A 72,089-nucleotide genomic window follows, 5' to 3' on the forward strand; every position below is an offset into this window, starting at 1 on the left:
ATCTGGAATGCGCTGCCTGAAAGGGCGGTGGAAGCAGATTCAATAGTAACTTTCAAAAGGGAATTGGATAATTACTTAGGGGGAGAAATTCAGTATCGCCCCATTTGGGGCGCAATTATCGGCCGTGAGCAAAGTTTAGCGCCTGGCGCTAATTATCACCTCCGACTGCAAACTTGGCTTTTATTGCCCCTGGAGGTGATTGGAGCGCTAAATCAGGCGCTGCACACCTGTCTTAAGGCGCAAAGGCCGAGGAGCGAGGCGCTAACTCAGAGGGAGGGCATAGCGCAGGTGGTGTCAGTTAGCGATTGAACACAGACACACTGGCGCCAGTCAGTTCTTAAAGGGGAGGGTTGATCTTGCTCTCCAGCCACACCCTGCTCATTGGAGCCTTGCATCTTGGCCTGGAGAGACCTGTGCCTACATTTTCCAGCCAAGAACTATGGAGAGGGTGAGAGATCGAGCTCAGCGCTTCAGCGAGCGGGCCTTGGAGGCTCTGGTGGGCGCAGAAGATCTATACTGTACCCTGAGAGTGGCAGGAGGCCTTTGCCGCGCGAGTACAGAAGAGTGTGGAGGGAGGTGGCTCAGAGCGTCTCCTCCAGGAGCATGGTGCCCAGGACCCATACTCAATGTCGGCAAAAGTTCAACGACTTCACTCGGGTCGTCAGGGTGAGTGGCTTTTTGTAAATACCTCTCCATCCCTCCATCTCAACCTCACCCTATGGCCAGAGGGTCTTAAAACCCCAATGCCCAACACTCATCCAACACCTATGGCCCTCTCATGAAACACACATGCACATTCCACACCTTGCATACAGTAGGGCTATTCAACTATGGGAGGCACATCAGGCAAGACCATGGCTGTATATTGTAAGGGTTATTCAACTATGGGAGCAAATCAGGCAAGACCATGGCTGTATATTGTAAGGGCTATTCAACTATGGGAGGCACATCAGGCAAGACCATGGCTGTATATTTACTCAGACGCCGTCCTTTTTCTTGCAGGCCAAGCTATCTCATAATAGGAGACAGCAGCAATGGACGGGTGGAGGGCGGCCTCAGCTGCAACCCCTCAGCGATCTTGAGGCGCGCGTCCACAGGATTGTGGCAAGCCAGGTGATCAGTCCCGTCGCCCCTGGAGAGGTCGACCCCGTTCGGGACAGCAATGGTAAGGTCATCAGCTTTCTCTCCTCCCTCATTCCACTTGTCCCTCACAACACCAGCCTTTGACACTTTCAATCCAACTTACTAAACTGCTGCACTCCTTCCTCCCTTACTGCCCCCCTGTCCTCACGCTAAAGCCACTCTTGTACCTCCCTGCTTTCAGATGGTGATTCACCAGCTGAGGAGACGGGCCCTCAAGCTGCCAATGGGAGCGAAGCCGCAGGCGAGGAGGAAGAGGAAGCCGGAGCCTCAGCGCCAACCTCTCCCGAGGAAGCCCATGCCCACACTGGGACCACGTCTTCCCTGGAGGGGAGCAGGAGGGAAGGGTCTGATGAGGGTGAAGCTCCAGGACCCAGCGGGCTGTAGCAACGCGATGTGGCTAGGGAAGCTCGGACGCAGAGGAGGAGCGGCTCATCGCTGAAATGAACACCCAGGCGGTGGACATGCACACTCAGTTCATGGGTGCAGTGGGAAGGGTGCCCGAAAGCATTGATGCACTGGCAAGGAGTGTGGAGCACTTCGTTGTAGCACAGGCGGATGCCATGCAAATGCTTAGTGCTGCAATTCAGTCACTGGCTGCCATGAGCCCATCTCTGACTGCTCTCATGCAGACTCAGATTGAGGCCACGCGAGCACTGACTGCTGCCATCCTCGCTGGTTCGGACACATTTCCTGGGGCTCTCACCGCGCCACAGCAGGCCAGCAATCTGTGCTCCAGCAGATTGCTCCGGATACTGAGGTGCTACCCCGTGGAAGTGCCAGTGTCGGTCAAGCAGGGAGTTGCTGTCCTCTCTCAAGATGACAGCATTCCTGCTGCCACCACTGTCACTTCCCCATTGCACTTGCCACCGCCTGTAGGACAGACTGCTGCCGCCCATGCAGAGTTGGTGCAGTCTGCAGCCGGGCCCTCCAGGCCCAGAGCTGGTCGAGGGTGTCCTTTAAGGGCATCTGTAGTCTCAGGTTCTGACAATCAGCAGCCTTCCACCAACCTTGCTGCAGCCACTGGGGCCCCATTACGGAGGAGCAGTAGTGTGGGAAGGGGGGAAGTGTGCAAGGGAAGGAGATCACCCTCGAAGGGCAAAAAGTAGGAGGTATGACGAAATGTTGGGAATTTTTTTATTAAAGGCCGAGGTTCGTGTTCAAACTTTTGTTTAGTGTTTTGGGCATTATCTCCAGGTTGTGAGAACCAGTTATGTTAATTAATGATTTTTTGTGTTTGTTTCTATTAGTTTGTCATGAAGAAATGACACACACAGAGTTTGTAAAATATTTTTAAAAATTATATTCAAAATGTACGTGTTTGGCCTTTGGAATCATTGCTGCCTTGGCCGGCTTTGAGGTTGCGGGTTGCTTTCCATCATGTTGTTCTCCATGCCAGAAGCCATTTCCTCAGTAGGGGCCTAGAAGCGGCTTGTTATCAGTCGTTGACGGACGGCCCTTGCAGTTTCAACATTGTGGGCCTCCCTCCCGCCTTGGTGCTGCTGCTGATCATCCTCCTCCTCTTCTCCTCCGGTGGTGCTCCAAGGCCTGGTGGCATTGGCTAGGTTCTGAGGATTGGCAGGTTATGCAGCATGCAGCACACAACTATGAAGAGGGAGACTCGCTCAGGTGAGTACTGCAGGGTTCCTCCTGAGTGGTCCAGACAGCGGAACCGTTGCTTGAGCACGCCGATCATCTGTTCAATGACGTTCCTGGTGGCGAGATGGCTCTCGTTGTACCGCAGCTCAGCAGAGGTGTTGGGGTTATGGAGCGGTGTCATCAGCCAGGTGCAGAGTGGATAACCCTTGTCCCCAAGGAGCCAACCACTTGGCTGATGTGGTGCCTGGTAAAGGTCTGGCACACCAGTCTGGCGCAGGATGAAAGCATCGTGGCCGCTGCCAGGATAGCGGGCATTGACAGCGAGTATCAGCTGTCTGTGGTCACAGACTAACTGGACGTTTAAGGAGTGGAACTCCTTGCGGTTTTGGAAAACATCTGCATTCTCATGCGATGCCCGCAATGCCACATGCTGCAGTCAATGGCGCCCTGCACCATGGGGAAGCCTGCTATCCTCGCAAAGCCCAATGCGCGTTCATGCTGTTTGGCCCAGGTCATCGAGAAAGAGATGTACTGGCGTCTCCTTTCATAGAGGGCATTTGTGACCTGACGGATACAGCAATGGACCACGAACTGGAAGATATTGGCGATGTCCCCAGTAGCTGCTTGAAAGGAGCTGGTGGCATAAAAATTCAGAGCCACTGTGACCTTCACTGCCACTGACAGAGACGTCCTGGTCCTCAGTTGAGGCTGCAGATCTGGCTGCAGCAGGTGCCAGAGCTCAGTGACCACCTCCATGCTGAAGTGCAGCCTGCGCAAACACTGCTCAATATCTGGTCCGGAGTGTCGCTGGGGCGTTGCACGCACGACTGACGTCACGATCTGCGGGCGCAGGAGATTGGGGCAGTAGAGTTTTGCGCCGCTGCAAAAACTCGTGTCAATTTCACGAGTGGCGCAAACATCGCCGCGCCCGGGCGCTAGTTGCTTTGCGCCCCATTAGTGCCCTCAACGGAAGGTGCAAAGCAACCGAATTTTTACCCCTTAGAATGATACAGCACAGAAGGAGACCATTCGGCCCATCGTGCCTGTGCCAGCTCTTTGAAAAAGCTCTCCGATTAGTCCCACTCCCCCCTGCTCTTTCCCCCTAGTCCTTGAAAAGGAAAAAGTTGAAGGTCTATGAGGAGAGAGTAGGGGAGTGGGACTAATTGGATCGCTCTCCCAAAGAGCCGGTACAGGCACCATGGGCCGAATGGCCTCCTTCAGTGCTGTTTGATTCTATGATCCTATAAAACAGGGACAGCAGCACTTGTAGGTTGTATGGACCTTCATTTGATGGCAGGTTCCTGGCTCCTACCGTTTGCATAACATCACATAAATAAGTCATTAGGAGTGCATGGCCGAGCTGTTGAATGGGCCCAGTGACTAATGTTGGAATTTCACCTATGAATCATTTCTTCTGTGTTGTATGGATCAGTTGCACCCACTTAAATAAAAGCTTTTGGGATTTTTTTTTTCTCGTCAGCAACAAACTGTGAAACCAAGAGAACACAAATCGGCTCATGTTACCCACTGACCCCCGCCAACCCGCCCCCGTCCTGAGGCACTGTCTGGGTTGGGAGGCTCTGGAATTCTTTATATAATTTCGGATAAGGCAGCTGATTCCGGGACTGCCTCTGTCTTGCTGGGAAGTGGTTATTTGAATAACAAAAGTGAGAAAACATATTGGGCAATGAGTTTGGCAAGAGAGAGAAAGAAATAAGCAAGAATAGGTTGAACTCGGCAACCTGGGAGAAAGAGATACAAGTTCCATCTTGAATATGCAATGCTTGGAAGAGGGTGCACCACAAGCAGTTACCCTGCGGTGTGCCCTCCTCCAGCCCCACAACCCTCTGAGATCTCGCCGCTCCTCCAATTCTGGCCTCTTGCGCATTCCCCTATTTTTATCGCTCCACCATTGGCAGCTGTGCCTTCAGTTGCCTGGGCCCGGAGCTCTGGAATTCCCTCCCTAAACCTCGCCGCCTCTCTCTTAAAAACACTCCTTAAAACCTACCTCTTTAACCAAGCTTTTGGTCACCTGTCCTAATACCTCATGTGGCTCGGTGTCAATTTTATATTGATATAAGCGCCTTGGGGCGTTTTGCTATGTTAAAAGCGCTATATAAATGCAAGTTGTTATTGTTGTTGGTGATTAAAGTATTGAAAAGAAGGAAAAAAACTTGCATTTATATAGCGCCTTTCACAACCATCGGATGTCTCAAATCATTTTACAGCCAATGAAATACTGTATGAAGTGGAGTCACTGTTGTAATGTGGGAAACGCGGCAGTCAATTTGCGCACAGCAAGCTCCCACAAACAGCAATGTGATAATGACCCGATAATCTGTTTTTGTTATGTTGATTGAGGGATAAATATTGGCCCAGGACACCAGGGAGAACTCCTCCTGCTCTTCTTCGAAATAGTGCCATGGGATCTTTTACGTCCACCTGAGGGGGCAGACGGGACCTCGGTTTAACGTGGCATCCGAAAGACGGCACCTCTGACAGTGCAGCACTCCCTCAGCACTGCACTGGAGTGTCAGCCTAGCTTTATAGACTCAAGTCCCTGGAGTGGGACTTGAACCCTCAACCTTCTGACTCAAGAGGCGAGGGTGCTACCCACCGAGTCACAGCTGACACTAGGAGGTCATGTGATGAAACCTCCAGCGATACGTCCAAACAGAGTTGGCAACCCTAGGGCAGACAGGGCTTCGGTTTAACGACTTATCCGAAAGACGGCATCTCTGACAGTGCAGCACTCCCTCAGTACTGCATTGGAGTGTCAGCCTAGATTTTGAGCATTGTGTAACTCAAGCAACAACTTACATTTATATAGCACCTTTCCAATGTAGTAAAACATCCCAAGACGCTTCACAAGAGCGATTATCAAACAAAATTTGACACTTGGCCATATAAGGAGATATTAGGGCAGATGGCCAAAAGCTTGGTCAGAGAGATAGGCTTTTAGGAGCGTCTTAAGGACGAGAGAGAGGCAGAGAGGTCTAGGCAGCTAAAGATTCAGCCGCCAATGGTAGAACGACATAAATCGGGGATGCGCAAGAGGCCAGACTTGGAGGAATGCAGAGATCCCGGAGTGTTGCAGGACTGGAGGAGGCTACAGAGATAGGGTGGGACAAGGCTATGGAAAGATTTGAAAACAAGGACAAGAATTTGAAAATTGGGGCATTGTTGGACTGGGAACCAATATAGGTCAGCAAGCACAGGGGAGATGGGTGAACGGGACTTTGTGCGAGTTAGGATTCGGGTAGCAGAGTTTTGGATAAGCTCAAGTTTATGTAGGGTGAAAGATGTTGGAATAGTCAAGTCGAGAGATAACAAAGGCAATGCCTATTGAGCATCAGCTCTCAGGAGACATGGACCCCCAGGTACTGGATGGCACTGAAGGCATGAGAGTTCTCTCCTTTACATTGAGAACAGCCTGGCGTAAAGCGTATGCTGCTGGAATTGGCACACGGTTTCTCCGCTGAGACACCAGTAAATCCCCCTACAAAACGCTGCAAATAGCTAAAAGCGGGTTTTTTTCCCCCCTGGGGATTCCGATCCCCTGCCAAAGTTATGGTCGGATAGCCCTGGAGAAATTCAGGAGCTTGCGGGCAATGTTGGATTTTTAATTTTAATTTTTTTCCATTTATTCATTCATGGGATGTGGGCGTCGCTGGCATTTATTGCCCATCGCTCATTACCCTGGAGGGGCATTGAGGGAGCGCTGCACTGTCGGAGGGGCAGTACTGAGGGAGCGCTGCACTGTCGGAGGGGCAGTACTGAGGGAGCGCCGCACTGTCGGAGGGGCAGTACTGAAGGAGCGCTGCACTGTCGGAGGGGCAGTACCGAGGGAGCGCCGCACTGTCGGAGGGGCAGTACTGAGGGAGTGCTGCCCTGTGGGAGGTGCCGTTTTTCCAGATGAAACATTAAACCTGACCTCTCAGCTGAAGGTAAAGGATCCCACAGCACTATTTCAGGAAGAACTGGCCAACACTTATTCCTCAACCAACATCACTAAAACCAGATGATCTGGTCATTATGACAATGCCGTTTGTGGGAGCTTGCTGTGCGCAAAATCAGCTGCCAAGTTTCCTACATTGCAACAGTGACTACACTTCAAAAAAAGTACTTCATTGGCTGTAAAGCGCTTTGGGACGTCCCGAGGTTGTGAATGGCGCTATAGAAATGCAAGTTTTCCCTCGTCTAAATGGTCAAGAAAAGGCCCAACATCGCGGCTTGTGTAAAGATAATATTTTATTTATACATAATACATCCAGCAACAGAACAAATTAAAACATATGAATATGTACAGATCTGAAAATAGCAAATCACTTTTTTTTCCTCTCCAATAGACAAAATAATTAGTCAACAGGAAGACAAGTTACAGATTTTCCACTGGTGTTAAGACAGTTTGGAACATCAGGGGGCAATTTTAACCGAATTTGCCAGTCGGGAAACTGGCGCAACGCTGGTTTTTGCGCCACGCCCGATTTTATTCTCCATTGAACTCGACGGAGAGCAATATCGGGCGGGGTGTAAAAGCGGTCTTCCTGCCGATCCCGTGGGTTTACCCGCCTGACGAGTTGGGTTAAAATTGCCCCCCCCCGTTGGTATCTGCTAGCACTGGGAATTACCATGTGGATCACCAGAAAAAGGACTAGACCAGTGCAGATTCTGCATGTACAGAGACTACCGGCGTTCAGAGTGCCAACACTCTTAAATTGGAACTGGTATTGAAGCCACTGGTGCCATACTTGCCCATTGGCCACAACAGCCAAGCACGGCACCAATACTGGCAGATATGACTTGGAATACTCACTGGGAGCAAGCAACGGTGCTTTCTCCACCCATTTACCCCCCCCCACCCAACCAAGAAAACCAAAGAGGAGGAAGGGGATTACAGCCCGAATTCTCAGCACGGCTCCTTTCTTCCCCCAGCTCACTAGGTACCATGTTCTAATCGTGTAACGCAAGAGTTTTCAAGCACAGGTCCTCCTAAGGACTGCACGTCAGTGAAGGTAGAAGCCTACAATGACCAGAGGCTCTCTCTCTCTCTCCCCCTCCATTCAGAAGTCATTCCCCCAGCCATTTCAATATCTTCAATAAGCGAGTAGCGACGCACCATGAAGCTCCCTCCCCTTCCCAAAGGGCCCAAATCGTTCATATCCTGAGGTTATTTGAAGTAAAGCACACTCAGCCCCAGCGTACGCCGAGGAGTGAAGCCTCACTTATTTTTATTTATTTACTTTTATTTTTATTTTTATTTTTTTAAACACACAATGCTCACTCGCTCCAGTTATAATTTTATGACACTTCCATAATGTGTAATAGCACCAAGGGCTGTAATGCAACTCAACAGCCATTGATTGGCTAGTGTGCAAGGGAGGGGGCGCGAGGGATGAAGCATCGGAGCTTTTTTGGGGTTGGTGAACTAGTTTTTAAAACCCTTCCCCCTCCCACGTCAAGCAGCCTTTAAGAATGTTGCCAATAGTATTTACACCAATATTAATCCAAAGAATCACAACATTCTTTTTACATACCAAATATATAGTTTTATTGAAAAAACAGAAAAAAATTATACTTTATTTATACAGACTTGTACCTGGGTGTGCTTTTCAAATACTGGAGTCAGTACGTGAACACTTTGCAAAAAACAAGTTTTCTGAAACAGACTCCTATTCTTAAAAGAAAAAAAAACTTTAAAAAAAATTTCAATCCAGTTTACTTGGGCAGGTGAAGAGGTGGAAAAAGTTGGGAGAAAGGGCTGGAGGTCGGGACATTTTTATCACAGCACAAAAGCTACACAGAAATAGCATCAGCTCAACTGACAGAACCCTCAAAAAAAAAAAGAGGCCCAAGACAAAATAATTGTTAAAAAGCAAATCTAGGATAGTGGATGTCACTCTCTCTCATTAGAAGTGACACTGCCTTAGCAAAACCAAAACGGGCCTGTCGAGGCCTTATTGAGAAAGGACAAAGGCTTGGAATCCATCTTCTCCGACCACCCTCCCTTCAGCGTTATTCACCTGCCAAACCCAGGTAGGTCACATTGGCAACCTTCAAAAAACATTACTTTCTAAAAGAAAGGTAGCTGATGATTCAATTTATCATGCAACTTTAAAAAAAAACAGAATATTACCCAACATCAACTGGTAACCCATACTGCGTAGGATCCTGCAGGCTTCGACTGAAGACCCCTTGTGCGACAACTTAGTAGTTTATCGAATGTGATTCTGCAGGTCTCATTTTTGCCCAAAAGCCTATTCACGGAGTCCCACCCCCCCCATGATGAAGGGGTACCTCACGCAGTTGATGGAAGAGAACGAGGCTGGTTGTCCAAATTGGAGAAGATGGCCCAAAGCAGACTTTTTCCTCGACATGGTGTCAAAAGAAACTATTTTACAAAACGAAAACGTGCCCTCACCTTTGGCATAGCTCACGTTATTTTGGTTTTGAAAAACCTGACCGAATTCCCCATTGAAGGGTAGAAAAACCATACTTTCAACTGTCTAGGCCCCAAGCTCTGGAATTCCCTCCCTAAACCTCTCCAAGACGCTCCTTAAAACCTACCTCTTTGACCAAGCTTTTGGTCACCTGTCCTAATATCTCCTTTATGCGGCTCGGTGTCAATTTTTGTCCGATAACGCTCCTGTGAAGCGCCGTGGGAAAGTTTTAGGGTAAGAGGAGCTATATAAATGCAAGTTGTTGTTGCTGAGAGACACTCCTTGGTTTAATGGTGCTTGCTGCTAGACAAGCTGACCTCTGGGCAGGGCTGGTACCAGCAAGACACTGTGCCCAATGCGTCTTTTGGCCTCAAGTAGAAGCAGTGTGGTGGATTTGCAGAACATACCAATTGAAAGCTCAACTCAGGCCTGCGATTTCAACAAGCCTTCTGAAAACTCAAGGTATTTACTTGGGCCTCAGAAATGGACAAAACTTTTCCAGAGATCTGAAGGCAACATTTTTTTTTGTGTTTTTGCATCATCAGCCTTAATGATGAGGAACATCCAAACCCCTTTTGCACCACAGGATCCAACAGCTGCACATATGCAAGAGAAAAGATTCCTTTATTTATAAAACAATAATTTAATCCATAAATTGCTCTCCCATTATTCTTTGTTGTTTATTAAAGTGTATATTCTGAGGCGTTGGAACGGTTAATTTAGGCTAAAGCTCAGGTTCCTCCTCCAACAGCCAGAGAAATGCGTTTAAAAACTTTGGTATTTGATTTTTTTTTTAAAACAAAACAAAGAGCGACTTTTGAGACAGCTTTTTAAAGAAATCATTCCAATTGTCAAAGGATCTTATTCTCAAGAATGCTGACCGAGGAATACAGTCAACATTAAAAATGGTCAAAAAACACAACACTTCACACTACTGCAGTTAGTACAGCAGGAAAGAGTGTTGGATATTCTGACCATTTGTGGGTGAAATTAGTGTATAAAACAGCAACAAGAGGATTAAAACAAAACTTCAAGTGCCCAAGGATGGGGGCCTGAACTGATAAGTGTTTTGCCTTTTTGCACTTTTATTGCATAGAATGGAGAGAGTCTCCTAGCAACAGCAAGAGGCCTAGGTTAAACGCAGTACTAAGTGAATGAAGATTGGAGACTGTACAGCTGCTCGCTACTTGTTGGCAGTTTCATTACATGCCCAGGATATAAAAATAGGGCATTTTCAGGAACTGGGCTAAAACTAAAAAAACATCCTCTGAGAAAACCCTTTCACTCTCCCCCCTCTTCAGGAGTGACTGACTTACACTACCCCGCGATGCACTGACTATTAAAACTGTGACTGTTCCAGTATGGAACTTAACTGTAATAGTCATATCGTTTACAAAATAAAATGGCAGCAAGGTACATCATCCTAGAATTAAACACGTCATTCATCTGAAACATTAAAAAAAAAATCACACCTTGAAATGAAAGAAAAGAGGCAATTAAAATATTAAGATAAATTAAAAAATTTTTTTTTTTTTTTTTTTTTTTAAAGCTTCTTGTCAGTGAGGTTATAGGAACATAGTTGTATGGTGTTAGTATTTGTAATAAAATACTACAGAAAGGTAACAATCTATGATTAAGTACGTCTCTCTAACCCATTAAAAAAATCCAATTCATTTGATGTCGGGGAGGAGAAGGAAGGAACTGATGCAAAAAAGCAACAAAAGGCATGTCCCGCACGGGGAAAGGTCAACTCTCGTGAGCATTCCAATTTTTTTGAATAAAACCAAAAAAAAAAAAATTCTTAAAAAAGACATGCGATTCTTAAAAAGGCCATTGTAGTGTTTAAAAGCCCGCAGGTTTACGGGAAAGCAAGAATAATCCTGCCTGCCCGAGAATGGCAGCATTAGAAACCAGCTACGATTTCAGGGATCGGAAATGTCAGGACTGCACGACCTTGCTTCGCCTCAACAGAACTCGGTAGAAATAATCATGGCGGGCTCAAAAAAAAGCCGCCACCAGTCTCTCTTCTCTAGACTCGTCCATTTTGAAACGTTTTAAATCTTTTAATCTGGGTTAGACAGCAACAGGTTCTCTTTTTTATATATACACACACGCACACGCGTTTTATATATAAAAAAAGAGCGGAGGTTTTTAAACAAGTTGCAGAATTTGGCTCCGCTTTTGTGTTTTGTCTTAAGGCGGAAGCTCTGGGAGAGAGAATATAAAGTCTGTTGTTCAGAAGCTCAGGCGCCCAACGAGGCTTACGCATAGAACTCGGTGGTCGGTGCCTTCTTGTAGATGGGTTTTTTGCTGAGGTCATAGCTGCCTTCATCTTTCTTCCTCATGCGGTAAACTAGGAGCAGGATGAGAAGGATGGCGAACAGCAGGCCAATAGTACCGCCAGCAATTATTGCTGCAGATAAGAAGAAGTCGGTTAGTCAGTCAGTCAGTGTGGCTTTACAGCATTACATCTTCCAACATGCCTCATTCAAAAAGTATTTGCTTTTTAAAAAAAAACACCTTTCACGACCTCGGACATCCCAAAAAGCATTTTACAACCAATGAAGTACTTCTTTTGAAGTGTAGTCACTGTTGTAGGAAACCCAGCCGACAATTTGCGCACAGCAAGCTCCCACAAACAGCCAGATAAAAATAATTTTTTTTGGTGTTGGTTCAAGGATAAATGCTGGCCAAGACACCAAAGAGAACTCACCCCCCCCCCCCACCTTGCTCGTCTTCGAAATAGCGCCACCGGATATTTCACGCCCACTCAAGAGGGCAGACAAGAGTCTTGTTTTAATGTCTCATCCAAAAGACGGCACCTCCGACAGCACAGCACCCTCATTGCTGTATTTATGTAGCACCTCAACACATCTCATTTCAAACAGCACAAAGCATTTCACATCCAACCAATTACTTTAGAAGTGCAATCAATGCTGGGGTTGGATGAGCACGAGGGGCAATAAATGATGTTGATGAAGCAACATTGGCACAAAAAAAAATTCTTCAAAGAATTTCCAAACTTGGTGATGATCCAGCCAGACCTGATGGGGCGGGGGATAATTGCTGGAAGCAGCATAGATTTATTATTTATAATCCTCTCCCCCAAAAGAAATGAATAATTCTATAAATTGAATTTGAGGTTGTCCAATGGTGATTAAGGACATTATCTCCACATTACAAAAAGGCCCTGGGGAAGGTGCACAAAGATGACACCAGAACGGAGGGGTAATATCCACCAGGAAAGATTGAACAGGCTGGGGCTCTTTTCTCTAGGAATGAGAAGGCTGAGGGGTGGACTGATCGAGGTCTTTAAGATTATGAAGGGGTTTGATAGGTTAGATGTGGAGAAGATGTTTCCACTTGTGGGGGAGCGCAAAACTAGGCACCATAAATGTAAGACAGTCACTGATAAATCCAATCGGGAATTCAGGAGATACTTCTTTACCCAGAGAGTGGTGAGAATGTGGAACTCGCTACCACGGAGTGGTTGAGACAAATAGTATAGATACATTTAAGAGGAAGCTAGATAAACACATGAGGGAGAAAGGAATGCTGATAGGGCAAGATGAAGAGGGCGAGAGGAAGTGAGTGAGATGAAGTGGGGTGGGCAGGGGCTCGTGTGGAGTGTAAACATTGGCACGGACCAGTTAGGCCAAACGGCCTGTTTCTGTGCAGTGGGCAGAAATAGTCTGGACAGATCAGTCCCCTATGTGGTGGCTGGATTGGAGACATCTTGCGTTGAACACTGAAGGAGTGTTGGTCTCGTATCCCGTACCTGCGAGTATCTCTGTGCTTTCGAAGATGCTGCTGCTGTCGTTGTTGGTGCTCGCCATGGCGACCCTGTTGCCGACATCATCTTGCGGGGGGGCATTGTTTATCAGTAGCACCTCATTGGTTAGAATGGGGTCCTCCACATCGTCAGTTTCACCCTCGTCATCTTCGTTAATTCGGTTGTCTATTTCGTCATCCTGAGAACAACAACAGTTCCGTTACATTTAGTCTCTTTCCCCTGCCCAAGATCTTCTGGCTCCCTTCTCCTTAAAATGCAGAAAGGTGCATGTCTCAGGTGTGATGGAGGCCAGCTCCTGGTCGGGATTTACACCCCGGCGGCCAGTCACTCACCCAGCATCCATACCACTCACTTGCCAGCAGACATCACTGGATGGCAATGGAGTTGGAGTCCTGGTAATATTGGTCGCTACCCCACCCCCCAGTCCATTTCTGGCACCGAGTCCAATTGTTGCCACCCTAGCTGGGATCCTGGCCCATCTCAGCACAGATGGGGAATTGAAGATGGGATCTTCCTGAGCATTGCTGCCCAACAACACATCCAGTGGCGCCATTTACTCACTGAGCTGCTTGTAGTCGGAATGCTGCAAGAACTGTGCTCCAGTCAGACTGCCGTTTATTGGGACCAACTTATGAACACTGGCCACCGTGGGGTCAGCTTGCTGCAATGACGCCATGGGAAGAGCGCAGGGCAGTGGGATTAGCTAACCCTAGCACACAGACGATGGGCCAAATGGCTTCTTTGTGCTGTAACCTTCTATAGTTGGGGCTACTATGGGTTTACACAAATTCCAGAGTCAGCAGGGCTCTCGAGAAGTTCAGCAGTGCTTTGCAAAAGTCAACTATTCTCCAAACTCATTGGTTTGTCAACAAACTCGTCCTGCGTTCGCTATTGGGCCCCCTGACTGCCACGTATCCCATGCAACAATCACCACCCATGAAAGTCATACAACCCTAGTGGCAGTTCATAAAGAATGCAGTGTATCTCACCTCATTATCGATAGGCTCTTGGCCATCATCTGGAAGTAAAGAAAAGAATTGTTAGCAAATGTCTTTAGGTCAACCATTACAATGCCTGGTGCACAAATTGGCTGCTGTGTTTCCCACATTGCAACAGTGTCTACACTTCAAAAGTACTTCATTGGCTGTAAAGCGCTCTGGGACGTTACGAGGTTGGGATAGGTCTGATAGCGTTTCTTCATTCGGTGTCCGACTGCAGTCAAGAGTTAATGGCAGGAGGTGGTGGTGGTTGGGGCTAGCGTTTCGTGACTCACATTATTAGGAAACATAATGATGACGATGAATGGGTGGAGAGGCATTATATGGGCAGTCAGTCAGTGAGTAGTTAACAAGTTACAGAAACCGTACTGAACACTGGCCGCCCCCAGGCATGAAGAGAATTAAACTCGAGCTTCAACAGTGATGATAATCACAAAACCAGCCTTTGAGGCCCTTCCGCTCACAGGTGGGTTGGAATTTCCACTGTGTACTGCCGTCGCTCGAATGCAATTGAAATGGGGGTGCGGGAAACGAGGCATCAACAGGCAGACAATCCACGGGAGGAAAACCCCGCATTTATAGGTTTTACAGTAACTGAGGAAGTTGTAGTCTCGGCTCAGTAGAGAGCACTGCATTCCTCGCTAAAACCACTTCCTCTAACAGCAGCTGCTCATTACAGCACATGACACCCCCGCCAGAGTGCGGGGGAATGAAGATAATAAATCTCAAACTTTACGAAGCCCAACACTTCAACCGCAGGTCAAAAAAAATTTACACCCCCCCACCTCCTTTCTCCTACTAAGTCGCTACTCTTGAACACAATTAGAAATCAGAAGGTAGCCACTGGTGCTACTGTATTCAAAGGCTGTTTTGAGAAGATGTTACATTTGCAACAACAAGAGTGAAAACATGAAATTCTTTCCTCGATTTAAGAGTGAAGGAAAGGGCACGAGGGGTAAACTTGTTTTTGCGACGTTCTCAGTAAGAGCATCACCCACCCATTTGGAGCTAATGGAAACTAGCTCCCCCTCAGGGATCTGCCATTTCAGGTTTCCCCCCCCCCCCCCAGCTTAAAAAATCAACTCCGGCAACAACGCCAGTTGTGTGCGAAGTTCAGGGTGACTCCCGTTCAGTTCAACAGGACCAGCCTGGGGGCAGTCCGGCCGCAGATAGCTCAACGAGAGAGCTCAGTGTCCAGCAATAGGCAGATCACAGGCTGGTGTGAAGTTCTGCGCTCTCTCGAATGGCTTGTTCATTGAAAGATGGATTTCAATTGAGACAGCCAGGAGTACACTCCTTTGGGTCGTATGCATGGACTTGTGCAACAGCTTCTATAGCGAGAATTTGGTAATCATGTCCAGGCAATAGGTATGAGGGAGGGCGAGCGAGCGAACGAAATATATACAAACACTACAGTAGGAAGGAACATCTACAAAATGATTACATTACAGAACACTATGAACTGGGCTGTGTAAAACACAATTTATACAAGTGTTGGTAGATATTGTAAACCATCGAAAGCTATAAAATCAATCTTAGTGCTTTAATAGATCAATTGTAGAATGGCGGTTAAAATGTGAGCACGGGATAGATTATGCTTTGTAAGTGGCAGATTAGGATTGTGGGAGACTTGCTTATTTCTGAAGCAACTATAGAGGTCATGAGATAATTTCATTTCATAGCTCCACAGCAGATCTGAAGGAGGAATGTGTGGTACAGTGCACAGGGAATGGGTTTCATGGAGACACAGACACAGACAGAGCTGTGTTGTGTTGTGCAAGGTAGGGAGCAGAAGAATGGTTACAAACGGTGTTCCTTGTGAGTTGCATCGTGCTGTTACTGGACAGCTCATTCCTGAGCATCCTGGTATTGCAAGCCTTGCCTTCCTGCAACTCCACCACAAGGCGAAAAAAATCCCCCTCATCAAAATTCCCCATTTGCCTTTGAAACAAAACCACCACCTTTTTTGGACACTGAAGCTTTTACTCTTGAAAATAGGTTGGGGGGAGAAAAAAAAATCCCTACTTTTTGCAGTTTGGGCATTGGGTCTGGTGTATCAGTGTGTCAGTGTTTAGTGGGATCTCATTACCTTTGTGACACACGTGATGTTGAGGATGGTTGTGCATGAGAGTCAGCTCATCTACCTCAGTCTGGGACTGCGCACAATCCTATCCTCTGTTGTGGAGGGGGGTGGGGGGATTGACAGGGTAGATGCCGAGAGGTTGTTTCCCCCTGGCTGGAGAGTCTAGAACTAGGGAGCATAGACTCAGGATAAGGGGTCGGCCATTTAAGACTGAGAAGAGGAAGAATTTCTTCACTGGGAGAGGGTTGTGAATCTTTGGAATTCTCTACCCCAGAGGGCTGTGGATGCTCATTGAGTACATTCAAGGCTGAGAGCGATAGATATTTGGACTAAGGGAATCCAAGGGACATGGAGATCAGGCAGGAAAGTGGAGTGGAGGTCGAAGATCAGCCATGATCTTATTGAATGGCGGAGCAGACGCGAAGGGCAGTATGGCCAACTCCTGTTCCTAATTCTTATGTTCCCTCTCTTTAAAAAAGGAGGACTATGGTGATGCACACATTCTTAGAATCTAGGGATGGGGTTTGTTGAACATGTCCATCTTTTTCTGTCCCAACAATTCTTAGGCTCTCTATGCCCACTCTTGGCTTCAAACACAGAAGTGGAGTTCAGGCGGAAGGTGCTGGTGTTGGGTCCCTTGGGGTGGTTCTACCTCAAGTCCCAAACCACACGGGACATGGTCATAACCTGGATTAGATGGTACAACTGCAAATCAAGAAAGAAGATAGTTACCCATGTCACTGTCACCTCCAGATGCGAAGCCAGAGCCATCTTCTTTCTCGTAGTTAGGGTGAAGTTTACTTAGTCCTGGGAATCCTGAACCCTCCAGGTCATTCAGCAACTCCCTTTGCTGTTTCAGGTAACAAAAAAAGATACACAGGTCAGTAAAGAGCATGCAATTCAAGAACTAGACAGAGTGCTGCTTAACCTTAAAATGGTGAATAGTATCCCCCGTCCCCAAACATTTAAACAATATTAAATCATATTTTCATTGTTGGAGGATGGAATGCGAGACTGTTTTAATGGGATAGTTCCCTCCGCTCTCCTTCCCAACAAGGTCAGTCTCGCATAAGCTGCAAATCATATGTTAGAGAAACAAGTGCTACATTCTTACTGTTACAGTGGAAACATTCCAGTCAGGCAGTAAACAGGAAACAAGTTATAAATATATACCCGACATTAGTGCAACTGGGAGGAAAAAGAGAGAAATTAATTATCTTTCTGGTCTGGCCAGTAATTTTCAAATCAAATAAAATTTGCATTATTTTTTGCAAATTTCATTCAAAGTTATATGTCCAGAAGTGGAGAAAATAACTCACTCACTAGACACTGTGCCTGTATGAAGATTAACCCTTCAAGGGTGCAATCACCCTTCCAGTACCAAGCATCAAGGAGGCTACAGCACAGTCATCAAAACTACCTCACACGCCCATCTCCTGCTCAGCGTCACACTACAATACACTTGCGTCATAATCAGCTTTTGGACCGTCCCGGTTGGGGGGGGGGGGGGGGGGGGGGGCGGTGGGAAAGGAAATAGAATTAAAATACTGTATCGCTGTTACGAGGCTACGAGACCTTGGCTCCTACCATCGTCACATCGACGTCTTGCCAAGTGCAACATTCAACTCTCTGCAGCAGACGGAACACTTGGTTCCCAATGGGAGATGTTGACCAGGAGACTGGACTTGAAGATTTGACAAAAAACATGGGAGTTGGGAGCAGCTTGGGGAGGCTGAGGAAAAAAAAAAGTCAACCTGATTAAAGTAAAGATCAAAAAAGTGACAACAGCACAGTCAGCTGGGTTTAGACCGCCATTTGCTGGAATATCTTCAATTCCCATCATTTCAGTTTATAACTCATGGGCTCAACAACACAGTAACTATGAAGTGGAACTGTGATTACTGGTCAACAGAATCAGGATGAAACCATAATTCTCACCTAGTAGATTATCTGAATGGCAATAGATTGGGAGAAGGGGAAGTGCAACGAGACCTGGGTGTCCTTGTGCACCAGTCGCTGAAGGTAAGCATGCAGGTGCAGCAGGCGGTTAAGGCAAATGGTATGTTGGCCTTCGTAGCGAGAGGGTTCGAGTACAGGAACAAGGATGTCTTGCTGCAGTTGTACAGGGCCTTGGTGAGACCACATCTGGAGTATTGTGTGCAGTTTTGGTTGCCTTATCTGAGGAAGGATGTTCTAGCCAGGGAAGGAGTTCAGCGAAGATTCACCAGGCGGATACCTGGGATGGCAGGAATGATGTAGGAGAGGAGATTGGGTCAATTGGGCTTATACTCGCTGGAGTTTAGAAGAATGAGAGGGGATCTCATTGAAATTCAAAATTCTGACAGGACTGGACAGACTAGATGCAGGAAGGATGTTCCTGATGGTCAGGGAGTCCAGAACCAGGGGTCACAGTCTAAGGATAAGGGGTAAGCCATTTAGGACAGAAATGAGGAGGGATTTCTTCACCCAGAGAGTGGTGAACCTGTGGAATTCTCTACCACAGAAGGCAGTAGAGGCCAATTCATTAAATATATTCAAGAAGGAGTTGGATATATTTAAGGCTAAAGGGATATGGGGAGAAAGCAGGGACAGGGTACTGAATTTGGATGATCAGCCATGAGCGCATTGAATGGCGGAGCAGGCTCGAGGGGCTGAATGGCCTATCTTCTATGTTTCGATGTATAAAAGTGGGGTGAAGCTGATCAGCCAGGGCAGCGATTGGGTGCTACCGTTAATCCCAGGACCCCAGGGACAGAAGGTCAACCAGGGTTCCCGTTCTAGATCAGTACCAAGGGACTCCTGATGTAGAGAGAGTGCGGATCGCTGGTGCGAATACGATCAGGCTCGGGCAGTGAGGCCTACCACACACAGCCTGCGCTGGAGCCCACGAGGAATGGGCACGGGACTGGAAGAGGGAGACCCGGGCCCATGGAAGTGTACCACAGCGAGAGGGGCGAACACAGCTTGGAAGTGGAATAATATGGGGTAGAGGAGACGAGAGATTTAAAATAGATGCAGTACAGAGTTACAGCCTGCAGCCCAGCCGTCTGACAGCCACATGTGCAACATTCCATCAGCAGACGACAGCAAATAGCTCGACAAAACCACGCGGGCAACTTTCCCCATCGTCAAGCACCACTCGTACACGGAAGTCAGTGGTCTCCCTGCAGATCAGAAGGGATCTAACCCGGTGCCATGTGGGATTTATGTCTAATGAATCCAGAGCCCCAATGTGCGCAAGTCAATCCCACGCGACAAAGGTTTGATCCCTTTCCCAATTTGCTTTAGAGCAACTGGATGCTGCAAAAAAGTGTGGGGGGGGGGGGGCGGGGGGGAAATGGGATTCCAGAAGGCTGGGATCGAATGGGCCAAAGGGCCTTCTTCATTGAAACCAATCTCCTGATGACAGCACTAACGTGTAGTTGGAACGCAAGCAGAGGTTCCCCAGCCAGCAAATGCCGAGATACAGTTACCACTGTACATGACTCCAGTCAAATTTATTTATCAAACCCACTTCTTATACATGGAAGAGGATTAAGGAGGCACCATCTCTGATCACTGGACAACATTTCTTTTTAAAAAATAAAGCCATTCCTACCAGCTGCATGGGTCACCATGGCCGCACTCATTGCACAGGCGCAAGGTCCAACACGTGGCAGCTACCATGTTTGGGTCGCCAGCGATCAAACGATTGCCGTTTCTCCCCTTTCCATTCAAACGGGAGCCTCTGGTCTCCGCGTGCTCACTGAATTCTCATGATCCACACAAAGTGACAGCCAAGCACAGTAGAGAATAGAACACAAAATCTTGGGAGAATCTCAAGATGATTTTAGACAGAAAGACTTGAATTTATATAGCACCTTTCACAACCACGGGATGTCCCAAAAAGAGACTTCCAAGATGACCTTAAAATTAGAGCTAAGCCGTTCAAGGGCTAATGACAGGAAGCACTTCCTCACAAAAAGAGTGGAAATCTGGAACTCTCTCCCCCAGAAAGTTGTTGAGGCTGGGGGTCAATTGAAAATTTCAAAGTTGAAATTGATAGATTTTTGTTAGGCAAGGGCATTAAGGGATACGGAACCAAGGTGGGGGTATATATATCTATGATCTAATTGAATGGCAGAACAGGCACGAGGGGCTGAATGGCCTCCTCCTACATTCCAATACACCAGGATCAGTTGCAATGCTTTGATAGATTCAGTTTGGCAGCTCCTGCAGGTTTAATGCCATGGTATGAATTATAGAAGGGAGGGGGGATGCAACTTCACACTATGGTGAAAGCCGATTTGATTGAAACGTTAATCGGTGACTACAAGGTTACTCACGCAGGATTTGTTCAGGACATTGTCGAGTCAGAGTTGCGACATGCCCTCCTTACTCATGGAAATTTTTTGACAATTTGTACAAGCCACATTTTTCCTTCCGTGCCAAATTCTCTCCCCACCCCCAACATCCCTGACGACGCAAGCTCTTACCGGGGTATGTTTTTTTTTTTTTTTTGCAGGCGCCGGTACCTTGCCTAAATGGCATTCTTCACACGCAAACCTAAACCGCGAGCAGAGTCGCTGAATATTGACCAGGTAACCCTGGATGATTTTCCCATCTCTCGAACCCTAGGTCGCCGAGGCTAATTGTAGCAACGCTGCCCACCTCTCCTGCCGAGATCGAGGGCAGAATCCAAGACCTTCTGATGGTACAATCCAGAGCCACACTGGGGGACGTCTACTTACTCACACACCAAGCCATCAAGACTGCACACGCCACAACTACACAACCAGGAGACTTGCGAGGCTATGCCTCGATTTTAAAATTCTCACCTTGCTTTTCAAAGCCCTCCACAGTCTCGCTCCTCCCCATCTCCAACATCCTCCAACCCCACAACCCTCAGAGATCTCGGTGCTCCTCCAATCCTGGCCTCTCGCACGCATCAGATTTTCATCGCGCCACCATTGGCAGCCGTGCCTTCAGCTGCCTCGGCCCCAAGCTCTGGAATTCCCTCCCTAAACCTCTCCGCCTCTCCCCTCCTTTAAGACGGCCGTTTAGAACTTATTTCTTTGACCAAGCTTTTGGTCACATGTGCCAATATCTCCTTATGTGGCTCGATGTCAAATTTTGTCTGATAATCACTCCTACGAAGCACCTTGGGACGTTTTACTATGTTAAAGGCGCTATATAAATGCAAGTTGGTGTTGACTTGACTAAACTTGTGTCACACGAGCCGTGACAGTGAGAAACAGGCAGAAAGAAGGGACTGTTGAATTCGATGGTCATTAGCCAGACTAAAGTCAAAAAAAAATCTTCACACTTCAGCTGTGCAAACAAAGAAAACTGTACACGCCTGGTATTTAAGCGATGGAGGAATATATATATTTTTTAAAAACCAGGCAGCATCACAAGTCACGGCTGGGTGCTCAGTACAAGTTGGAGCTCGATCAATAGCTTTCACGGTTGAAAGTGAACAATTAAGACAAAAACTCCCAAGCACTAAACAAAAGATTGAAATGGACTTGGGGGGGGGGGGGGGAAGAAAGGAGGGAGAAGTGCACATTTTATTAAAATCAATATTGTTAGCAAGAGCCTAGCATCTTGCAGGTTGGCTACCAAGATAACATCTAGCCTGGGGAGGTGGGCAGTCATGTCCCATATCCACCATTTTGCATCTCACTCACAGGAAGGGTCACCTAGAGTGTATGTGCTGCGTGTGTAGCTGCAATCTTTCAGACTTGTGCAGTGACAATTTTGAGCAAAAATCCAGCATGGGTTTACACAAGTCATTAACCCTAAACCCCCTCCCAAAAGATTTATGGACACACTCGCTAACCTCCTGTGGAACTGCTCATTGTGGTCAGGGGTCTAGAATGGCCTGTCCCTTTAAGGACACTGCTCAAGTACACCCAGCGGAGAAGCTGTCCAAAGTATGTTCTGGAGGTCAATTAGAGGTTAATTGCCATTACTAAATGCCTCACCAAACTCCTACCCAAGCCCCGATAATGATCTCCATCTGGCTATTCAGTCATGGGGGGAATCTCACAGCAGAGTCCAATCCTATTCTCACCCAATATCCACACACAAGACTTCAGGTAGGGGTCCCAGGAAGGTGATCAGAAGCAAGATTCGTTGGTCCAATTTCCCCCCCACCCCCTGCTCCTGAACCTAGACAGCCCCAAGGTCTACCATAGAGCCCCAGCCACATTGCCAATAACCAGCTAACTCAGCCCAGGCATCGAACCTGGGACCATTTACGACCTACATTGGCTCCCCTAACCTATTCTCGTGGCTCGTTGGCCAAGTCAGATAGCCCCGCCAAAGGACCACCAGCACAAGTCATTCGAGCCGACAGCCGAGGTCCTAGTGAGCATACTGCACCCCGACCCCATCTCCATTACAGCCTCTGTCGGAGCTTACCACGCTCAGCCTTTACTCGAGCGCTTCCAAGAAATCAAGGCGCTTGAAAGTGCTGCTCCCTTTTGTGCGAGGTGACCACTCCTCCATTCTCTGCAGCCTAATGATTGAGCCTGCCTGACTGGATTAATGAATCTTTTGGTTTAATTAAAAAGAGAGTGTTAATTATTTTTTTAAACGAAGTGAGTTTATTAATAGCTCGGCCGCTTCATACTGTGTCAAACTCGGAGCTTGACTGCTGAACGGCTGGTCCTAGGCAGACACCCAGATGCAACATGATTCCATGCAACTTACATCGAGAGACTGAAATCAAACAGGTGCCAGATTTGCATATACTGCCCCACAGCAGAACAGTGATATGGAGCCTGCTAATTGGCAGGGATCATGTAGTGCAAGTAACACTGACCTCCTAGAGACACACACACAAACACACACTTTACTGCTCCATCTATCCCTTCCTCCAGCAATCTTCAGGTTTAAAAAAACTCAGGTAGTGCGTTCCAGATTACCAAAAATACAGATCTCACCTAGTTTGGGTATGGTGGAATGAGATTTCAATTGGGTATGTACTTGTAGAGGACTCATCGCAGAGTTACAGGGAAGAGCAGGGGGGAGTGGGACTAATTGGAGAGCTCTTTCAAAGAGCCGGCACAGGCACGATGGGCCAAATGGCCTCCTGCACGAAGATTCTCCTTGATTTAACCCTAGCCCTCTAGCTGCTGGTGTGCTGCACTACAAGTCTTGGCTCTTCACCAAAGTTTCTCAATTAAAAAAAAACACACGGGCAACCCCATTAGAATGAGACTTCCTCAATCAAGCCCAGGTGGATGCCTGGACTTCTATCAAGGAGGACTCCTCCCTAGGCTATAATCCTGATCACTGTGAAATAGTCTCAATAAAAAAAGGAACAGGAGGCCATTTAACCTCTCGAGCCTGTTCCGCCATTCAGTGAGATCATGGCTGATCTGTGACCTCACCCCATATAATCGACCTAGCATCAACTGTTCTTTGCAGAAGAGAGTTTTCCAAATTTCTACCACCCTTCACGTATACAAGTGTTTCCGAACGTCATTCCTGAAAAGCCTGGCTCGAATTTTTAGGCAATGTCCTAGTCCTAAACTCTCCAACCAGCAGAAATGGTTTCTCTCTATCTACCCGATCAGTTCCATTTAATATCTTAGACTGCGATCAAATCATCTCTCAATCTTCAAATTCCAAGAATACAATCCTAGATTTTAAAGATGGAGCAGAAGTATTGACCACTGATGCCAACAGCAAAAACACCTAAAATTTAAAGGCCATGTCTATTCTAAAATACTAACCCATCGCAGTGAGATTTCCAGTCGGTAATCCAATCCAAGGGGTCAGACGGCAGTTATACAATCGCTTGCATTTCATTCTAGTGGTTGGTTGACACGATCAGCTGAGCCTTTCAATTACAACGATAAGAAAGTCTTGTGTCCAGCGTGCACGTCACGCTTTAGAGGTCACATTTCCAAAGGCCATTCCTTCAGTGAACTTCCAACTGAGTTCAGGATTCACAGAAATTACATTGTGGCCTTTTGGCGACAAGACAATGCCACCTTAGCAACAGAATGTTACACACCATATAACAGACAATGTAACAGTCGCTATAAAGTGGTACAACACCCATCTTAGTGGGAGCAATCTCATGGGATCTCCACACGTAGTAACTTCAGTAAAATTTGGAGTGGTCCAGAATTGTCTTGGATGTCCACCCAGTTCCAGCGCTCCTCTCGGTGCGACCGCTGGTCCAGCCCTGGCGACCAAGGCGAAAGTCGTAACTTTGCAGGCACTACGACCCAGCTGGAGGTGGTGGTTTACACCGGTGCTTCCAGAGGCAACAGCACTCGGCATCAAATACCACCCGCACTAGCAGGGACAATGCCTGCCCCCTCTCTCGGCCAAGCAGCTCAGGCCCTTTGCACAGGCTTCTCGCTCACTGATCAATACGCAGGTCATTCTGTAGCTACTGGGAAATGGAGGGGCAGTCAGCAGACACTCGGCAACTTTACAAACCACTCCCAGTTTGAGTTTGGTTGCTGCAATGCAAGTGGGGCGGATACGAAGCTGGGGCCCCCTTGGACAATGCCAAGAGTATAAATACACCAATTATTACAGCACTTTATTCCATTTGAAAACAAGCCAAGTGACTCCACTATTCTCAGGTTCAATCCTGATCACACCACTGTCTCCTGATCTCACTCCGGTCTGGACCTGCAACCTCGGAGCTGCCCAAAATCAGTTCGCTCAAAACCTTCCAGCGACTTTTACAAACACAGAGCGGGAGAGCAGATTTCTCCAGTCTGTACAGAAGTGAAAGGGCTGGATCGTAAGCAGCACCCAAGATCACAAGATGTTTTGGTACGGAAGGAGACCATTTGGGTGGTGCTGGCTCCCCACTGGAGCCATCGACTCGAATGTCATCTCCTTATGCCTTTTATAAAAATTTTCTTCGCCCTCTAATTCCCTCTTAAAATATGTTATAATGACTCGGCTTCAACAACCACTTGTGGTAAAGCATTCCAGATCATCATAACCCTTTGCACGAACAAAAAAATTCCAATTCCCTTTCATCCTTGTAGTGCTAATTCTTAGTGTGGTTTATGCTGCAGCAGTGGTTGTAACTTCCAGGGCTGGAAAAACCATCCCATTTACATTGAGGGAATTTGTATATCCAATGGCCTCGCCCTCCCCTTCACAAACCTCCTCCTCCAGCCCTATAACCCTCCGAGATCTCTCAAAAATCAGGGATGCACATCGCTTCACCGTTGATGGCAGTACCTTCAGCTGCTGAGGCCCGCCCCTGCCCCCCGAAGCTCTGGAATTCCCTCCCTAAATCTCCGCCGCTCTCCTTTTAAGACGCTCCTCAAAACCCAACTCTTCGACCAAGCTTTTGGTCACCTGTCCCATTATCCGGCTTGGGTGTCAAATTTTGTTTGATAACGCTCCTGTGAAGCGCCTTGGGACATTTTAAAAAAAGGTGCTATGTAAATGCACATTGTTGGGAGCGGTTTCTACTGCACCAGAACGCCACATTCGGGTCGGGAACATTAGTGGGTGCTCCGAATTGGTGCCAACACAACTATGCACAATCTCCGTTGCAAAACCTTCAACCACTGCACAAGTTTGGGAGAGTTATGCCAGTAGCACTGTAATTGGTTGTTAAATAAACTAATGCAACCACAGAACAGGCTGGGGCAGGGGGGGAAATGGGTGGAATGGCCACATTCGGTTAGGATTGATTAGATTAGAACATGCCCACTTTTACAACAGAAAATAGAGTACAATGCTAGCTCTTACTGGTGACAACCTACCAAAACAAGTCCAAAAATTTCATTCCATTATAACTCACCCTCCCCCTCAAACCCATCGGCTGAAAATGAAAATATGGCCTACAGCACAGTCTGAAAGACCTCTCGATGGGTTAATGAGAAAGTGTTCATCCTTTGGACAGCGGAACCAGCTGCATAAAGGGCGTGTCAAATCCCATTGGTTCTGCAGCCAGTATGGGACAGCTATCCAGCGTAATTACATTTGATCTGAAGTGACTGCAAAAATGCCAGAGACGGAGAAAGAGATCTTGATAACTTCCTTTTCAACAACCAAAATTAGATTGTATATCTTCACTATATCTAAAAGGCTTTTTTTTAAAATAAATTTTAAAAAGTCTGGTTTTGGCATTCCTAGGTGAGCTGGCACTGCAAGGGTAATGTGACGTGCCAGTCTAGAGATTTAATCGTCCCGATCGACGGCATCTGCTCGCGCTAACCGTTCTTCCTGGTGGATCAAAGGCCGAGAGTGGCCTCACATTCTTGGAAGTATCGCTCCCTTTAAAAGTCAAGGTGTTGGGTGGCTCCAGTCCACACAAGTCAATTCAGTGGTCAGAAAAAGAAGAAAAAAGAACATGCATTTCTACAGCGCCTTAGACAACCTCAGGGCACCCCAAAGCGCTTTACAGCCAATGAAATACTGTTTTTGAAGTGGAGTCACTGTTGTAATGTGGGAAACGCGGCAGCCAATTTGCACAAAAAAAAGCTCCCACAAACAGCAATGTGATAATGACCAGATAAATCGGTCAGGTTTCAAAGGGTTTTGACCTGAAACGTTGACTCTATTTCTCTCTCCATGGATGTTGCCTAGCCTGCTGAGTTTTTCCAGCATTTTCGGTTGTTAAAATCGGTTAGGTGTTGGTGGAGGGAGAAAGGTTGGCCAGGACGCCAGGGAAAACTCCCCTGCTCTTCTTCGAAATAGTGCCGCAGGGTCTTTTACATCCACCGGAGAGAAGCAGCCGTCTCCTTCATTCCTCCTACAAATCCACAGCCACTTAAAACCCAAAGCTTGTACAGTACCTCACCAAAACACTTCTCCATTTATCTCACCTTCTACTGTGTTCAACGTTTTCCAGCATTTTCTGTTATTTCGGATTTCCAACATCTGCAGTATTTTGCTATCGTACTAGTGTTTGGTTCACTGCCACACCTCTTCTAGGAATGCCTACCTTGAAGTTCTGCTCTTCTCTTCGACGGGATCTCCGTTTGGCTCTTCAACCTTGTTCCCTGCCTTCAATCTATTTTCTTTTCTTTCCAGTTTTGAAGAAGGGTTCGACCCGAAACGTCAACTCAAATTTCTCTCCACGGATGTTGCCTGACCTGCTGAGTTTTTCCAGCATTCTCTTATTTTGGTTCAAGCCTACACTGATTTAGCCTTATATATATAGTCCTTCTCAATTTAAGAGCAAGATTCCCCACCCGCCTTGCCCTGTTTATGTGCTACAAGGTGACAAATGCCTTTTAGTAGCCAAAGGGTCAAACGGGCCTCCAATCACTTGGCTGCAGTTCCAATCTCCTTTGTTTCGTTCGACAATGGCTTCTACTTTCATATTATTTACACTTGAAACAAAGTACAATGGTGGGAGGGGGGTGGGGGAGGGGGAGAAAAAGAAAGACAGTGGCTCCCAATCAGAGCTGAAAACATCTGCCAGGCACTGGAGGGGTTTAATGGGCTCAAATTCTATACATCCTCTTCATCCCGTTTTGTCTCAAGATGAATGAAGTTTCTTTCCGGAAAACAATAAAGAGGGCACCAGATTGGATTGCGTTCCACCCCCCCTCCCATGCCTACGCCCACCTGAGGCATCTCAGAAACATCCGGAACAAAAACTGGAAAAAAGGCCCCGGCTGATCTCACGAGTGTGTAAAGCGAACCAAATACTGAATGGTCAGGGTCCCTGCCCAATATTTGCCCTTCATAGAAACATAGAAGATAGGAACAGGAGTAGGCCATTCGGCCCCTCAAGCCTGCTCCGCCATTCAATGCAATCATGGCTGATCATCCAAATTCAGTACCCTGTCCCTGCTTTCTCCCCATATCCCTTGATCCCTTTAGCCTTAATATATCCAACTCCTTCTTGAATAAATTTAATGAATTGGCCTCTACTGCCTTCTGTGGTCGAGAATTCCACAGGTTCACCACTCTCTGGGTGAAGAAATTCCTCATTTCTGTCCTAAATGGCCTACCCCTTAGCCTGTGACCCCTGGTTCTGGACTCCCCGACCATCGGGAACATCCTTCCTGCATCACTAAAAAACAGATTCGTTGGTCGTTATCACTTTGCTGTTTGTGGGAGCTTGCTGTGCGCAAATTGCCTACCGTGTTGCCTACCGCCATTACAACAGTGACTACACTTCAGATGGCTGTATGGAGGTTGTAAAAGCGGATCTCGCTGCACCTGGGTAATGGAGGGAGCAAAAGAATGCTAAGGGCTTCCGATTTGCTGTCCAGTGACTCCGCTTGAGAGCGCACGTGTGTGTGGGTGTTGTCTCCCTTACTCTTGCTCTTCACCCCCCCATGCTTGACCAAATGGCCTGCTCACTCTCATTATCAAGATTCACAAATGATTAGTGGTCACGTGGAGGAGGTGTTTGTGCCTGGGCAACTGTACCACACTGCAAGGAGTCAACATCCTTGGGAGAGGGGAGTGGCGGTGGGGGAGAAGCGAGAGCGGCGAGGCGAGCATGTGTCTGCGGTTTTGAACGCAACTCGATTAATACATGGGGTTATCCAGAAAACACAGCAATCAAGGAAATATGACATGCAAATCTCTTCCACTCGGGAATGACTAGCTTGGAAACAACCTGGCAGTGTGTATTTTCCATTAAGTAAGACAAAAGAGAGGTAGACACACTGGATTGCGAAGTTAAATATAAACATGCACAATACCAAATCGCAACAGAGGGTATTTTCAACAAACAAACATGCCAACGGTTGTCAAGACGTGGGTGCCACTACAGCAGTGCTCATCTTAAACCTGGCCAACGTTTGGGGTGGGGGCTGTGCTACCCCCTTTTGCGAAAGTGGCCAAGCAGTGTGGAATAGCTGATGTAATTGTTGGAAGGATTTGCTGTATAATTTAATGAATTCTGGCACTTTGCCTTCTGGTGAAAGAATGTTTTGGAGCCGCTCCCTGTTCTGAAGAGGTACTTTGATACCTTGTGGAACAATAATAAAAAATTAAAAAAAACACGTCAAGGCTGGTTGCGGGTGGCTGTGAGGCCCAGGCCTGAGGGCCTAGCACAGGAGTTGGACTCTGCAGCAAAAACAGTTCACTGGAGCGAGAAAAAGTTGTTTTATCTTCCCCACCCCCCGTTTTTCCAAAGTCTTCGAGATAGAAAATGTTTTCCACAATCTGCTATTCCTTGTGAAGTGGATATATGCAATAATCCAGGAAGCCTCTTACTGTAATTAAAATTAAAAGACAGCCTGAACTGACCGAAGTACGAGAGCGGTGGCATTGCGTGGGATTTTTGTTAAAGGGGCATGGCGCCATTAGATTTCCCACACAACGCACCCTCCCCACACAACCCACCACTCTACCGCCCCCCCCCCAAACAAACCATACCCTCTCCACACACAACACACCCCCCTCCCTCCCTCCCCACACACATTCCCCCCTCCCCACAGTTGATCTGCCACTTTGCCCACGTTGAGCAGAGGTAGACATCGCCAGCCGGCTAGTCAACTGTGAGGAGAAGCACAAGCCGAGCCAGATCCCACCCTTGCCCGACACCCATTCCAGCAGAGTCGCTAGCTCAAGTGCGGAGAGCCCTGGCTGATTTGTACCCTTCTCCCCCCTAACCCAGGGGTACAGAGATTAGTTGTTGAATCTCTACTAGGCACACTGGCTGGGGATCAACTGACTCAGAGTAGGGATGAATAAATGGACTTGCCATTCTTCCAGCTCTGTACCAAGGCACTGGCATTGACTGGTTGGGCTGAATGGCTTGTTTCAGTGATGCATATTCTATGGAAAACTCATTAACGAGCTGAAAGGAACCGTTCCCAACCGACCCGCTCCTCAAGTACAAGTGGATCCGACATTGAAATTTTACAACACAAACGGGCCATTCAGCCCAACTGGTTCATGCTGTGTTTCTGCTCCACACCAGCCTCCTCCCACCCCTACTTCATCTCACCCACCGTGGTAGATTTCATTCGCCGGATCGCGATTGGGCAGAACATTGAAACTGGCAAGCCGCCATTTGCACAATAGGACAGGTGAACGACAAACCTAAAATAGTTTGGGAGGGGGGGGGGGGGGGGGGGGCGGACAAAAGCTTAAACACTTAATTGTAGAAGAACTTAACGTGCAGAATGGGCAAATAATTGGCAAATGAAGTTCAACACAGATAAATGGGAGGTATTACATTTTGGTAGGAAGAATAGGGAGGTCACTTATCACTTGGAGGGTGCGAGTCTGGGTGGGGTAGAGGAACAAAGGGATCTCGGAGTACAAATACACAAATCACTAAAAGTTGCGCCACAGGTTAACAAGGCCGCAAAAAAAGCAAACCAGGCACTAGGGTTTATTTCTCGAGGGATAGAATTGAAAAGTAGGGAAGTTATGCTAAACCTGTATCGAACCCAGGTTAGACCACACTTGGAGTACTGCGTACAGTTCTGGTCGCCATATTATAAAAAGGATATAGAGGCACTGGAGAGGGTGCAGAGAAGATCTACAAGGATGATACCAAAAATGCAAGGAAAGGATGAACAGGCTGAGTCTCTTCTATTGAAAAAAAGGCTGAGGGGTGACCTAATAGAGGTCTGTAAAATTATGAAAGGTTGATAGAGTGGATAGAGAGAGAATGTTTCCACTTGTGGGGAAGAGCATAACTGGAAGCCATCAATAGAAGATAGTCACCAAGAAATCCAATGGGGAATTCAGGAGAAACTTCTTTACCCAGAGAGAGTGGTGAGAATGTGGAACTCGCTACCACAGGGAGTGGTTGAAGCGAATAGTATAGATGCATTTAAGGGGAGGCTGGACAAGCAAAAGGAGGGAGAAGGGAATAGAGGGTTATGCTGAGAGTGTTAGATGAGGAAAGACGGGAGGAGGCTCGAGTGGAGCATAAACACCGGCATGGACTGGTTGGGCCAAATGGCCTGTTTGTGCCATGGAACCTATGTAATTCTATGTAATACAACAATGATCGCAAGGGTCACGATGGAGGTGCAGATCACACATCCCATATATACACCAACTAGTGTTTTAAGGGGGCGGCCATTTTAACTCTCGTGTCAACAAAGATCATAAAAGTACATTTAAAAAAAGTCAACAGGTTCTTTGTAAACCAGAATGCCACCTGCTCAAAACAGGAAAGAAACCACCTTCATATCACAAGACCCCAATGTCCTGGTTCAAACTGCTCAAAGCAGCTGTGCTAAACACCAGCACTGAACTGGCTTTCCAACTGAAAACACAACTCTTTGGAGTGCAGACTATTTCACAGTTCAATCTCGAGGGACCGCATTCCATTGGCCTCTGTAAATAGCACCAGCTCTCACCGATAGCAACAGCCAGCGGCTTAAAAAGGGGTCAGCAAGTCTGCAAGAGAGACTTCCTGCATAGGAAAGGATAAATAAAGAGGGTGGAGGAGAAAAGAAAAACGAGGGGAGAGGATTGATCCCCATACCAGGAAGCATAGGATTCATCTTTAACTGACCTCTGCGGTCCTGTTCTGCAGCGAGGCAGTTCAACCTTAAAACTTTTGGTTGAGATTAGCTCGCGCAGCAAGGCACACCGCCCGCCGCAGCAATGGCCCAGGTTCGCGAGAGGAAGTGAACTTCGTTAGAAAAGCAGAAACGTTTGAGTAAAACTCTCAGTGGAACTGGTCAATGGGACATTCCGAGCCCTGGCCATGCATGGGTGGTGGGGGGAACCAACCAGTCCAGTGCCAACAATGCTGCCCTACAGAGGGGTACAGTCCAACTGGAACAAGCCCAATAGCACCCCCCACAACACACTTTGTTGCCATGAATTACTATCACACACTTGTCCGGTGTGGCTCAGTTAGTAGCACCCAAGTCGTGGGTTCAACCCCCACTCCAGAGACTTGAGCCCCATATTCTAGGCTGACACTCCCAGTGCCAGTACCGAGGGAGTGCTGCACTGTCAGAGGTGCCGTCTTTCGGATGAGACATTAAACCGAGGCTCCCGTCTGCTCTCTCAGGTGGATGTAAAAGATCCCATGGCCACTATTTCGAAGAAGAGCAGGGGAAGTTATCCCTGGGGCCAATATTTATCCCTCAATCAACATCACGAAAACAGATTATCTGGTCTGTTGCTGTTTGGGGAGCTTGCTGTGTGTAAATTGGCTGGTGCTTTCCTGCATTACAACAGTGACTACAATTCCAAGAGTTCTGACGATAGGTCATTGACCTCGTTAACTCAGTTCATGCTGCCTGACCCGCTTTTTCAGTTTTATTTTAAAGTTACTTAATTGGTTGAAAAGCACTTTGGAGACATCCAGAAAAAGGAATAATGCAATTATTTCTTTGAAGTGAGTAAACAAAGCATCATCACGCAATTGAGAGACAGTCCCTTCCCCCACATCTAAAAAAAATATGCAGCGTACATCACCATTTGTACTTCAGGTAAACAACAAAAAGGACGTCCCTTTACATGGCGCCTTTCACCGCCTCCAGACGTCCCAAAGCGCTTCGCAGGTCAATGAGGTACTGTAATGTAGAAGAACCTCGCAACAGCTACTGTATCCCAAGTCGCTGTGACCACAAGCATTCCATCGGCCAACCGTTATTGCTAAATCTTTCACTCTTGAACTTTCACGTTCGAAGGTGCCCTTTCCACCTTGCTCCTGAAGCGCTGCACCCTCGTTAGCCGAGAGCGCATCGTTTTATAATACAGGCATGTCGGACTGCAAATCACCAGACGACTCAACAAAAAAACAAAAAAATTTGCTAATGCACAGGCAAACATTTCTGCAATGCTGGTCCTGTTACAGCACTGTGACTGACTGGCATCACAGTACAACGGTTCAGTCCGTTTCACACTTGGACACTGGCCACAGAATCTGCTAGACTGGGGGGGGGGGGGGGGGGGGTGAAGAAACAGTTTCACTATACCAGTGGGACCTACGCTCCAATAAGTGGCAGGCCAACTCTACAAGCTGCTAAATGCGTCCAAGGATCACACAGTCAATATAAACTAGTCTTACAATCCCATACATGCCAACCAACAACTTAATTTATAGATCGTGCCTTTAACTTAGCAAAAAGCACCCCATGGTGGTTCGCAGGCGCAGTCAGACAAAACGGACACGGACTCACATAGCGATATTAGGACAGGAGCTTGGTCAAAGGTGTAGGTTTTTAAAGGAGCGTCTTACAGTAGGAGAGAGAGAAGTAGAGGGGTTTAGGGAGGGAATTCCAGAGCTTAGTGCTGAGGCAGCTGAAGGCATGGCCACCAATGGTGGAGCGATGAAAATGTGCAAGAGGCCAGATTTGGAGAAGCGCAGAGATCTCGAAGGGTTGTAGGGCTGGAGGAGGTTACAGAGATAGAAAAGGGCGAGGCCATGGAGGAATTTGAAAACGAGAATTTTTTTTTTTTTTTTTTTTTTTTTAAATAAATCGTGGCGTTGCCAGACAGGAGCCAATGTAGGTCAGCGAGCACAGGGGCGATGGGTGAACGGGTCTTGGCACGAGTTAGGATACGGGCAGAGTTTTTGCAACCAATTTGCATACAGGATGATCATTTTAAGCTGATGGCCATTTCAACCCATGTGGCAATATTTGCAGGCAGCACAAAACTTGTTAGTGTAGCTAACACCAAGAAAGATAGTAAGACTTCAAAAGGACAGATAGGCTGCTGGAATGGGCGGACACACGGCAGATGAAATTTAATGCAGAAAAGCAGGAGGCGACAGGAAGAATTAAGCGAGACAATACAGGCTAAAGAGCCGAGGAGTGGGACTAACGGGATTGCTCTTCCAAAGAACCTTCGCAGACTCAGTGGGCCGAACGGCCTCCTTCTGTGCTGTACTAGGCTAGGATTTTACAGGAGAAGGGACATTTTTCCACAGGAATTGGGGGCGTTCAGTGCCAACCAATTAGCTCAGTTGGACAGCAAGTTTTCACCTCACCAGCAGCAGCCGCCATGACTTCACTACATTCCTCAATCTCATTTCTCCCACACTTAGTGGCAAACGAGCTCCAGGCTCATTAGTTTAAGAGCCGCTGGTGTGTTCATTTAGCTTTAGCCCCACAGTGAAGTTCTATTTAACAAACACTTCTGGAGCATGCCCGGCTGTCGAGCGAGGCTTAGTTTCAGCAAGGCTAGCTACAGCTGTTTATAATCGAGACGATACAATACATGGGAGGATGGACCTTGGTCTGAACACGTTGGCTTTTTTTGCTGAGCATCTCCTGAAGTTATCCTGCGAGGTTGAATTGAAGTGTGTACAACTACTTGATCATCATGTTTAATATACTTCAACCCTTTTCACAATACATTATTTTAAAAGACATGAAAGCAAATTCACCAAACCAAAGCGTCAAAAATCAAACATTCCTCGGGGAAGTATCTCCACAGCTCTCCCCTGAATCCATCTCATGCTTTCAGCACTCATCCCCTTTAAAGCCAACCACTACTGTAACTACACAATGTGCACATTAAGCTTTTCCTCTCCTGGCATGAAATAAAAATGTCAAGCATACCTAAAGCTTATTTATGACAAACCCATGTCCCGCTGCACTTTCAGTGTAACTCCTTTTCTCCAAGTGTCCTGAAGCCTGTATTCACTGGTTGTTTGAGCTGTTCAGAGATTTTTTTTTTTTTTTTTTTAAAAACCGCATCATTTTTTTTTTTAAAAACCGCATCATTTTTTTTTTTAAAAACCGCATCATTTTTTTTTTTTTTTTTTTTTTTTTGAAGTCGTTGGTTAAGATTTGGGTTGCTTTCTTGGTGGGTTTGCAATCCAAAGGACAAAAATCCACTGGGTTCCAACAACGAGTCAGGATAACCACCTCTGGCAAGCGGGATCAGATCCAGTCCAAAGTAATGGAAGGAAAGTCTCCCCTCTCTGCTGGTAGCAAGGGTGGTAGCGGAGTGGGTAGTACTCTTGCCTCAGAGTCAGACGGTTGTGTGAGTTCAAGTCCTACCCCAGGACACTGGAACATAAAAAAATCTAGGCTGACACTCCAGTGCAGCGTTGCACTGTCAGAGGTGCTACCAAACCGAGGCCCCCCCCCCCCCCCTCCTCCCGGCCCCCCCCCCCCCCTCTGGTCTCTCAGGTGGACGCAAAAGATCCTATACACTATTTCGAAGACCAGTAGGAGTGTCCTCCTGGCCAATATTTATCCCTCAATCAACATCACTAAAAACAGATTATCTGGTCATTATCACATTGCTGTTTCTGGGAGCTTGCTGTGCGGAAATTGGCTGCTGCATTTCCCACATTACAACAGTGACTACACGTCAAAAAGTACTTAATTGGCTGTAAAGCGCTTTGGGACGTCCCGAGGTCCTGAAAGGCACTATATAAATGCAAGCCTTTCTTTACCACATCAAGTCCAAGTAGGCTGGAATTGACAGAAAAAAAATAGGAGCTTTACGCTGAACGGTTGATGCAGACATTGTGTATGCAGAATAAGAAAACGCTTCAATTTCCCCAGCACTAGTCACTCACCTTTAGAATTACAAAAACACTTTGATGGTGAAAGTTAAATACATTGCTGCCTCATGTTTAATTCAAAATGTTAAAAGAAAAGCCAGACTTTTATGGTAGCACTTACTACCTTGCTTATGCGTAATGAACCTCAGATAATATTAGTCTGTATTACATGGAAGATAATTCAGCATCGAAAATAACTCCATATCCTACAACTGCCCTGCACTCATTAGAGCAGATCTCTACAATACAGAAATCACTGACAGCATCACAAGCTGGGAATTAATTGCAGAGAGGTGACAATCTACTCAAACTTTAACACATCGGCTGAACCCCTTGATTGGATACATATCTGGAATCCTCTGGAACATAGGGACAGGAGGAGGCCATTCAGCCCCTCGAGCCTGTTCCGCCATTCATTTCGATCATGGCTGATCTGTCTCTTAACTCCATTCACTCAACTTCGTTCCATAACCCTTAATACTCTTGCCTGACAAAAATCTTTCAATCTCGGTTTTGAAATCTTCATTTGACACCCCCCCACCACCCCCCCCCATACTCAACAGCTTTTGGGTGAGTTTTTTTCCCCCCAGATTTCCACTACCCTTTATGTGAAGAAGTGCTTCCTGACATCACCCCTGAACAGCCTGGCCATAATTTTAAGGTTCTGCCCCCTTGTTCTGGACTCCCCCCCCCCCACCAGAGGAATTAGTTTCTCTCCATCATATCCTTTAAATCATCTTAAACACCTCAATCAGATCACCCCTTAAATCTTCTATATCTGAGGGAATACAAGCCTAGTCTATGCAACATGTCCTCAATTTAACCCCTTCCACCCCAGTATCATTCTGGTGAATCTGCCGCACTTTCAATATTCTTTACGGATTCAGCAAGTGATGAGTAGATTTGTTTTTTTTTGTTTTTTTTAAACTGTGTGTAGCGCTATCCTTCCAGATCAGGGCACTTTGTTTTTAAATGGATTTTATTTTGAGGAATAAAACCTAAGATTCCCCAAGATCCTTTTCCTCTGTGAAATCAAAGAAAAAAAATCTTTTTACTAAAACTAAACTCTCTTTGGTTTATAATGGCAGGTTTGCAAAATGAATTTTCTTCTTGGCTCTGAAGCACTTTGGGATGTATCGGAGACGCATTGCTGTACAAATGCAAGTTCTTTCTCGACTTTACACAGAAGAAAACATTTGCTCTTTTGCACAGGAGCTTGCCCGTGGCAGTTATGGGTAGTTTTACAATTCCACCCCAGAGTGGACGGGACAGGTAATCAAAACACAGCTCCAATGTTCCTCTGCCGTTTAGTTGCATAACCTGCTTGGGTATTTTACTACTGTAAATCATGTGATTTTCAAATGGTATCTAAACCTCAGATAAAGTCAATAACCAACAGAAGGTTGTCCTAAAACAGGCAAACAAACTCTTGCAACACTTCAAGAGTGCCCCACGGTACAGCCACAAGTAGTAAAGTCAAGGCTAGGGTACCAACAAATATGAGTCAACTCTATCCAAACTATTGACTGTCCTAACCAATAAAGAACATTACAGGGGCAGGGGATGGAGGGAAATGTATTGATCACATTAAATATCCTGCAGTATCTCCCAGGCAGGCTATCATTATGGCAACAATTGGCGCTACCTCATTTATACGGTTCCTTCTAATGGCAGCCAAGCTAAAGGATCACTGCCTTCATTAAACAGACTTCGATAAACCTTTCCCAGTGTTTGCCAAACACTGCATCTAGGCTGTGATAAATGACATTCTTGCACATGGAAACAGCATTACATCAGAGGCCAGTATCAGTGAAAGTGACATTGTACCTCCTGACAGAAAACCGCCGTGGTCTTATTTACCTGTGTACAGTATAGCGCAAAAGAAAAATTCCTTTAATTGAAACTGGTTTACAAGGGCAGTTTAGTAAGAGAATTTTTCCATTACTTTTCACAGAGGAAAACACACCCCAGTGTCTCTCAAGTAGCTGTGGCTAACGCTTTAAACTAAAGGAATTCCTGGAATGCTAATATGCAAATTTTCCAGAAACTTTATAAATCATTATGTTAAAAAAAACACACTGGCGTGCCACTACATTATATGCCTGACAGGACAGTCCTGTGCCGTAGGCTGCACCATTCCAACACAACAGTCCCATCAATGTTTGGTAGAGATTGCACACACACACACAAAGCTCAATTCAAAATACAAGACACCAGGGTTACAACACAGAGGAGTGGTGGAGAAAGAAAGAGATAAAGTTATTCTCATTGCCCCCTCCCCTTCCATCTTCATGCTGCCTGGTAACAGGGCAAGGGAGCTCATCCTGAATACCACCTGGACTCTACCAATTCAGGAGGAGACTGTGCAGACACTACTCGCAAGAGGGGGCATAGCTCCCAAAGTTTTTAAACCCAAAATTGTAGTCAACAGACTCCACCCTTCTCGTAATAGAATTCATAACTTAGAAAAGACAGATCAATAAATCAAGAATGTCTTTTGAGAATCAATACCCTTGTGATATTTCTGAAATCTTAATTTTCACAAAGGAAACGTCCAGCCTGTGAAATGGTCAGTTCAGTGCCAAAAAAAACCCCCACCGCCAATGCAACAGAAGCTTCCATTCGCTGCTCCTGGCCAAAGTGGCCATTAATAGGTCCAGGCAGCGGGCAGTCGAGTTGCCCGGCCCGATTGCCTGCCTCTCTACCGTGGCTATGTTCGCGACCGGGTGGCCCTGGAGACGGAGCACGCAGTGTCCGCCGGCACGCTCGAGGCCTTCCGCGACCGGTGGGCGCCGCGGGGACTGGAGTGCATCGTCACCCCTGTCAACCAAATTTTAGTTTAATTTGTTAATAAAACTTTAGTTAGTTAATTTGGTTCAACACAAAAAGTGGACCAATGATGATCGACAATCCCCGATAGCCAAACAGGAATCTGGTGCTGCTTCAATTGCTGCTGTGCCAGAGGAGGGGAGAGGTCTCTGTCTCTCCTCCTCCAGGGCACAGAGAGAGAGGGGAGACCACATCTATTGTTGCTGCAGCTAGCAGAGAGAGACTCATTTCTGGTAAACTTTTGCCATTATATGCATTCCCATGTGTAGTTTCAAAATACTGCAACACATGAGAATAACTTGGCTCGTGTGCAAAAAACACCAGTAAAATGCAACCTGTAACTTTCCATGGGGAATTGGATATATATTTGAAAAGGAAACATTTACACGGCTGTGGGGAAAGAGCAGGGGGAGTGGGACTAACTGGAGAGCTCCTTCAAAAGAGCCGGCACAGGCAGGACGGGCTGAACGACCACCTTCTGCACTGTAGGATTCTGTCCACAGCAAATCCCTCACGGTTCTACTTTTGATCTAGATGCCATGATTGAAAACATACAAAATAAACTTTCTTTAGAAAGTGCTTTCAGCAAGGTTTGGATCAGTCCTTGGGTTGATACATACTTAGTCCAGTGCAGTGCAACAATGTAATAACCCACACAGTGGGGGAATTCATGTAACACTAACATTGTGACTGATAAAATACTGGAATATAAAAAAAGTTAACACTTTAGGAAAATGTTCATTTACGACTTAAATGCAGCCACAAAATGGCAAGATTAAAAGTCCTTACAAAAGACTTAAAAATACTGTTATTGGAGATACCAAACAGATTCATATACATGTATATAATGTTATGCTGATAAAACTAGATGAGAAAAGACAGGAGGAGGCTCAAGTGGAGCATAAACGCCAGCGGGGACTGGTTGGGCCGAATGGCCTGTTTCTCTGCTGTATAAAATGGTAATCAAGTGCACCATTTAACTTTCACACCCATCCAAGGGGGTATTTACCCATTCCAGCCTCTCCAGAGTAGTCAAGATGGGACACTGCCATTATACCCCAGCACTAGCAGAGATATTGTATGTGGGGGGGGGGGGGGCGCGGTGGGAAGGAAAGAGATGCATTATGTCCCCCTCTCCCTACCCCCCCAGTGCGTTATGTCCCCCTCTCTCTACCCCCCCAGTGCATTATGTCCCCCTCTCCCTACCCCCCCAGTGCATTATGTCCCCCTCTCTCTACCCCCCCAGTGCATTATGTCCCCCCTCTCCCTACCCCCCCAGTGCGTTATGTCCCCTCTCTCTCTACCCCCCAGTGCGTTATGTCCCCCCTCTCCCTACCCCCCCAGTGCATTATGTCCCCTCTCCCTACCCCCCCAATGCGTTATGTCCCCCTCTCCCTACCCCCCAGTGCGTTATGTCCCCCCTCTCCCTACCCCCCAATGCGTTATGTCCCCCCTCTCCCTACCCCCCAATGCGTTATGGCCCCTCTCTCTACCCCCCCCAGTGCATTATGTCCCCTCTCTCCCTACCCCCCAATGCGTTATGGCCCCTCTCTCTACCCCCCCCAGTGCATTATGTCCCCTCTCTCTACCCCCCCCCCATCCCATTAACTCTCGGCAATGGGTTGCACCTTGGAGAGCGGGCCAATCATTCAGCGCGGGGCTCCAGATAGACCCCGGTCCCACTCCCTGTTTCAATGTGCAGCGATTGAAGTTATGTTGAAAGTCACGTTTCAAATCCTCTCGAACACCGATACGGGGAAGGGGGCGGCGAGTGAAGGGGAAAAAACAACCAAGAACATTGCCAACTTTTACCGCAGTTAACGACCCTTTAACGAAATGGCAGGGACGGGGAGCTCCGACTGACTGGTCATTTCCTTAGTTGAGTCGTTAAGTTATGACAAAGTCCGACACATACCTCGGACTGTCGTTAAATGAGGAATTTCATTCCCCTCCCCCCGACTGCGTCCAGGATTTATTCCCACACCAGTAGAGAAAAAGCTTCTTAAATCAGATTCTACTGAACTATTTAACTGCATCAACTGTTACCTCGTTAACTTTGTCGAGTCCTCTCGACCAGAGTTTCATTTTAGAAAACAAACAAAAAAATAAATCGATTAAAATAGGGTTAAAGATCAAGACCGCGGCACCGAGAGGATCCCAACGTGTCTGTAAATACTTTTTTTTTAAAGTTTAAAAAGACAATAATTCGATTGCAAAAGACTCGCGGTCCCCAATAATCTCGACCCTTGTTCAAGACGCCAGGCTGTTTACCTGTTCTCGAATTAAGAAAGGGATCGCTTTTTAAACTATTTAAAGAGGTAGGTTAATAGTTCCCAGTACTCACCGTCTTGGCAGAAGAGGTGCCCCATGTGGAGACCAGAAACAACGTAACTAGCGCCCAGATTTTCAACATTTTCTTGGCACTTTCCGATAAAGTCTCCTGATCTTTAATGAGGCTGGGGTTTGTTTTTTCCTCTTCTCGCTCCCCCCCTTCAACAACCGACTGGGCAGCACTCTCTGTCTCTGTCGCTTTTTAAATTCCGCCGATTCCCCCTTTTCTTTTGGAACGTGCGAAACTTGCTCCGAAGTTGCGAGCGAGTTTCCTGCGTCAATTCCTCCTCTTGCGTGTCTGTGTGTTTGTTTGTTTGTTGGTTTCAGTCTCCGGCGTGCTGAGTTTCACGGTGAAACTGACTCGAGTCCTGCAATGCCTCCCTGTCCAAACCTTCAGCTCTTTTATAGATCCTCCTGGTCTCTCTCCGCCTCTCCAATGCAGCGTAACTTACGCCAAGTCCCCTCCTTTATTTTTTTTTCGCCTCTGTACCTCATGGCTGAGCTACGTCAGGGCGAGGGGGGAGTCGTGCTTACTCAACAGAGCATCACGGAAAAAAAAACCCCATGGCTTGAAATTGCTTTCAGTTCCTGCCTCATTTCCTCCCTGACTCTTTTTTTGGTCACACATAAATTAAGCTGATACCGGAAGATTCCACAACACCTGTGTGGGATTGTAAATTTCCATTAACAGACAAGGAAAAAGATCATTTAATGAAGATCATTTAATTGTTTCAGGCCCGCTCTGCCCTTCCTGTAAACTGGCAAGAGAGGGCAGGGGAGAGACGAAAGATTAATCTCATTCTCCTGGTTGATAATTACAGAGGGTTGTTTAAAGAAACATTCCGATGCGCTCCTGTGCTTTCCCAACGTCACCTGTGAACTGGAATTCCCGCTCTGTTCCTTAAAGCCTACCTCTTTGACCAAGTGTTTAGAAAGACTTGCATTTATATAGCACCTTTCACGACCACCGGACGTCCCAAAGTGCTTTACAGTCAATTAAGTACCAAAGCAAGCGCTCTACTCGGAGCTCCGGCACGGCAAGAGAGCCCCAGGTGGGCAGAGGAAATGCTTCAAGGACACCCTCGAAGCCTCCTTGAAAAAGTGTAACATCCCCACCGACACCTGGGAATCCCTGGCCCAAGACCGCACAAAGTGGAGGAGAAGCATCCGGGAAGGCGCCGAACACCTCGAGTCTCTTCGCCGGGAGCAAGCGGAAGCCAAGCGCAAACAGCGGAAGGAGCGCACGTCAACCCAAGCACCCCACCCACCCGCCCCTTCAACCACCGTCTGCCCCACCTGTGACAGAGACTGTAGGTCCCGCATTGGACTCATCAGTCACCTGAGAACTCATTATTAATGTGGAAGCAAGTCATCCTCGGTCCCGAGGAATTGCCTAAGAAGAGAAGGACTTTTTGAGGTGTAGTCATTGTTGTAATGTGGGAAACGCAGCAGCCAATTTGCGCACAGCAAGCTCCCACAAACAGCAATGTGATAATGACCAGATAATCTGTTTTTGTTAAGTTGGTGGAGGGATAAATATTGGCCCCAGGACACCGGGGAGAACTCCCCTGCTCTTCTTCGAAATAGGGCCGTGGGATCTTTTACGTCCACCTTTTAGTCACCTGTTCACATAATGTCTCACTCTTTGGCGGTTTCTGTCCGAGTGTCGATGTTTCTGTCTGATTTACGCTCCTGTGAAGCGTCCTGGGACGTTTCACGACATTAGGAACGCTATATGAATGCAATTTGTTGTTGTTGTTGTTGTTGGGAGCTTGTACTGGAAAGCATACCCTTCAATCTGTTAACCGTCTAGCGGGTAGCACTCTCGCCTCTGATGTCAGAAGGTTGTGGGTTCAAGTCCCACTCCAGAGAGACTTGAACGCAAAAATCTAGGCTGACGCTCCCAGTGCAGTACCGAGGGAGTGCTGCACTGCCGGAGGTGCCGTCTTTCGGATGAGACGTTAAACCGCCTGCCCCTCTCAGGTAGACATGAAAGATCCCACGGTCACTATTTTGAAGAAGAGCAGGGGAGTTCTCCCCGGTCTCCTGGCCATGAGTATAAGCAAGGCTGAGATCGATACGATTTTTGGACTCTAGGTAAATCAAGGGATATGGGGATCTTGCCATGGAGGGAGTGCAGCGAAGATTCACCAGGCTGATACCTGGGATGGCAGGAATGACGTATGAGGAGAGATTGGGTCGATTGGGCTTATACTCGCTGGAGTTTAGAAGAATGAGAGGGGATCTCATCGAAACTTATAAAATTCTGACAGGACTGGACAGACTAGATGCAGGAAGGATGTTCCCGATGGCCGGGGAGTCCAGAACCAGGGGACACAGTCTAAGGATAAGGGGTAGACCATTTAGGACAGAGATGAGGAGGAATTTCTTCACCCAGTGGTGAACCTGTGGAATTCTCTACCACAGAAGGCAGTGGAGGCTTATTCATTAAATATATTCAAGAAGGAGTTAGATATATTTCTTAAGGCTAAAGGGATCAAGGGATATGGGGAGAAAGCAGGGACAGGGTACTGAATTTGGATGATCAGCCGTGATCTCATTGAATGGCGGAACAGGCTCGAGGGGCCGAATGGCCTACCCCTGCTCCTACTAATTACGTTCAATATTTATCCCTCAATCAAACAGACTGATCATATGAAATTGCTATTTGTGGAAGCTTTCTGTGCACAAATTGGCTACCCCGTGGAGTGGGGATTTGAACCCACAACCTTCTGCCTTGGAGGCGAGGGTACTCGGGGAGCCACGACTGACAAGGGCAGAAAATGCAGCTGTTTCCACCCCACCCCCCCCACCTATCTTTCCGTAATAGTACGGGGGTGCTGAGGCCAATTGGAACACTGACCCCCCCCACCACCACCCCCCCCCCCGCAACTGAGACCAGCTAAACGCAGCACAAACCAGTCATGGAGCTTTGTGCTTCCGCTATGCTTTGTCAAGCAACACATCAGAGAGATTGGGTCTTTTTTAAATATGCAGTGTACTGTGGTTCCTACGTCAGTGGCTTAGAAATGCCAGCCTGATCATAGATAATAGTGATATAAAATAAAGGATGTACTTTTCTTGTGTTGCAGTTTCTAATATGTGGTTTCCTGGGGTAGACCGAGGCACTGTGACGTTCGGAGGGATGGATTAAACTCGATGTTTCACTTCCTCACCGGCTCAGCAGCTTAATGCGCTGCCCGCTGTGGTGCTGAGCTACACACAAGCCTGCACATTCCTGTTCCACCCTGGTCCATTCTCCTTTACTGTCATCTGTGGCTCAGTGGGTAGCACTCTGGGTCAGAAGGTTGTGGGTTCCGAGTCTCCACTCCAGAGACTTGAGCACAAAAAGCTAGGCTGACACTCCCTGTGCAGTGCTGAGGGAGCGCTGCACTGTCGGAGGTGCCGTCGTTTGGATGAGACGTTAAACCGAGGCCCCGTCTGCTCTCTCAGGTGGACTTAAAAGATCCCACGGCACAATTTCACTGTTGCAAACTATCGCCCCATCTCCAGCCAACCTTTCCTCTCCAGAGTTCTTCAACGTGTTGTCGCCTCCCAAATCCGTGCCCACCTTTCCCAGAACTCCTTGTGTGAATCCCTCCAATCAGGCTTCCACCCCTGCCATCGTACTGAAACTGATCTTACCAAGGTCATAAATTACATCCTCATTGACTGCAACAAAGGTAATCGATCCCCTCTTGGCCTTCACCACCTGTCTGCAGCCTTTGACACGGTTGACCACTCCATCCTTCTCCAATGCCTCTCCACCATCATCCAGCTGGGTGGGACTGCACTCGCCTGGTTTCATTCCTATCTTTCCAACCGTAACCATAGAATCACACGCAATGGCTTCTCTTCCTGATCCCGCACTGTCACCTCTGGTGTCCCCCAAGGATCTATCCTTGGCCCCCTGCTATTTCTCATCTACATGCTGCCCTTCGGTGACATCATCCGGCGACACAACGTGAGTTGTCAGATGTACGCTGATGATACCTCGCCTCCACCTCTCTCGAACCCTCCACTGTCTCTATACTATCAGACTGCTTGTCCGACATCCAGCACTGGATGAGTAGAAATTTCCTCCATTTAAATATCGGGAAGACCGATGCCATTGTCTTCGGTTCACGCCACAAACTCCGTTCACTTTCCACTGATTCGATCTCTCTCCCCGGCAACTGTCCAAGGCTGACCAAGTCTGTTCGCAACCTTGGTGTCATATTTGATCACGAATTGAGCTTCCTACCTCATATCCATTCTATCACTAAGAATGCCCATTTCCACCTTCGTAATATCACCCATCTCATCCCCTAACCTCAAATTATCTGCTGCTGAAACCCTCATCCATGCCGTTATCGCCTCTAGACTTGACTATTCCCACGCACTCCTGGCCGGCCTCCCTAGTTCTACCCTCCATAAACTTGAGGTCATCCAAAACTCTGTCACCTGTGTCCTAACTCGCACCAAGTCCCACTCACTCATCTGCCCTGTGCTTGCTGACCTACATTGGCTCGCAGTTAAGCAACGCCTTGATTTTAAAATTCTCATCCTTGTTTTCAAATCCCTCCAAGGCCTCATCACTCCTTGTCTCTGTAATCTCCACCAGCCCTATAATCCCCCTAGTCCTCTGCGCTCCACCTAGTCTGGACTTTTGAACATCCCCGATTTTAAATGCTCCACCAATGGTGCCCGTGCCTTCAGCTGCCTGGGTCCTAAGCTCTGGAATTCCCTCCCTAAACCTCTCTACCTTTCTTTCCTCCTTTAGCTCTCTCCTTAAAACCGACCTCTTCGACCAAGCTTTTGGTCACCTGTCCTAACATCTCCTTATATGGCTTGGTGTCAAATTTTGTTTTTCTTTGACAACACTCCTGTGAAGCACCTTGGGCTGTTTTATTATGTTAAAGGCGCTATAGAAATACAAGTTGTTGTTGCTGCGGTGTAGGAAATGCAGCAGCCAAATTGCACACAGCAAGCTCCCACAAACAGCAATGACCCGATCATTTGTTTTAGTGATGTTGGTTGAGGGATAAATATTGGCCAGGACACTGGGGAGAACTCCCCTGCTCTTCTTCGAAATAGTGTCGTGGGATCTTTTAAATCAACCTGAGAGGGCAGACGAGGATATAAGTTTAACATCTCATCCGAAAGTCGGCACATCCGACAGCGCAGCAGTCCCTCAGTACTGCACTGGGAGTGTCGGCCTGGATTATGCGCTCAAGTCTCTGGCCTAGTGCTGAGGTCAACCTAGTCATGGCACTATCAGGAGGTACAGTGTTCTGCACTGGCACACTGAAGGCGGTGTTCGACTTCGTCATCGACGTCTGCCCTTGTTGACAGTAGGTTCCCGAGGTATGGAAAGTGGTCCATGTTGTCCAAGGCCTCGTCATGGATTTTGATAATCGGGGGGCAGTACTGTGTGACGGGGGCAGGTTGGTAGAGGACCTTTGTCTTATGGATGTTTAGTGTAAGGCCCATGCTCTCGTACGCTTCGGTGAAGGTGTTGACGATTTGGAGTTCGGCCTCCGAGTGAGCGCAGACACAAGCGTCGTCTGCATACTGTAATTCGATGACAGAGGATGGGACGACCTTGGATCTGGACTGGAGGCGACGGAGGTTGAACAGTTTCCCGTTTGTTCTGTAGATTAGTTCAGGCCACATAATTACCCACAGCAACATGGGGAAAATCCCTGGCTTTCCTCGCATGTTTCCTAGCAGCCAAAGTGACATTGACAAATTGCATGGGAGCAGTTTACCAGCCCAGAGTGGCTTGTGAAGCAGGAAACTCAATGGGGAAAAATGATGCAAATCTTTCCCCCCCCACCCCCCACCCCCACCTCCTCATCATGCATTGAAGAAGAACAGCAAGAAGAAGCCCAATTGTAAAGGGGAGGAGCTATGAAGAAAGAATGGAGAGGTTTAACAACAGCAAATTGCATTTATCTAATTTCCTCATTAACATAGAAACATAGAAGATAGGAGCAGGAGTCGGCCATTCGGCCCCTTGAGCCTGCTCCGCCATTTAATGAGATCATGGCTGATCATCCAAATTCAGTACCCTGTCCCTGCTTTCTCCCCATACCCCTTGATCCCTTTAGCCTTAAGAAATATATCCAACTCCTTCTTGAATATATTTAATGAATTGGCCTCTACTGCCTTCTGTGGTAGAGAATTCCACAGGTTCACCACTCTCTGGGTGAAGAAATTCCTCCTCATCTCAGTCCTAAATGGTTTATTCCTTATCCTTAGACTGTGACCCCTGGTTCTGGACTCCCTGACCATCGGGAACATCCTTCCTGCATCTAGTCTGTCTAGTCCTGTTAGAATTTTATAAGTTTCAATGAGATCCCCTCTCATTCTTCTAAACTCCAGCGAGTACAAGCCCAATTGACCCAATCTCTCCTCATATGTCATACCTGCCATCCCAGGTATCAGCCTGGTGAATCTTCGCTGCACTCCCTCCATGGCAAGAACATCCTTCCTCAGATAAGGCGACCAAAACTGCACACAATACTCAAGGTGTGGTCTCACCAAGGCCCTGTACAACTGCAGCAAGACATCCTTGTTCCTGTACTCAAACCCTCTCACTACGAAGGCCAACATACCATTTGCCTTCTTAACCGCCTGCTGCACCTGCATGCTTATTAACCGCCTGCTGCATCTGCATGCTTATTAACCGCCTGCTGCATCTGCATGCTTACCTGATTACCTGATTGCTGTTTGTGGGAGCTTGCTGTGCGCAAATTGGCTGCCGCGTTTCCCACATTACAACAGTGACTCCACTTCAGAATGTACTTCATTGGCTGTAAAGCCCTTTGGGATGTCCTGAGGTCATGAAAGGCGCTATAGAAATGCAAATGTTCCTTTTTTTTCTCTCAATCGCTTCCGTTCAATGCTGTAAAGTACAACTTTCTCATTACGGTCGGTGTCTGTTCTTGGTAATTGATTTTTTTTTAAAGTGCCGATGCTAAAAGCGTCTCTTCAAGGACACAATGCCAGGGAATCTATAAGGAGGGCGGCTGAAGCAAGAATTCTGGATACACTTCAAGTACAGAGGCCACAAACTTTTTCAATATTTCCTGCTTCTGGCATCAATTACTTTCCAAACGCATCAGTTCCTTCAACAGTACGCTATGTGACTTGTGTGAGGGTAGGCTGGATATTTTCGGAGAATTGGCTACCAGAGCTATTTCACAGAAATTAACAGAAAAACATACTTTTGGATAGTGTGTTAGAGAGAGATAGAGGGAGAGCGAAAAAGAGAGAGGGACTCAGAGAGAGAAAACAATTAATAATGTCATTGCGAACAATCTAACAAATTAACTGACGCAGTAAAAAAATAACGCTACATTTATTACTGAGCCATGCAGGTTAGGATCCGCGTCTGATTTCAAGCCTCCCTCCGCTAAGCTAACAGTCACACTACGACTGGTGCCAGTGCCTCTAAACTAAGGAGGGGAACGTCAGAGATGAGGAGGAATTTCTTCACCCAGAGAGTGGTGAACCTGTGGAATTCTCTACCACACAAGGCAGTTGAGGCCAATTCATTAAATATATTCAAGAAGGAGTTAGATATATTTCTTAAGGCTAAAGGGATCAAGGGATATGGGGAGAAGGCAGGGACAGGGTACTGAATTTGGATGATCAGCCATGATCTCATTAAATGGCGGAGCAGGCTCGAGGGGCCGAATGGCCTACTCCTGCTCCTATCTTCTATGTTTCTATGTCTCACAGGGTTCCTCCTCTGGCCATTCTACAGTACAGTATTTAGCAGCAACACCGGCAATCGAGCTGGTTCTGCTTTAGATGCGAGTGGGCGAACTTCAAAACAAAAGATGCTCGGGTCAATTTTCTCTGCCTTTGTCTGGCGTTAACAGGGCGTTAACGGCCTCACACAGTGGCGATGCGGCCGGTGCCATTTTGAAAGGGGCCTACTGGCCGGGTGTCCAAAGCAGCCACCAGTTTAAGGCGATATGCCCCTTTTAATATGGAAATCAGGGTTCTCTGACGTAAAGAGGACCCCGATTGCCCTTTCAGATTGGAGCTGGTTAGAGCCTGCGTCCTGCTCACTCCCACCTGTCCCACAGGCAATGGAACCGAAGAGACCCTCTAAAACTAAGCGTCCAAATCTTTTTCTGGGCTCCAGAGGAGCAGGAGTGACCGACCAAAATAATCTGGGGGGCTGCCCCACCCCAGGACCCCGCCCCGGCCACCCCCAGACCCTTCCCGATTGTGATGCACTCGTCTTACATCCTGCTGGAATGTACACATGTTGGGTGAAGTCAGGATTAGCTGTGATTAACCCCCACCACCCCATCCCTTGGTTGAATAGTCTGCCGTCACTCACAGTCTAGACTGACATGCCAAAACATTGCCATGTGAGTGAGGTGCTGATGGGGGCCCTGCAAAATATAAATGCGTTCAAAAGGAAAGGGTAGGAAAGAACATAAGAATTAGGAGCAGGAGTCGGCCATTCGGCCCCTCGAGCCTGCTCCGCCATTCAATGTGATCATGGCTGATCTTCGACCTCAACTCCACTTTCCCACCCAATCCCCATATCCCTTGAGACCCCTGGAGTCCAAAAATCTATCGATCTCTGTCTTGAATATACTCAGCGACTGAGCCTCCTCAGCCCTCTGGGGTAGAGAATTCCAAAGATTCACAACCCTCTGAGTGAAGAAATTTCTCCTCACCCCAGAACCAGGGGTCACAGTCTAAAGATAAGGGGTAAGCCATTTAGGACTGAGATGAGGAGGAATTTCTTCACCCAGAGAGTGGTGAACCTGTGGAATTCTCTACCACAGAAGGCAGTTGAGACCAATTCATTAAATATATTCAAGAAGGAGTTAGATATATATTAAAAAAAAAAAAAAATTTTTCATTGATGGGATGTGGGCGTTGCTGGCTAGGCCTGCATTTAGTGCCCATCCCTAATTGCCCTTGAGAAGATGGTGGTGAGCCACCTTCTTGAACCGCTGCAGTCCATATGGTGTAGGTACACCCACAATGCTGTTAGGGAGGGAGTTCCAGGATTTTGGCCCAGCGACAGTGAAGGAACGGCGATACAGGTCCAAGTCAGGATGGTGTGTGGCTTGGAGGGGAACTTGTAGGTGGTGATGTTCCCATGCGTCTGCTGCCCTTGTCCTTCTAAGTGGTAGAGGTCGCGGGTTTGGAAGGTGCTGTTGAAGGAGCTTTGGCGAGTTGCTGCAGTGCATCTTGCAGATGGTACACACTGCAGCCACAGTGCGCCGGTGGTGGAGGGAGTGAATGTTGAAGGTGGTGGATGGAGTGCCAATCAAGCGGGCTGCTTTATCCTGAATGGTCTCGAGCTTCTTGAGTGTTGTTGGAGCTGCACTCATCCAGGCAAGTGGAGAGTATTCCATCACACTCCTGACTTGTGCCTTGTAGATGGTGGAAAGGCTTTGGGGAGTCAGGAGGTGAGACACTCGCCGCAGAATACCCAGCCTCTGACCTGCTCTTGTAGCCACAGTATTTATATGGCTGGTCCAGTTCAGTTTCTGATCAATGGTAACCCCCAGGATGTTGATAGTGGGGGATTCAGCGATGGTAATGCCATTGAATGTCAAGGGGAGATGGTTAGAGTCTCGCTTGTTGGAGATGGTCATTGCCTGGCACTTGTGTGGTGCGAATGTTACTTGCCACTTGTCAGCCCAAGTCTGAATGTTGTCCAGGTCTTGCTGCATATGGACACGGACTGCGTCAGTATCTGACGAGTCTCGAATATTTCTTAAGGCTAAAGGGATCAAGGGATATGGGGAGAAAGCAGGGACAGGGTACTGAATTTGGATGATCAGTCATGATCGCATTGAATGGCGGAGCAGGCTCGATGGGGCCGAATGGCCTACTCCTGCTCCTATCTTCTATGTTTCTATGTCTTAAATGGCTGACTCCTTATCCTGAGGCTATGTCCCCTAGTTCTGGACTCTCCGGCCAGGGGAAACAACCTCTCAGCATCTACCCTGTCAAACCCCCCTCAGAATTTTATACGTTTCAATGAGCTCACCTCTCAGTCTTCTAAACTCCAGAGGAAGAAAAGCGAATGAAAAAATTCACACGTGCTCAGATGAAACGTGCTGAGGCTGTGGTCCAAATGAGATCGCTCAGGACGCATCATTGTAAATAATAACAGATTGCATAAGTGTTTCCAATTTGTAATCTAAACCTAACAATCTTGGATGACGTTCGTGGAGCACACAGGCTTCACTGCGGCGGTTTATTGGATTAGTGGGATTGTGCCACTGTTGCAGGCTTCTCTCTAGACTTTCCGAGTGATTGCGATTGTGTTGCCTCTACTCCCGGCTTCCTCCTGTGTCACCCCCACTAGCTGTCTGCTCAATGAGTTCCATCACAGTCTGTAAAACTGGCTTTCTGAAATGAATCCTACAATGAGTTGACTGGGCGGATAGGGCCCTCTGATAATGAAGCAGTCCATGTCCGCATGCAGTAAGATCTGCACAACTTCCAAGCTTCCAGGCTTGGGACAGTAAGTGGAAAATAATATTTGCACCACACAAGTGCCAGGCAATGACTATCTCCAACAAGAGACAGCCTAAGCACTTCCCCTTGACATTCAAAGAAAGAAGAAAGAAAGTCTTGCATTTCTATAGCGCCTTTAATGATTCAACGGCATTACCATTGTCGAATCCCCCACCATCAACATCCTGGGGGTCACCATTGACCAGAAACTTAACTGGACCAGCCACATAAATACTGTGGCAACAAGAGCAGGTCAGAGGCTAGGTATTCTGCAGCGAGTGTCTCACCTCCTGACTCCCCAAAGCCTTTCCACCATCTACAAGGCACAAGTCAGGAGTGTGATGGAATACTCGCCACTTGCCTGGATGAGTGCAGCTCCAACAACACTCAAGAAGCTCGACACCATCCAGGACAAAGCAGCCCGCTTGATTGGCACCCCATCCACCACCTTAAACATTCATTCCCTCCACCACTGGCGTGCCGTGGCTGCAGTGTGTACCATCTACAAGATGCACTGCAGCAACTTGCCAAGGCTTCTTCGGCAGCACCTCCCAAACCTGCGACCTCTTCCACCTAGAAGGACAAGGGCAGCAGGTGCATGGGAACACCACCACCTCCAAGTTCCCCTCCAAGTTACACACCATCCTGACTTAGAAGTATATCACCGATCCTTCATCGTCGCTGGGTCAAAATCCTGGAACTCCCTCCTTAACAGCACTGTGGGAGTACCTTCACCACACGGACTGCAGTGGTTCAAGAAGGCGGCTCACCACCACCTGTTCCAGGTCAATCGGGGTGGGCAATAAATGCTGGCCTTGCCAGCGATGCCCACATCCCATAAATGAACATATTAAAAAAAAAGACATTTCCTTAAGTTTCTATTAAGCACATAGTTAGATCCAGAGGAGAGAGGTGAGTCAGTCTGCAAGTTTGTAAGCAAGCAATGACCTGATGAATGTTGCTATGTGTAATGCTGTTTTTCAGCCATAATAACTCAAGTTGTTTTTCCTTTATCTTTTGACGCTGGATTATTATTTGAACCATAAAAACAATGTATCATAAGAACGGCACAGACATTGATCCATTTGTCAAAAGACATTGGGCACTCTGCAAATTGGTAAACAAACTTTTTTGGCATTTAGTGCCTTGTTAAGTTTTAAAGGGATCATCATTATTGAAAGAAAGAAAGACTTGCATTTATATAGCACCTTTCACAACCACCGGACGTCCCAGAGTGCTTTACAGCCAATGTAGTCACTGTTGTAATGTGGGAACCGCGGCAGCCAATTTGCGCACAGCAAGCTCCCACAAACAGCAATGTGATAATGACCAGATCATCTGTTTTAGTGATGTCGATTGAGGAATAAATATGGGCCAGGAAGAACTCCGCTGCTTTTCTTTGAAATAGTGCCATGGGATCTTTTACATCCACCTGAGAGAGCAGACAAGGCCTCGGTTTAACATCTCATCCGAAAGACGGCACCTCCGACAGTGCAGCACTCCCTCAGCACTGCCCTGGAGTGTCAGCCTAGATTTTTGTGCTCAAGTCTCTGAAGTGGGATTTGAACCCACAACCTTCTGACTCAGAGGCAAGAGAGAGTACTACCCACTGAGTCAAGGCACCACAATATAAAAGCAGCACATCTCATTGCTTATCCCTAAAACTATGAGAAGGCAAGTTGCACGAGTATGTTGAATAGAGATTGGCATTGATCCAGATTGTAACAGCGCACATTTTCTCTCTGTTTCTGCCTCCATCAGTCATTAATGGTCTCTTTCTTCTCCCTTGGTCCATTAATTGGTAGCAATTCAGTTAAGTCATTCTAAAAAGACTTGGCACGCCACAATGCATTATACTTTTAATTGTGTATATAAATTTTAGATTGTGTATGGTCCAGTTAATTTATATTATTTATTGTTGCCCATTGTAGTGTGGTGATTGTTCTATGTGTTCCTAAGCAGCTATTTTATCACTGTTTTCCTGAAGGCTGCCCTTTAATCTTGAGCTCATTCACCAGTGGGTTTATCCTGTTCAGGATTTATTTCCTTTGCTCTGCTGACCTGTACCATTGTTGGATCTTGGATGCTGAGGCAAGGGCGACACTCACACGCACAGTCCTTGTTCCGTCTCAGAGCAGGAGTCTCCTTTCCCTCTGCTCAAGCAAGGCAGGAGATGAGCCACTTCTTTTTCAAAGTCCCTTTGGATCCCGACACCTCAACAAAATTGGCAGTTTAGGTACATCCGAATCCTGAAAATGCCAGTTAGCGAGCAGCAATGAAAAAGGGAATCCAATCGTGATATACCTGCAACACTAATGTCGGCTGTGGCTCAAAAGGTAATTCATTGGCTGTAAAGTGCTTTGGGTCATCCTGAGGTCATGAAAGGCGCTGGAGAAATGCACATTCTTGCTGGGGCCATTTTGTTTTGAAAGAAAAGAACAGATTGTGTAATTAGTATATACCATCTACCAGTCCACAGGTCCATGCTCATCCCTCAAAACTTTCAGAAAGAATGTCACACAGGAAACTCTTTTTTATCCAGCACCGACGGGACTGACGTGGTGCCAGTTGATCAAAAAGTCCGGATTACAGAGAGGTATACTTACCAAGGTACGAGAGCCTCGTGCACGGCCACAGGTGTAGGAACCCCAGTTACACGGCCACAGGTGCAGGAGCCCCGGTTACACGGCCACAGGTGCAGGAGCCCCGGTTACAAGGCCACAGATCCAGGAACCCCGGTTACAAGGCCACAGGTGCAGGAGCCCCGGTTACACAGCCACAGATCCAGGAGCCCCGGTTACACGGCCACAGATCCAGGAGATCCGGTTACACGGCCACAGATCCAGGAGCCCCGGTTACACGGCCACAGGTGCAGGAGCCCCGGTTACACGGCCACAGGTGCAGGAACCCCGGTTACACGGCCACAGATCCAGGAACCCCGGTTACACGGCCACAGATCCAGGAATCCCGGTTACACGGCCACAGATCCAGGAACCCCGGTTACATGGCCACAGATCCTGGAACCCCGGTTACACGGCCACAGATCCAGGAATCCCGGTTACACGGCCACAGATCCAGGAGCCCCGGTTACACGGCCACAGATCCTGGAACCCCGGTTACACGGCCACAGATCCAGGAACCCCGGTTACAAGGCCACAGGTGCAGGAGCCCCGGTTACACGTCCACTAATATATAGTAAAACTTACCTGAGCCTACTCCTGAATTTTGCCGGTTAAGAGAGATTTAACAGAGAGTTTCCTTGTATATAGAAACTACAACACAGAAATAGGCCGGTCGGCCCAGCCAGTCTGTGTTGGAGTCTTCACTCTGCACAGGAGCAATAGTCCTAACCCCATGTGGCTGCTCGGATCGTAGATTTCCTTGTTCCCTCTTTCCACCAAACTGGCCTCCCTGGTACAGCTCGCAAGATCGGGCCGGGTCGGCCGGCCGAAAGGTAAGTTGCAGGGGTTTGGGGGGACAGGGAGAGGGGGAGGAGTCGCCACACTAGCGGAGGGTGGAGGAGGGGGGTCCCGGAAAGGACAGATAATTTCTGTCGGCTCAGATATAGTGCTCAAACTTAGAGAGCCTCTTTGGTTCCATTGCACGTGGGAGTGAGCAGGGCGCAGGATCCAACCAGCTCCAACCCAAGAGGGCAATTGAGGTTCTACCTACGCCAGAGGCTCCCAACTTCCATGTTAAAAGGGGCCTATCGCCTTAAGCAGGCAGACGATTTGGACAAAAGCAAAATACTGTGGATGCTGGATATCTGAAATAAAAACAGGAAATGCTGGAAACACTCAGCAGGTCAGGCAGCATCTGTGGAGAGAGAAACAGAGTTAACGTTTCAGGGCGATGGACCCTTCGTCAGAAGATTCACTCACCCAGCCGCTAGACCCCTTTCAAAATGGCGCCGGCCGCATCGTCGGTGTTTGAGGCCGTCAACGCCCCAAGGGAAGTGTGTTTTGTTTTGAAGCTCGCCCAACTCACCTCTAAAGCACAACTGGCTCAATACATAGAAACATAGAAACATAGAAGATAGGAGCAGGAGTCGGCCTTTCGGCCCCTCGAGCCTGCTCCGCCATTCAATGAGAACATGGCTGATCATCCAAATTCAGTACCCTGTCCCTGCTTTCTCCCCATATCCCTTGATCCCTTTAGCCTTAAGAAATATATCTAACTCCTTCTTGAATATATTTAATGAATTGGCCTCAACTGCCTTCTGTGGTAGAGAATTCCACAGGTTCTCCACTCTCTGGGTGAAGAAATTCCTCCTCATCTCTGTCCTAAATGGCTTACCCCTTATCTTTAGACTGTGACCCCTGGTTCTGGACTCCCCGGCCATCGGGAACATCCTTCCTGCATCTAGTCTGTCTAGTCCTGTTAGAATTTTATAAGTTTCAATGCGATCCCCTCTCATTCTTCTAAACTCCAGTGAGTACAAGCCCAATCGACACAATCTCTCCTCATACGTCATTCCTACCGTCCCAGGTATCAGCCTGGTGAATCTTCGCTGCACTCCTTCCATGGCAAGAACATTGACGTTCTGAACACGGCGCTGTAAGAATAGCTGACGTGTCCCTAAGGGGAGTAAGCATTCCATTGTACTAGTTACATATGGCAAATAAAAATTGAATTGAACATCTCTGAGGGCAAGGCTGCAGTCATCAATTATACGGTGCTAATACTTTTCTTTTCCCCCCAGTTGGTGCAGCTTTTGATGCTGTGAATCAGAGTGGGTGAGAATTGGCCGATTGACATAATCTCCCTGCACTGAGTGGCTCTCATCAGACAAGTACACCCTTTTAAGATGTTAAAAGGTCAGTATTGATGCTGTTAGCACCTCACTTCCAGTGCTGCCAGCATTCTTATCAGTGTACCGCACTAAAGTCTGCGACCCAGCTTCTCCTGGTCCCCTGAGAGGGCCTCGCAGAAGCAGGGCTCCTCTCCAATAGTGACATGTCGGTAAAAATTAAATCAGGAGAGAGTCATAACGGCACAGAAGGAGGCCATTCGGCCCATCGAGTCTGTGCCGGCTCTCTGTAGAGCATTCCAGTCAGTCCCATTCCCCCGCTCTATCCCCGTAGCCCTGCAAGTTTATTTCACTCAAGTGTCTATCCAGTCTCCCCTTGAAAACATCGAGTGTCTCCGCTTCCACCACTTCTACGAGTTCCAAGTCCTCACCACTCGCTGCGTAAAAAAGTTTTTCCTCACATAGTCTAGTCTTTGAACCCATAAAAAAAATACCCGATGGAACAATGTGTAGAATATCGTTTGAAATTTCAGGATAGAGCGGCACTGGAGAAGGTGCAAAAGGATGATACCAGAACTGAGAGATTAGAATTATCAGGAAAGACCGAATAGGCTGGGGCTCTCGTCTTTAAAAAAAAGAGAAGGCCGAGCGGTGACCTAATAGAAATCTTTAAAATTATGAAAGGGGTTGGTGGGGTAGATGTGGAGAAGATGTTTCCACTTGTGGGGGAGATGAAAGCTAGGGGTCATCAATATAGAATCATAGAAATTTATGGCAAAGGAGGAGGCCATTCAGCCCATCGTGTCTGCACCGGTCGACAAAGAGCTCTCCAGCCTAATCCCACTTCCCAGCTCTTGGTCCGTAGCCCCGCAGGTTACGGCACTTCAAGTGCGTATCCAAGGACTTTTTAAATGCGATGAGGGTTTCTGCCTCTACCACCCTTTCAGGCAATGCGTTCCAGACCCCCACCCACCACCCCGCCCTCCGGGTGAAAAAAATTCTCAACTCCCCTCTAATCCTTCGACCAATAGCTTTAAATCTCTGCCCCCTGGTTATTGACCACTCTGCTAAAGGAAATTGGTTCTTCCTATCCAGGCCCCTCATAATTTTATACACCTCAATTAATTCTCCCCTATTTCAAAGAAAACAACCCCAGCCTATCCAATCTTTCCTCATAGCTAAAATTCTCTATTCCCGGCAACATCCTCTTGAATCTCCTCTGCACCCTCTCTAGTACAATCACATCTTTCCTGTAATGCAGTGACCAGAACTGCACGCAATATTCTAGCTGTGGCCTAACTAGTGTTTTATACAGTTCTAGCACAACCTCTCTGCTCTTATATTCTATGTCTTGGCTAATAAAGGAAAGTATCTCGTATACCTTCTTAACCACCTTATCTACCTGTCCTGCGACCTTCAGGGACATGCACTCCAAGGTCCCTTTATTCCTTTACATTTCTCAGTATCCTACCATTTACTGTATTGTGTATTCCCTTGCCTTGTTAGCCTTCCCCAAATGCATTACTTCACACTTCTCCGGATTGAATTCCACTTTTCTGCCCACCTGACCAGTCCATTGATATTTTCCTGCAGTCTACAGCTATCTTCCTCACTATCAGCCACACGGCTAATTTTTGCATCATCTGCAAACTTCTTAATCAGGCCCCCTGCATAAGATGGGCACGAATAAATCCAATAGGGAACTCAGGAGAAACTTTTTACCCCAAGAATGTGGAACTTGTTACCACATGGAGTAGATGAGGCGAATAGCACAGATGCCTTTAAGGGGAAGCTAGATAAGTACATGAGGGAGAAAGGAATAGGTGGACATGCATATAGGGTTAGATGAAGTAGGGTGGGAGGAGGCTCGTGTGGAGCATAAACGCAACAATGTTCCCTTTCAAAAGGGAATTGGATATGTACCTGAAGGCAAAAAAAATTTGCAGGGCTACGGGGAAAGGGCAGGGGGAGCGGGACTAGCTGAAGTGCTCTCGCAGAGAGCCGGCACGGGCTCGACGGGCCGAATGGCCTCCTACTGTGCTGTAACTATTCTATGGTTCTACGATTCTATTTAAGTTGAGCAGCTGCTCAGTGCTCCAGGGATCCTGTGCAGCCGGCTTGCCGGCTTTTCAATGCAGAAATCGGTATTTTTCATGGGCCTTAAGGGACGAAGCGGCACCAAAAAAAATTTACAGGGAACTTTGGCGAGCAATGCTCGGCAGCTGCGAGCCACCTCTTGGGCTCTGCTTCCCAGCATCAGCACGAAGGCAGCTACAGCGACTCTCCAGCGTCCCGGTGGCTGGTAACGCCTCGTACGGAACGGACGCATGTTCTGTGCTGGGGGTGGGTGGTGGTTGAGGGAGGGGCACTATAATTGGAAAAGTTCCTGCTCACTATCCAGTGGATTGGGTGTCCATGGACAGAAAGGGTCGGACTCAGTTGCAATCCCCTCCTTAGAGAGGAAGAATTTGCATTTACACAGAGCCTTTCACAGCTTCAGGATGTCCCAATGAGGTATTTTATGAAGTCTAGTCACTATTGTAATGTAGGAAAATATAGCAGCCAATTTGCACACAGCAAGCTCCCACAAACAGCAATGACCCAATAATCTGGTTTAGGTATTGCTTGAGGGAGAAATGTTGGCCACAACACCAGGAAGAACTCCCCTGCTCTTCTTCGAAATAGTGCCACGGGATCTTTTACATCCACCTGAGAGAGCAGACGGGGCCTCGGTTTAACGTCTCATCCGAAAGACGGCACCTCCGACAGTGCAGCGCCCCCTCAGCACTGCACTGGGAGTGTCAGCCTGGATTTATGGTGCTCAAGTCTCTGGAGTGAAACTTGAACCCACAACCTTGTTCAGGAAAGATAGGGAAGGAAAGATAGGAAGAGGTGTGGTAGTATTGGTTAAGGAGAATGTTACAGTGCTGGAGAGGGAGGATGTCCTGGAGGGGTCAAGGACAGAATCTATATGGCTAGAGTTAAGAAATAATAGAGGTGCCATTTCACTACTAGGTGTATTCTATAGACCACCAAATAGTGGGAAAGATATGGAGGAGCAAATTTGCAGAGAAATTACTGAGAGGTGCAAGAACTATAGAGTAGTGATAATTGGGGACTTCAACTATCCTAATATAGACTGGGATTGTAATAGTGTAAAGGGAAGAGAAGGGGAAGAATTTCTGAAGTGTGTTCAGGAGAACTTTCTTGATCAGTACTTTTCTGGCCCGACGAGGGAGGAGGCATTGCTGGATCTGGTTCTGGGGAATGAGGTAGGTCAAGTGGAGCAAGTGTCAGTAGGTGAACATTTAGGGAACAGTGATCATAGTATCATAAGGTTTAGATTAGCTATCGAAAAGGACAGGGAGCAAACTAGAGTAAAAATGTTGAACTGGGGAAGGCCAATTTCAGTGGGATGAGAACGGATCTGGCCCGGGTAAACTGGAATCAAAGATTGGCAGGCAAAACTGTAATGGAACAATGGGCTGCCTTTAAAGAGGACATAGTTCAGGTACAGTTGAGGTACATTCCCACTAGGGGGAAAGGCAGGGCAACTAAAGTCAGAGCTCCCTGGATGACGAAAGAGATAGAGAATATGATGAAGCAGATAAAGAGCGCGTACGACAGATGTCAGGTTGCAAATACATCTGAGAATCAGGCTATATATAGAAAGGTCAGAGGAGAAGTGAAAAAGAAAATAATTGGGGCAAAGAGAGGGTATGAGAATAGAATGGCAGCCAACATAAAAGGTAATCCAAAAGTCTTCTATAGGCATATAAATAGTAAACGGGTAGTAAGAGGAGGGGTGGGGCCGATTAGGGACTAAAAGGAGACCTACGCATGGAGGCAGAAAGTATGGCTGAGGTACTAAACGAGTACTTTGCATCTGTCTTCACCAAGGAAGAGGATGCTGCCAGAGACAGTGAAGGAGGAGGTAGTGGAGACACTTGATAGGATAAACATTGATAAAGAAGAGGTATTAGAAAGGCTGGCTGTACTTAAAGTAGATAAATCACCAGGAGCGGATGGGATGGATCCTAGGATGCTGAGGGAATTGTGGGAGGAAATCGCGGAGGTACCGGCCATAATATTCCAATCCTCCATAGATACGGAGGTGGTGCCAGAGGACTGGAGAATTGCAAATGTTACACCATTGTTCAAAAAAGATAAACCCAGCAACTACAGGCCAGTCAGTTTAACCTCGGTAGTGGGGAAGCTTTTACAAACAGTAATCAGGGACAAAATTAACAGTCACTTGGATAGGTGTGAATTAATTAAGGAAAGCCAGCATGGATTTGTTAAAGGCAAATCGTGTTTAACCAACTTGATCGAGTTTTTTGATGCGGTAACAGAGGGTTGATGAGGGTAATGCGGTTGACGTGGTGTACATGGATTTCCAAAAGGCGTTCGACAAAATGCCACATAATAGGCTTGCCAGCAAAGTTGAAGCCCATGGAATAAAAGGGACAGTGGCAGCATGGATACGGAATTGGCTAAGTGACAGGAAACAGAGAGTAGTGGTGAACGGTTGTTTTTCGGACTGGAGGAAGGTATACAGTGGTGTACCCCAGGGGTCGGTTCTAGGACCACTGCTTTTCTTGATATATGTTAATGACTTGAACGTGGGTGTACAGAGCACAATTTCAAAATCTGCAGATGACACAAAACTTGGAAGTATAGTGAACAGTGAGGAGGATAGTGATAGACTTGAGGAGGACAGATAGGCTGGTGAAATGGGCGGACACATGGCAGATGAAATTTAACGCAGAAAAGTGTGAAGTGATACATTTCTGTAGAAAGAATGGGGAGAGGACATATAAACTAAATGGTACAATCCTAAAGCGGGTGCATGAACAGAGAGATCTGGAGTTACTAAAGCAAAATACTGCGGATGCTGGAAATCCAAAATAAAAACAGAAAATACTGGAAATACTCAGCAGGTCAGGCAGCATCTGTAGAGAGAGAAACAGAGTTAACGTTTCAGGTCGATGACCCGTCGTCAGAGACCTGGGGGTATGTGTGCACAAATCGTTGAAGGTGGCAGGGCAGGTTGAGAAAGCGGTTAAAAAAGCACACGGGATCCTGGGCTTCATAAATAGAGGTATAGAGTACAAAAGTGTGGAAATTATGATGAACCTGTATAAAGCACTGATTCGGCCCCAACTGGAGTATTGTGTCCAATTCTGGGCACCACACTTTAGGAAGGATGTGAAGGCCTTAGAGAGGGTGCAGAAAAGATTTACAAGAATGATTCCAGGAATGAGGGACTTCAGTTACATTGATAGACTGGAGAAGCTGGGGTTGTTCTCCTTGGAGCAGAGAAGGTTGAGAGGAGATTTGATAGAGGTGTTCAAAATCATGAGGGGTCTGGACAGAGTAGATAGAGAGAAACTGTTCCCATTGGCGGAAGGGTCGAGAACCAGAGGACACAGATTTAAGGTGATTGGCAAAAGAGCCAAAGGCGATGTAAGAAAAAACTTTTTTACGCAGCGAGTGGTGAGGATCTGGAATGCACTGCCTGAAAGGGTGGCGGAGGCAGATTCAATCCCAGCTTTCAAAAGGGTGTTGGATAAATATCTGAAGGAAAAAGGTTTTCAGGGCTACGGGGAAAGGGCGGGGGAGTGGGACTAGCTGAGAGTCGGCACGGGCTCGACGGGCCGAATGGCCTTCTTCCGCGCTGTAACCATCCTATGATTCTATGATTCTTCTGACCCAGAGCTATCAACTGAGCCATGGCTGGAAATATGAAATCAAATCAGAAAATGTTGGAAGTACACAGCAGATCTGCACAGAGGAGAGACAGAGTGTGAGATTTTGGGTGTGGACCCTTTCATCAATTCTGTCTTTTCTCTGTACAAATGCTCACTGACCCGCTGTGTATTTCCAGCATATTCTGCTTTTAACTGAGCTACAGAGACAAGCACAGGGGTACAAGGGCGGGGGAGAGAGAGAGAGACTGAGAGCCATATGCGTGAAATTGGATGAATAGTGAGGTAGTTAAGGGGATAAAGCAGATAAGAGGAGGTGTCAATGACAGACAGAGGAGGGGACAATGTGATGGAAACAGGAGCAGGAGCTTAATGTGATGAACAGCACAAAAGACAGATTACTCAGACTAACAGCAATTGGTTCTGGTGGGGGAGGGAAGATGCTCTAGGGAGGGTCAATTTGGTGCTGAGCTCAGTCCAACTGTTGCTGAAACCCCCATCCGTGCCTTTGTCCCTCAAGACTCGATATTCAACGCTCTCCGGGCCGGCCTCCCACATTCCACCCTCCGTAAACTTGAGGTCATCCAAAACTTGGCTGCCCGTGTCCTAACTCGCACCAAGTCCCGTTCACCCATCACCCCCGTGCTCGCTGACCTACATTGGCTCCCGGTCCGGCAACGCCTCGATTTAAAATTCTCATCCTCGTGTTCAAATCCCTCCATGGCCTCGCCCTTTTCTATCTCTGTCACCTCCTCCAGCCCCTACTTCTTCTTCTTAGGCAGTCCCTTGGAACCGAGGATGACTTGCTTCCACATTAAATATGAGTTCTCAGGTGACTGATGAGTCCAATGCGGGACCTACAGTCTCTGTCACAGGTGGGGCAGACGGTGGTTGAAGGGGCGGGTGGGTGGGGTGCTTGGGTTGACATGTGCTCCTTGCACTGTTTGCGCTTGGCTTCCGCTTGCTCCCGGCGAAGAGACTCGAGGTGTTCGGCGCCTTCCCGGATGCTTCTCCTCCACTTTGTGTGGTCTTGGGCCAGGGATTCCCAGGTGTCGGTGGGGATGTTACACTTTTTCAAGGAGGCTTTGAGGGTGTCCTTGAAGCATTTCCTCTGCCCACCTGGGGCTCTCTTGCCGTGCCGGAGCTCCGAGTAGAGCGCTTGTTTTGGGAGTCTCGTATTGGGCATGCGGACAATGTGACCCGTCCATCGGAGCTGATTGAGCGTGGTCAGAGCTTCAATGCTGGGGATGTTGGCCTGAGCAAGAACACTGACGTTGGTGCGCCTATCCTGCCAATGGATTTGCAGGATCTTGCGGAGGCAGCGTTGGTGGTACCTCTCCAGTGCTTTGAGGTGCCTGCTGTACATGGTCCATGTCTCTGAGGCATACAGCAGTGCAGGTATCACTGCTGCCCTGTAGACCATGAGCTTAGTGCTGGGTTTGAGGTCCTGGTCTTCAAACACTCTCTTCCTCAGGCGACCGAAGGCTGCACTGGCACACTGAAGGCGGTGTTGGACTTCGTCGTCGACGTCTGCCCTTGTTGACAGTAGGCTCCCGAGGTATGGAAAGTGGTCCACGTTGTCCAAGGCCTTGTCATGGATTTTGATAATCAGGGAGCAGTACTGTGTGGCAGGGACAGGTTGGTAGAGGACCTTTGTCTTACGGATGTTTAGTGTAAGGCCCATGCTCTCGTATGCTTCGGTGAAGGTGTTTACGATGGTTTGGAGTTTGGCCTCCGAGTGAGCGCAGACGCAAGCATCGTCTGCATACTGTAATTCGACGACAGAGGATGGGACGACCTTGGATCTGGACTGGAGGCGACGGAGGTTGAACAGTTTCCCGTTTGTTCTGTAAATTAGCTCCACTACAACCCTCCAAGATCTCTGCGCTCCTCCAATTCTGGCCTTTTTCGCATCCCTGATTTTCATCGCTCCACCATTGGTGGCCGTGCCTTCAGCTGTTTGAGCCTTAAATTCTGGAACTCATAGAATCACAGGAAGTCCCCCTCTAAATGTAAATGCAAGTTGTTGTTGTATTTATATCGCACCTTTAATGTCGTAAAACATCCCAAGTTGCTTCACAGGAGCGTTACCAAATGAAATTTGACACCGAGCCACATAAGGAGATATTAGGACAGGTGACCAAAAGCTTGGTCAAAGAGGTAAGTTTTAAGGAACGACTTAAAGGAGGAGAGAGAGGTAGCGAGACGGAGAGGTTTAGGGAGGGAATTCCAGAGCCGAGGGCCTCGGCAGCTGAAGGCACGGCCGCCACCGGTGGAGCGATTAAAATATCGGGGATGCGCAAGAGACCAGAATTGGAAGAACTATAGTAATACCTTTGTGATTTTCACTCGATCTGAGAATTTGTCAACGTGAAAGCCGGCAGAATCTCAGTACAATAATCATAAATAATAATCTCTTGCACATTTATACATCACCTTTTCACTTCCAACGGTCTCAAAGCCCTTCACACAGTAATTTTACTTTAGTTTTTGATTTGCAGTGACTGTTGTGAACCAGAAAGCTTCAAACCAAGTGAGGCCTTTGGTTAAAAAAAAAAAATCACCATGGTAACAGGTACTGAATGCGAAAGTGAAATCTCAGAGTAAATAGAGTCATTTTAGTTTCCACCGCGGGCTCTTTCATTCAGTTCGAAAGCCGGGAAAATACACAGTAGAACCTGTGTGATTTTGTTTTTCCTGATGTAAAGATAATTGGTAAAAGAATCAGGCAGATATGAGGGGAAAAATATTTACACAGCGATCTTGTTGTGATCTGGAATGCGCTGCCTGAAGAGGAGGCAGATTCAAAAATAACATTCTAAAGGGAATTGGATAAATACTTGAAAAAGAAAACATTTGCAGGGCTATGGCAGGGTTGCCAACAATGTTCCCCCGAAGGTGCTTGGCAGCGAATTTAAAGGGCCCATGCAAGGCGGGGGGCAATGAGAGGGAAACAACAGTTGCCAACCCTCCAGGATTGGCCTGGAGTCTCCAGGAATTGAAGATTAATCTCCTGGACACGGCTCCGAGCGACACCCGGGAGAGAAAATTGCAAATAACAACAGAAAATGCTGGAAATACTCAGCAGGCCAGGCAGCATCCGTGGAGAGAGAAACAGAGTTAACGTTTCAGGTCTGGGACCCTTCATCAGAACTGGAAAAAGCTGGAGATGCAACAGATATTAAGCAGGTGCAGAGACGGTGGGTGGGGGTCGGTGGGGTGGTTAGGAGGGGAGGACGGAATTGAAGGAACATACTGTACTTTTGTAAGAGGCAGGACAGATAAAATGTTGCAAATGGGAATGGCAAAAATCATACTGCATGAAAAATGGGGGCAGGTATAATTATCTGAAATTTTCTAACTCAATGTTGAGTCCAGAGGGCTGTAAAGTGCCTAATCGAAAGATGAGGTGCTGTTCCTCGAGCTTACGTTGAGCTTCATTGGAACAGTGCAAGAGGCAAGTAAATCGCTGTTTCACCTGGAAGGGGTGTTTGGGGCCCTGGACAGTGGGAAGGGAGGAGGTAAAAGGGCAGGTGTTGCTTCTCCTGCACTTGCACGGGAAGGTGCTGGGTGAAGGGGAAGGGCTGTTGGGGGTGATTGAGGAGTGGACCAGGGTGTCGCGGAGGGAGCGGTCCCTTCGGAATGCTGAAAGGGGAGGTGAGGGGAAGATGCGTTTGGTGGTGGGATCACGTTGGAGGTGACGGAAATGAGAAAATTGCATGTGGATTTAAAAAAATTGTCTAATGTTCTTTGAACGCTTTCATTTTATTAGTTAAAAAAGTGTTGGAGATGGGAAAAAGGCTATTTGACTGGGTGAGGCAGTTGGAGGCAGGAGGTCATGTGATGAAGCCTCCAGGAATACGCCCAACCAGAGTTGGCGACCCCCAGACTCTGGGGAAAGAGCTTGATCGAGTTTTTTGATGAGGTAACAGAGAGGGTTGATGAGGGCAATGCGGTTGACGTGGGTTTCCAAAAGGCGTTTGATAAAGTGCCATATAACAGGCTTGCCAGCAAAGTTGAAGCCCATGGAATAAAAGGGACAGTGGCAGCATGGATACGAATTTGGCTAAGTGACAGGGAACCGAGAGTAGTGGTGAACGGTTGTTTTTTCGGACTGGAGGAAGGTATACAGTGGGGTTCCCCAGGGGTCGGTACTAGGACCACTGCTTTTCTTGACATTTATTAATGACTTGGACTTGGGAATACAGAGCACTGTTTCAAAATTTGCAGATGACACAAAACTTGGAAGTATAGTGAACAGTGAGGTCAACAGTGATAGACTTCAAGAGGACATAGACAGGCTGGCGAAATGGGCGGACACGTGATAGATGAAATTTAACGCAGAAAAGTGTGAAGTGATACATTTTGGTAGGAAGAACAAGGAGAGGCAATATAAACTAAAGGGTACAATTCTAAAGGGGGTGCATGAACAGAGAGACCTGGAGGTATATGTACACAAATCATTGAAGGTGGCAGGGCAGGTTGAGAAAGCGGTTAAAAAAGCATACGGGATCCTGGGCTTCATAAATAGAGGAATAGAGTACAAAAGCAAGGAAGTTATGATGAATCTTTACAAAACACTGGTTCAGCCTTGACTGGAGTATTGTGTCCAATTCTGGGCATCGCACTTTAGGAAGGATGTGAAGGCCTTAGAGAGGGTGCAGAAAAGATTTACAAGAATGGTTCCAGGGATGAGGGACTTCAGTTACGTGGATAGACTGGAGAAGCTGGGGTTGTTCTCCTTGGAGCAGAGAAGGTCGAGAGGAGATTTGATGGAGGTGTTCAAAATCATGAGGGGTCTGGACAGAGTAGATAGAGAGAAACTGTTCCCATTGGCGGAAGGGTCGAGAACCAGAGGACACAGATTTAAGGTGATTGGCAGAAGAACCAAAGGCGACATGAGGAAAAACTTTTTATGCAGCGAGTGGTTAGGATCTGGAATGCACGACCTGAAAGGGTGGTGGAGGCAGATTCAATCATGGCTTTCAAAAGGGAGTTGGATAAGTACCTGAAGGAAAAAAATATGCAGGGCTACGGGGAAAGGGCGGGGGGAGTGGGACTGGCTGAAGTGCTCTTGCAGAGAGCCAGCACGGGCTCAACGGGCCGAATGGTCTCCTTCTGTGCTGTAACCATTCTATGATTCTATGGTAAAAAGTCCCAGGACGAGGGAGCGGGGAAGAGTCCCCTATAATACAATGCGGCCTGTTCAAGCACAAGGGGAGAGTCTAATTAAGCACAGTGAGGAACACATAGAGAAAGGAGAGTGCTTCTTAGGCAGTCCCTCGGAACCGAGGATGACTGGCTTCCACATTAAAAATGAGCTCGCAGGTGACTGATGAGTCCAATGCGGGACCTACAGTCTCTGTCACAGGTGGGGCAGGCGGTGGTTGAAGGGGCGGGAGGGTGGGGTGCTTGGGTTGACGTGCGCTCCTTGCGCTGCCTGCGCTTGGCTTCCGCTTGCTCCCGGCGAAGAGACTCGAGGTGTTCGGCGCCTTCCCGGATGCTTCTCCTCCACTTTGTGTGGTCTTGGCCCAGGGATTACCAGGTGTCGGTGGGGATGTTACACTTTTTCAAGGAGGCTTTGAGGGTGTCCTTGAAGCGTTTCCTCTGCCCACCTGGGGCTCTCTTGCCGTGTCGGAGCTCCGAGTAGAGCGCTTGTTTTGGGAGTCTCGTATCGGGCATGCGGACAATGTGACCCGCCCATCGGAGCTGATTGAGCGTGGTCAGAGCTTCGATGCTGGGGATGTTGGCCTGAGCGAGAACACGGACGTTGGTGCGCCTATGCTGCCAATGGATTTGCAGGATCTTGCGGAGGCAGTGTTGGTGGTACCTCTCCAGTGCTTTGAGGTGCCTGTTGTACATGGTCCATGTCTCTGAGGCATACAGCAGGGCAGGTATCACTGCTGCCCTGTAGACCATGAGCTTAGTGCCGGGTTTGAGGTCCTGGTCTTCAAACACTCTCTTCCTCAGGTGACCGAAGGCTGCACTGGCACACTGAAGGCGGTGTTGGACTTCGTCGTCGACGTCTGCCCTTGTTGACAGTAGGCTCCCGAAGTATAGAAAGTGGTCCAAGGCCTTGTCGTGGATTTTGATAATCGGGGGGGCAGCACTGTGTGGCGGGGGCAGGTTGGTAGAGGACCTTTGTCTTACGGATGTTTAGTGTAAGGCCCATGCTCTCGTATGCTTCGGTGAAGGTGTTGACGATGGTTTGGAGTTTGGCCTCCGAGTGAGCGCAGACGCAAGCATCGTCTGCATACTGTAATTCGACGACAGAGGATGGGACGACCTTGGATCTGGACTGGAGGCGACGGAGGTTGAACAGTTTCCCGTTTGTTCTGTAAATTAGCTCCACTCCAGCGGGGAGCTTACTGAGGGTGAGATGGAGCATTGCAGCAAGGAAGATCGAGAAGAGCGTTGGTGCGATGACACAGCCTTGTTTGACCCTGGTCCGTACGTGAATTGGGTCTGTGGTGGAGCCGTTGGTCAGGATCACGGCTTGCATGTCGTCATGAAGCAGGCAGAGGATAGTCACAAACTTTTGAGGGCAGCCGAATTTGAGGAGGTACGGAGATAAAGAGAGTGTAACTGAGAGAAAAAGAGTGACAAAGAAAGAAAGACTAGCATTTATACCAACAACAACAACAACTTGTATTTATATAGTGCCTTTAACATAGTAAAATGTCCCCAGGGGCTTCACAGGAGTATTAAAAGACAAATAAAAATCATGCTTTTCACAACCTCAGGTCACCCAAAAGCGCTTTACAGCCAATGAAGTACTTTTGAAGTGTAGTCACTGTTGTAATGTAGGAAATGCAGCAGCCAATTTCTGCACAGCAAGCTCCCACAAACAGCAATGTGATAACAACCAGATAATCTGTTTTCGTGATGTTGATTCATCCCACCAACCATCCCATCCCCTTCCAACGTGTCTTGTATTCTGACCTACCCGCCCCGCACGCCCACTGGGGCAAATCTTGCCAATCTCCTCCCCATCCAACTCATTGCCCCCCCCCAGCGCTGACCCTGTGGATGCTGGCAGTGGGGCAGCCATCACCGACCCTCTCCGCATCTTCCTCCAGAATGTCCATTCACTTGCGAACAAGGCCCTTGCCATCCATGAGCTTATCATGGACGACTGCATCGAATCATGGCCCTGACGGAAACATGGTTGAGGGGTGATGACACCTTACCCTTAAATGAAGCCTCCCCACCTGGTGGCCGTGCCTTCTGTTGCTTAGGCCCTAAGCTCTGGAATTCCCTCTCTAAACCTCTCCGCCTCGCTACCTCTCTTTCCTCCTTTAAGACGCTCCTTAAAACCTAACTCTTTGACCAAGCTTTTGGTCACCTGCCCTAATTTATACTTATGTGGCTCGGTGTCAAATTTTTTGTCTTAAAATACTCCTGTGCAGCACCTTGGGACGTTTTACTATATTAAAGGCGCTATATTAATCCAAGTTGTTGTTGTTGTATAATTCTCATGGTCTTCCTTTAACCTGGTCCAAAAATTCCTCGAGGAATTGTTTTAAGGCAGCTAAAACTGGCATAAGGAAATACAAAGAAAGCCTTGCAAAACCGGGGTTGTTTTCCATGAGAAGAGAGGAGGTTACAGATGAGACAAGGGCCCAGAAATTCGGGTCTCCACGGGTGAGTACGCACGGGCTACTCACCCGTAAGCCCAATGGAAGTGCCAGTTTCCTGCATGCACTGCACATACACAGGAAACCGGCACTTCCGTTCCCCTGAAAGAAGGGGTTCAGAGGTCGAACGCGTGCGCGGGAGAGGCAGCGCGTGCGCATCGAACTTACGTTTTTTTCCCAGGTTTTCCCGGGAGGGTAAGTCTCCAGAAGTTACACATAAAAAGCAGTCGCAAGGCCTGCTTTTAACAAGGTAAGTGGTGAAATAATTAAAATTAAAACATTTTTTCCACAGGTTTATTATTTTAAAATACTTTAAAGAAAGGTAAGTTTATTTTTAGCCCCGTTAGAAAATAAAATTAATTTTTTCAAAAATTTAAATTATTGTTTAAAATAGTTATTTCATGTAATTTATAGTTTATTTTAAAAATGTGATGTTTTTAAAAAATTTATTTGAAGATTTAGTGATGTTTTGGGGCTTCTAGTATTTATAGGTTTGACAGGTCTTCCTGTCAAACTTATGAATGAAGCATTCCCTGCTACCATTGGCTCTCCATGGCCCATGTGATCCCAGGGGAACGCTTCGAACTAACTGCGCCCCTGGGATACGCAAACACTGCGCGCTGGCAGTTGGAGGAGGCCCAGGATCGGAATCCCACGGGGGCCCAGAGCTCAACGGCCGGCGCGCTAGGTAAGTGCAGGTCGGGGGCTTGCACCCGCGGGAAGCCCCCGACCCGAATTTCTGGGCCAAGGTGATATTGGCCAGGACACCGGGGAGAACTCCCCTGCTCTTCTTTGAAATAGTGTCTTGGGATCTTTTATATCCACCTGAGAGAGCAGATGGTTTAATGGGTGATTTCTCCAGCAAAATGCAGTCAGTGGAGGACAGTTACGCAAAACAAATGATGAAGGGATCAAGGGATATGGGGAGAAAGCAGGGACAGGGTACTGAATTTGGATGATCAGCCATGATCTCATTGAATGGCGGAGCAGGCTCGAGGGGCCGAATGGCCTACTCCTGCTCCTATCTTCGATGTTTCTATGTGTGTTAAATCAATCCCAGTCACTGACAACAGTGATTGACGGGTGAATTGCCCAATCATCTCCATTCTGGCTGGCACTTGTGATGTCACCATACACAAGCTTTTCCTTTCTTTAAAGTGAGGAAAGGAACAGATGATATAAATATCAGTACTTCTTTGATTTAACTTCAGCTACGATTGCGGGACTAAAAGAGCTAGATTCCGAATAGTCAAGCTTCAGGTGAGGCTGGAGATTTGTAGGATTTTTGCTCCCTCGTGCAATGATTGATGTGAGGAATGGACTTCGATTAAAGTTAATGCTAATTCACTGAGCTCACTTTAAAAGAACCTGGTTGATTATCTGGCAAGAAAACAGGACTGAAGGTTATAAGGACAAACCTGGGCAAAAGGTTATTTATTAGTTTATACAACACTTGTGTGTTATTCAACAAGCCAAAAGAAGCGCTCTACTCAGAGCTCCGACACGGCAAGAGAGCCCCAGGTGGGCAGAGAAAACGCTTCAAGGACACCCTCAAAGCCTTCTTGAAAAAGTGCAACATCCCCACCGACACCTGGGAATCCCTGGCCCAAGACCGCACAAAGTGGAGGAGAAGCATCCAGGAAGACGCCAAACACCTCGAGTCTCTTCGTCGGGAGCAAGCGGAAGCCAAGCGCAGGCAGCGCAAGGAGCGCACGTCAACCCAAGAAACCCACCCGCCCCTTCAACCACCATCTGCCCCACCTGTGACAGAGACTGTAGGTCCCGCATTGGACTCATCAGTCACCTGAGAACTCATTTTTAATGTGGAAGCAAGTCATCCTCGGTTCCCGAGGGACTGCCTAAGAAGAAGTTATTCAATGGCCACGGTTCCCGAGGGACTGCCTAAGAAGAAGAAGTTATTCAACGGCCACAACATTTGGAGAAAGTTTGCTGTTTTGGCTATTTGGAAGTGACCTAGAAATTGTAACAGAGAATCCAGCCATTTGACCCAACCAGTCCACGTTAATGTTTATCCTCCACACGAGGAGTTGTCCAAATCCCATGTGCCTGCTCAGTTCCTGGATCCCCTTATTCCTCTTCCCTTCCACTTCCTGTCTAACCTATTCTTAAATGTTGACATGGTCTCTGCTTCAGTCACGGCCTCACTACCCTCTGCGTGAAAAGGTTTCTCCCGCTCTCTGTCCCAAATCTCTTGCATTTACTCTAGACCCCTCAACCAATGGAATCAGTCTTCTATTTACCTTGTCTCATCTGTAACCTCCTCATGGTAAACAACCCCGGTTTTACAAGGCTTTGTTTGTAATTCCTTATACCAGTTTTAGCTGGCTTAAAACAATTCCTCGAGGAATTTTTGGACCGGGTTAAAGGAAGACCATGAGAATTATACAACAACAACAACTTGGATTTATATAGCGCCTTTAACGTAGTAAAACGTTCCAAGGCGTTGCACAGGAGTATTTTAAGACAAAAAATTTGACACCAATCCACATAAGGATAAATTAGGGCAGGTGACCAAAAGCTTGGTCAAAGAGTTAGGTTTTAGGAGCGTCTTAAAGGAGGAAAGAGAGGTAGCGAGGCGGAGAGGTTTAGGCAGGGAATTCCAGAGCTTAGGGCCCAGGCAACAGAAGGCATGGCCACCAGGTGGGGAGGCTTCATTTAAGGGTAAGGTGTCATCACCCCTCAACCATGTTTCCATCAGGGCCATGATGTCGATGCAGTCGTCCATGATAAGCTCATGGATGGCAAGGGCCTTGTTCGCAAGTGAACGGACATTCTGGAGGAAGATGCGGAGAGGGCTGGTGATGGCTGCCCCACTGCCAGCATCCACAGGGGCAGTGCTGGGGGGGGGGGGGTGGGGGGCGAAATGTTGGATGGTG

The 72,089-nt window shown here is 47.5% G+C and overlaps 1 protein-coding gene across 1 annotated transcript; it reads right to left on the minus strand.

The window, feature by feature from the left end:
* Positions 1-6,972: 6,972 nt before the first annotated feature.
* Positions 6,973-41,042, minus strand: sdc4 (syndecan 4). The gene is made up of 5 exons (XM_086005846.1): positions 40,620-41,042; positions 16,786-16,903; positions 13,962-13,990; positions 12,958-13,150; positions 6,973-11,592 (listed from the first exon to the last, which is right to left on the minus strand). The coding sequence occupies exons 1-5, from the start codon at positions 40,686-40,688 to the stop codon at positions 11,441-11,443; spliced, it is 561 nt and encodes a 186-aa protein (XP_085861972.1). The 5' UTR covers positions 40,689-41,042; the 3' UTR covers positions 6,973-11,440.
* Positions 41,043-72,089: the final 31,047 nt, after the last annotated feature.

Source organism: Somniosus microcephalus, chromosome 13 (assembly GCF_052327205.1).
Source record: "Somniosus microcephalus isolate GS21.2 chromosome 13, FLI_Smic_1.0, whole genome shotgun sequence".
Taxonomy (NCBI): Eukaryota; Metazoa; Chordata; class Chondrichthyes; order Squaliformes; family Somniosidae; genus Somniosus; species Somniosus microcephalus.

What these genes read in the sequence shown, in the direction of transcription:
- sdc4 (XM_086005846.1), bottom strand. Translation starts at nt 40,688, where the DNA reads ATGTTGAAAATCTGGGCGCTAGTTACGTTGTTTCTGGTCTCCACATGG. An exon ending in GCACCTCTTCTGCCAAGACG is followed by an intron (nt 16,904 to 40,619) that starts GTGAGTACTGGG and finishes TACCTGAAACAG; the next exon opens with CAAAGGGAGTTGCTGAATGA. An exon ending in TGGAGGTGACAGTGACATGG is followed by an intron (nt 13,991 to 16,785) that starts GTAACTATCTTC and finishes CTTTACTTCCAG; the next exon opens with ATGATGGCCAAGAGCCTATC.